The following is a 70,427-nucleotide window of genomic DNA, read 5'->3' on the forward strand; positions in this document are numbered from 1 at the left end:
TGGCATTTTATTAAGCGCTTACTATGTGCCAGGCACTGTACTAAGCCAATATAAGGTTGGACTCAGTCCCTTTCCCTCATGGGGCTCCCACTCTTAATCCCCGTTTTCTGGATGAAGTAACTGAGGCACAGAGAAGTTTAGTGACTTGCCCAAGGTCACACAGCAGACAAGTGGTGGAGCCGGGATTAGAACCTAAGTCCTTTTGACTCCCAGGCCTGTGGTCTATCGACTATGCCATTCTGCTTCTCAGTTGGCTTTAAAGAGGTGAACAAACTGCCTTTTTGGATGCTGGCTCTTCAGGAGATCCAAGCAGCTCACAGTTTGATTATTTATCAACTTGGAGACCTCTTGATGTGTGCTGTGTTGAGGTGGACTTAATACACCTGCCTGTGAACACAGGAATACTTTTTCCTTCCATTTTTAATTCTGTAGTGAATGTCACTTCACTTTATGGATGTCCTAATCTCATCCCTCCTGGACATGATTTCTTCTCTGTTACCACTGAAGTCAGGCAAAAAAAATTTGTAATCTGTAATTTGTTTATCCTTTGTTACAATTTTATTGCTTAAGGTGAAAACCAAAAAAAACCCAGTACATTTGTGCCTTTGTAAAAAGCGTCCTCCATTTGCTCCAGACTGTGCTACGGCCCCATTTAGTGTGATAAAACGAAGCATTAGAATCCATGACCTTGTCAGAATCCCCAGATAGACTGTTAGCTCCTTGAGGTCAGGGATTGTATATTCTATCCCTCTGAGACTCTCCTAGGTGCTTAGTTCAGTGCTCTGCACCCAGCAGGCACTCTATAAATGCTACTGATTGGGCAAGAGATCAAGTGTTTGTCTAAAGTCAAACATGCTAGCAGTGTTCCAAGCTAAATCAAATTCGAAGTGAAATCATTTTAAACCCGATGTGTCAAGCTACCACTGGGAAGCACTTAATGGACTTTCTGTGAATGCTCCAGAATGTTGCTTACAGTCTTTTGAGAGGTAGGGGAAAGACACACTTAAATTACAAATAGGACTTGAGGAACAGTATCACTAGGGAGTGGGGAGGGTGAAACTGGCAAAGGTGGGTGGGTGAGGTGTAAGGTGACAGCCTGCAATTTGAGGTGTCTGCTCAGTTGTCCAGAGAGACCACCTCAGGATTCAGATGAAACAAACACAAATTTTGCAGGCTGCCAATCAATTCTGGACAGTTTTTCTTATATCTAACGCTGCACCCAATAAGTATTCAATAAATTGATCCCTTCTGTTGCAATTTAAGACTATTTCAGTGTTCTACCATCAGTAGAAATGGAGCACGTATTTTTGCATATATTTTGAGCAAAGCTACACTAGTAGGGAGAGTTTTTGTGTTTTGAATTATGCTTCACTGACCTGCTGGAAAAGTACTGCATTAAAGCACTGACTACATGAGTTTGTTTCAATCCTTTGGCCTGATGCACGTGACTTCAGCCCCATCAGACATTCCAATGATTTGGCCAAGACAAACTGTTTCCACTGATCCTTTGTTTCTTGTCTCTCGTCCTCTCTCCTGGAGGCCCCTGAACATAATTGATTGATATTACTACTACTGTTAATGATAATAATGGGGATTTTTAAGTGCTTACTATATGCCAAGTACTGTACTAGACACTAAGGTAGAATTGGGTTGGATGATAATCGGGTTGGACCCAGTCCCTCTCCCACACAGGGCTCACAGTTTGAAAGAGGGAAAACAGGTATTGACTTTCCGTGAGACAGATGAAGAAATTGAGGCCCAGAGAAGTTCAGTGACTTACCCGAGGTCACACAGGTCCTCTGATTCCCAGGCCCGGGCTCTTTCCGTTAGTCCATGTTACTACCCCCACCCTCACTTATTAAAGTCTCCAAACTCAAACCCCCAAATTATGCTAATAATTTTTGTGATGCAAAGCAGGGATGCCAACTTTTGATTTGATCTTGAGGGTGGGACATTGTGGGGAAGGAAAAAAAGAAGAAGGGGAGGAAGGGAAGGAAAAGTTACCTTTCCCCCCCCTCCTCCACTGCCACTTTTGTGGGCAACTCAAGAGACGGGGTGGAGGGTGGTGCTTGGAGGCTATGGCATGGGCACAGCTGGCTTTAGTGCAGCATAGTTCCCTTTGCCCCTGTCCCCAACTCAAATTGTAAAGTTGGCATCCTTACTTTGCACCACCTTCTGCACCACAGTGGGTCCAAAGTTACAGTTTGAACCCACTCTGGGTTCCCACTCCGGGCAGTGTTGGGGTGGTAGGGGCAGCCAGGTGGCCCCTCTTACTCTGACCCCGGAGTGGGAGCAAAAGGAACTGCTCATGCCCAGCCCCATCGAAAATCTGAGAACGTGTGGCAGGGCCGTCTTTCTTCCCTGCCCCTTAGCCCACCTGCTGGGCTAGGCCAGTGGCTGCTTTTGTGCCCAGATCAGTTGCCATGGCATGAGGAGAGCAAACCACCCCGTTTATTGCTTGGGGTGCCGCCCGTCGTGGGTAGCCCTAGTTCGGCTGATGTGCTCTTGGTGCTGTTGTTACTATTTATAGCAGTGGAGGGGAAGGGTTGAAGGGGAGGCAAGAGGGATTCTCACATCCATGGGCAGCAGGGAAGGAGGTGGCTCACTCGGGGTGATGGGAGGGAACAAAAGGAGCCCTGGCTCACCGTACAGCCTGGTGGAATGGCCTGGAACAATGGGCTCCCCACAGGTCCCTGGCCCAGACTGGGCCCACGTTACCCAGCAGAGGATAAGGAGTTCAGCCCCAATCTCCTTGGCCCCCATTTCTGGTCCCTCTCTGGCTCCAAGGGGCAGTATGGGCTAGCTACAACTACTCTTTCTGCCCTAAGAGCTGTAGGGAAGAAGCATGCCCACGGTGCCATGGCTGGGGGACCACCATCCCATAAAGTGGATGCCTATGGTGCAGTGGAGTCCAGAGAAAGCAGCGTGGCCTAGTGGATAGAGCACGGGCCGGGAGTCAGGACCTGGGTTCTAATCCCAACTCCACCACTTGTCTGCTGTGAGACCTTGGGCAAGTCACTTCACTTCTCTGGGCCTCAGTTCCCTCATCTGTAAAATGGGGATTAAGACTGTGAGCATGGGACATGGGCCGAGTCCAACATGATCAGCTTGTATCTACCTCAACACAGTACAGGGTCTGGCACATAGTAAGCACTTAACAAATACCATTATGAAAGAGACAGAGAAGGGAAAGAGGCTGTCTTGGAGGCACCATGGAGTTCAGCTATGTAGCCATGTGAATAAAACCCCACCTCGAGATCTGACCAGTTGAACCCAAGTTAAGCTACATCATTCTCGTGTCACTCAATCAATTGTATTTATTGAGTGCTATTCTAAGTGCTTGGGAGAGTACAGTACAACAGAATTAGCAGAAACAATCCCTGCCCATAATGAGTAAACTGCCCATACAGTTTAGAGGGGGAGATAGACATTAATGTAAGTAATTTAAAATAAATAATTTAAAGATATGTACATAAGTGCTGTGGGATTCGGGGTGGGGTGAATAGCGAATGTCCAAAGGTCACAGATCCAAGTGTATCGTGGATCCAAATACAGATCTTGTACATCTGGAAATGTGTGTGTGCGCGTGTGTGTGCACACATGTATATGTGATCATACCTGACTGCTAGATCAGTTACTTTGAAAATGAGTGTTAAATAGCTTCTTGTTTGAGCCCAACCAAATGGAGTGGGCTATTTATAAAGCAGATAAATGGCAATGTGTGGCTCTGGAGGAAATCGTTTCCTCTAAATCCTCCTAGCTGCTTTCCTTTGTTTGTTAGTAAATAGTCTTCCACTGGGAAAGGGGGTGCAATGGCACCTTTCCTCAGAATGCAATCAAGACTCAACAAATTACTGCTCCTGCCATAAACTGAGGGAATGAGAATGCCATCGACAATTTCCAAAACCAATTCACTTGGCAAAGCTCTGAATCAAGGCCTGTCGTAGGGGAATGAATGCTAGAAAGAAGGACTACCTCATGGGAATGATGAAATCTCCCTTCAAGAATAAGCTCCTCCCTCTGGACTGTAACCTTCTGATGGGCAGGGAACATGTCTACCACCTCTGGGTTTTTTTTGTTTGTTTCTAATGGTATTTGTTAAGCGTTTGCTATGTGCTCGGCACTGTGCTGTGTGCTGGGATTGATACAGCCTAATACAGCCCCTGTCTCACATGGGGCGCAGTCTTAATCCCCAATTTACAGATGAGGCAACTGAGGCACTGAAAAGTGAAGCGCCTTGCCTAAGGTCACGCAGCAAACAGGTGGCAGAGTTGGGATTAGAATCCAGATTTTTTTGACTCCCAGGCCTGGGCTCTATTCACTAAACATGCTGCTTCTCTGTTGTATTGGACTCTCCCAAGTACTCAAAAAAATACCACTGATTGATTGAGAGCAGTGGATGAGCTTTGGTCCTGAGGCTTCAGGACTAAAAACTTGCGTAAAGGAATTGCTTGGAGTGCTATTGGTTTGGGCATCGCCATTCACCCACTCTTACAAGCACCGGTCACGTTCCCATTGAGTGCGCACAAAGGCCAAAATGACTACATCGGGGTACTGTGCCGGAATGGAGGAGTATTCTAAATTATATACGATACATGTTTACATTTAAATTATATATTATAAATGATTTATATCAATGTCCATCTTGCCCCCTAGACTGGAAGCTCGTTATGGGCGGGGAATGTGTCCGCTAATTCTGTTGCATTGTACTCTCCCAAGGACTTAGTACAGTGCTCTGCACATAATAAGCACTCAATGAATACCATTGAATGAGTGACATCATGATGTAGAAGGCAGTTGCTTTGGTAGTCCCTGTGGCCTTTGCCGTCCACTGGGGCAAGCTATTATTGGGGCTTCTTGATGGGCTGGACCATCCCACGGAATGCCCTAGGATGCTTCTTTGGGCAGGAATCTAGAAGCAGCGTGGCCTAGTGGAAAGAGCACCCGCCTGGGAGTCAGAGGCCCTAGATTCTAATCCCGGCTCTCCCATTTGCTGTGTGAACTTGGGCGAGAAACTTAATTTGCCTGTGCCTCAGTTATCTAATCTGTGAAATGGGGATTAAGTCTGTGAACTGATTCTCTTGTATTTACCCCAGTGCTTAGTACAGTGCCTGGCATGCAATAAGCACTTTTAACAAGTACCATTAAAAAAACAAATCTTTACTCCCAAAGGCAAAGTCCCAGCAGGCAGAACCAGACTAGAGGCCAGGTCTCCTGATTCCCAGCGTTGTGTCTTTTCACTGAATCAGCAACAGCAGGGCTTACTACAAGGTATAATGGAAAAATTACTCGGCTGGAAGTCGGACCTGGGTTCTGTTTCAAAATCTTTTAATGACCTGGGCGTTGAGCTACCTCTGCTTTCTTATCTGTTAAATGGGAAATCCCACCTCCCATGAATATTTTTAGGACAGGTGTGGTAATAGAGAATTATGTATCATATTATAAAACAAATGTAATTGGGTAACCTTGGGCAAGTCACTTTTCTGTGCCTATTTCCTCATCTGTAAAACGGGTATTCAAAACCTGTTTTCCCTCCTACTTAGACTGAGCCCCAAGAGGCACTGTGTCTGACCTGATTATCTTATATCTGCTCCAGCGCTTAATACAGTCCTTGGCACATAGTATTTAACAAATACCACCGTTATTATTGTTTTCAACTCCTCTGCATTTATTCTGCTTAGTTTAGTGCATGGCACATAGTAAGTCCTCAACAAATGCCACAATTATTATTATTACCATTAAAATCCTCTCTTTTCCATAGGTCTGGCATCGAAGAAGATGGCCCTGACTGAGGTAAGATGTAGTCCTTGATACTTCTCACGTACACACGTAAATGTTTAACTTTGCATATTAAAATATTGTTGTCACAGATCCGTCAGCCCAAAACATTCTCTGGGAAGTGCTCTGCCCACCTAAGAACTGGACAGATACCGTTCATTGCCTCGAAATTTTGACATGGCCAATGGGCATGATTTGGGGCTGTTTGCTCTTCTTGAATGTAGAGCCCAGGGATTAGTGGAATTTTGTGTGGTGCTTTAGGGTGCTTGCTCTTAATCCCGTGACTTTGATGCCAAAGGTTTGTCACTAAAGTGGCTATGTCAGTCAGGCTTGAGGGGGGGGAAATCTGAAGTTACTTGCAGCCGAGGGGGAAAAGGATGGTGGTAGTGGTGCTGCAGATGGCAAGTAGGAAGAAATGAGAAGGTCATTTCTAGAGCCCAACTCTCTAAGCTGCTACCTATCTTTCCTCTAAAGTTCTAAGTATTTCACTATATGCCTTCTTTTCCTCTGGTACTGGAACAACATTATGAGAGAGGGATTGACTTAATCTTGTTTACCAGATGCTTAAAAAGTACTGATGTCTTACTGATCATTGGTAATCCAGATTAAAGGGGAAGACTGAGCCAAAGGATCTACTGTACTGTAAATTTCTTGTTGGTATCATTAGGAAAAAGACCAAATTTCAAGTAAAAACCAGAAGCTCTTCGGTCCCTATCTAGAAATGTGGAGATGTTGTGTAGTCATGTTACCTGCAATTTGCTACTCCATTTTCCCTCTACCCCAAATAGCGGTATTCAATAAATCAAGCTTATCCTAATGGCAACTTTTTCATTCAATCGTATTTACTGAGCGCTTACTGTGTGCAGAGCACACAGTAACTTTTATTTCCTAACCTTTACCTGGTTTAGTCTCTTTTTGCCGCACACCCCCTCCCTCCCCCCGCCCTCCAGCCTGCCGTGTTTTCTTGCCTCTTGTGTTTGTGTAGTCCTGAGAAGAGTGTATAATAGAGCAAAAATCGGAGCTAGATCAAAACCAGGAGTCCCTTAGGATAATTCCTATACTCACCCAGTAAATGTAATCCTTAGACAAAATATGGTCCTAACTGCTGTCTTTAAGAAGGTTACTTTATCCTTGCGGGGCATCTGCTGGAAGGGAAGCCTCTCTAGCCAGCGTGAACTGTGATAAATCAAAACATGAAAGAGCATGGGCTTTGGAGTCAGAGGTCATGGGTTCAAATCCTGGCTCCGCCAATTGTCAGCTGTGTGACCTTGGGCAAGTCACTTAACTTCTCTGGGCCTCAGTTACCTCATCTGTAAAATGGGGATTAAGACTGTGAGCCCCCCGTGGGACAACCTGATCACCTTGTAACCTTGCACATTGTAAGCTCTTAATAAATGCCATTATTATTACTATTGTTATTATGATCAAATAATCCCCATGGCTCTATGGATGGGGGGTAGAATATGCAGGGAAATTTATTTTTCTTCATCTGGTGAAGACCAACGTGAGCAACAATCTACTTTTAACTGCTACATCAAATAAAGAATAAGAAATTAGCCGGAAAACGTTTCCGTTCTTGTCTGTAACAAGTAAAACCCACTTATATCTGATGGAGTGCTAGTGGGATTTACATTTTGCAAATAGGCATAGGAGAATAGCTCTCAATATCTGTACTAGAGATATGCTGAAGGCAACCTTAGAAGTAGGAAAAAAAGTAGACTGACACACCTCATTCCCAGTTCCCTCACACCTCAATAGGTCCACGAATATTAGGTCAAATCTAAAAAACTCATTTTTTCCCCTTCTACTTTCCAAGCATAAAATTGGGCTCATCATGGACAAGGGCTAATTCCTAGACTGGCTTAAGGGATAGTGTCTACCTCCTTTAAATCTTTAAAAAGAGAACAGCAGTTTTCCCTGCTACTAGAGTGGAATTCTTTCTGGCTGCTTGATTGTTTACTGACATGCCAGGTATTGTTGTAGATTTGCACCTATATTGTATTAGTAGTATTTATTCAGCGCTGACTGTGTGCAAAGCACTGTACTAAGTGCTGGAAAAGAATACATGGGTGATATTGGCTGATAGTGCTTGAATAGGTTGGACCATGCCAAGGATGCTCTCTAAGGTCTTTGTGTGCTGTACTACTTCTTACAGGGGCACAGTGACAATGATCAGTTACCTCGGGGTGTTGGACCATGTGTCTGCTACATTTGTTCTGTTTCATTGGTTTCCTAGGACAGATGTTAATTTCTTCCCCATCCAAGCAATAGCCAAGGGCATTTGTGTATTACAAGTGGATCTGGCTGAATCACGGCAGTCACAGTTGAGTGGTTCCAAATGTAAAAATAGTTATGGTATTTGTTAAATGCGTACTATGTGTCAAGCACCGTGCTAAGCGCTGGGGAAGATACAAGTTAATTAATATGAAGGTTTTCTGGGTGTGGGGGTAGGTAATGGCTCAATTATAGCTAGTGATGAAAAGGATGAGTATCACATAGTGCAACTCAGAACTCTCTGTTCCTCAGTTTTCAAATCGACAAACAGGGTATAGCTTCAAATGATCTCACAGGGTCGATAGAATGATTAAATATAATATAATATGGTGGTATTTAGGTTTTAATCAGTAATAGATGTGGAGGCTTCACATTTTGGGGAAGCTGCCTTCACTAGGCACCTTTGTGATAATTGTTGAAAACCAAGGTGAAGCACAAGCACTTCTCTGTCTGCACCACCAGTTTTTGGCTGGGAGAAGTGGGTGTATGATTGAAACAGAAAAGAAGCAGCGGTAGTAACCATGCCCAGGAACATAAAGGAATGAGAAGCACTTAATGGAACACTCTTTTGAAACTCAAAATGAAAACGTTTCATTCTAAGACTAAGTTGTTTGACTCCAAGCTCTTTAAAGATCCACCCAGTGGGATTGTAATGAAAATCCACGTGGCATTTGGCGAAAGCCAGTCGACTTGGGTGAATGAAGGAGGAGTCTGTGGTGGCTCTAGTGGATATCAAACCAACACAGAAATTTAGTTTGAATACAAAGTGAGAGAATACATGGAAATCTGACCAGATCCAAATGCTGGTACTTCTTTAATTGCACAAGGTCAGTAAATATGCAAACATCTGTAAATGCACAAGCTTTCCTGGTCTTGAACCCCATTACTCACGATTTACCAGGTGGAGGAAGTAGCAGCCATCTTCAGAAAAAACTAGGAGAAGAGTGAGAGGAGAGAGACAAGTTCATCCTCTCTTGGATTAAAAGAAACTTCCCATATTCTGGCTGGATCTCATGGTCCTTCCAGAAGGTTCTAGTCTCCCAGGGGATTCTAAAAAAATGTAGTCCTTCTGAACCTTAAGACTTGTAATTCCCAGGAGGAGAGAGCTGCCAGAATAAACTTCCAACTCTTCCTTCAGTTCCTTTTTAACTATAGTTCCACCTACAATGGAAATCTGAACATTTTCTCAGAAGTAAAGAGTTCCGTTAGAAAACATCTAGTCCAGCTATAGGGGGGAAAAAGCAACATACTTTCAGTGTCCTGTTTTAATTTAGATCGTGGGTCCTCAGCGGTCCTGTTGCTCCAATGTGCCTGAACCTCTGAAATCAATCAATCAATAATATTTATTGAGCACTTACTGTGGGCAGAGCACTGTACTAAGAGCTTGGGAAAGTACAGTATAATAGAGTTGGTAGACGTGATCTCACGTGCCCAAAGGAGTTTATGATCTACAGAGTGGGAAAGACAATAAAATAAACTATAGATGGGGGAAATCATAGAGTATAAGGAGATATTTACATAAATGCTGAGCGGCCGGGGGTGATCATCAAAGTGTTTAAGGAATTAACATCTAAGTTCATAATTGACACAGAGAGGAAGGTGGGTAGGGGAAATGAGGGCCTAGTCTGGGAAGACCTCTTGAAGGAGATGTGATTTTTAGGAGGGTTTTGAAGGTGAGGACATGGTGGTCTGTCTGATATGAAGGGGGAGGGAGTTTCAGGATAGAGGGAGGATGTGGGCAAGGGGCAGGTGATGAGCTAGATGAGATCGAGGTAAACCTGTCAGAGGGTGGCTTTTGACCTGTCATGTTTTTTGCTTTTTCTTCTTTGCCAGATCCCATCACTCCCAGGACAGCCTGGTGCGGGCCATGGAAAGAAATTAGGCCATCGGGGAGTCGACGCTTCTGGCGAAACCACCTACAAAAAGGTTTCATGCCTAATTTATAGCCATCGGTTTGGTGGGTACAGGCCCTGAGATTAGATAAGGTAGGAGGATGTGAAAGGAGTCTTTAGCACAGAGAATGGTTTGCAATTGGTAGAGTTATCTTGGCTGCTATGGCCATCACTAACCCATCTGCCTCTGGAGCACCGGTTCCTAAATAATAATAATAATAAAAATAATAATGATGGCATTTGTTAAGCCATGGTTAAGCTTAACCATGGTTAAGCATGGTTGTTAAGCCACTGAAATGGATCCTAATAATCAACACCAGAGATAGTTGTTAACTAATTAATAATTAAAATAGACTAGAGGTGGGTGTTTACTTTTTAGAGTAGCTGGATGACTGTCTCCCTACATTCAGAACTTGTCCAAGCTTCTGAGATTCTTGCTTCTATCTAGTACATCTGTGTACTGGTCTTTGGCCAGTTGATGACATTGGTTAAAAACCCCCTTCGGCTGAAATGGCAACTGGAAAAAGGGAAATACAACAGGACAGAAGAAATGTGAGCGCCTTTGGCTAAAAGAAGTCTGTCAATTAAATCCGTGTGTAAGCCAAATAAATAAAATTCAGAACAGTTTTCATTTTCACAGTTTGATATTTGTGATTTTTAAATTTCGATGATTCTTCACTTCAGAATTTTATTTTGGAAATACTGGGCAGCAATTAAACTTGCAGCCTGTTTTCATGCATAATTGTAATATTTATTATTATCATTATTATTATAGCATTTGTTAAGTGCTTACTACACGTCCAGCACTGTTCTATATTTATATTTATTTTAAATGTCAAACTGAAAAAAATTGATTGAATAGAATTGTTATTCTGCAGGAGGAGGGAAAGCTGCTAATGAATTTAGATCCCTCTCTTCAAAAAGGTGTGCTAGAAATCTATCACTTCTTAGTTTTGGTCTATAAAAAAAGAAGCAAGCCTGTTGTAGAACCCAGATAATGATTAAGTTATTTGTGGAGGGGGAAAAAAAGACAGTTGAAAGTACCTTTTCCTTTTTCTTTTGGCAAAAAATCCCTAACTAAAATTAGTTTATATAAGCAACCCAAGTCAACACTTTTAATCTCTAAGCTTCTGTCGAGCCCAGAGTAAGAAGAAGAATGAGTGTTTGGATTTGAAATAGCTCATAGTGTGACTTGCAGTTTGTCATGGCCAAAGGCAGTCAGAAACTCATGAAATTTCTGTCTTAGGCTAACCTGTGTTAGCCTAAAAATATTTTTAAATTTTAAGCCTTTTGTATTCTCAGTCTTCCACCTGGCATTTTACTAAGCATCACGGGATTTATTTAGTATTGGTAGAACATAATCCTTGCCCTTTCTAATGGAACAAAGAAATTGATAAACCCAAATATGAAATGAATAGCAACAGTAGATTGATGTCAATAGCATGAAAGCGTGGGAAGCGGCATGGCCTATTGAAAAAGAACACAGCCCTGGGAGTCAGGGGACCTGGGGAATCAATCAATCAATCAATCGTATTTATTGAGTGCTTACTATGTGCAGAGCACTGTACTAAGCGCTTGGGAAGTACAAATTGGCAACACATAGAGACAGTCCCTACCCAACAGTGGGCTCACAGTCTAAAAGGGGAACTGTCTCAGTTCCCTCATCTGCACAATGGGAATTCAATACTTGTGCTCCCTTCTGCTTAGGCTGTGAGCCCCACGTGGGACCTGATTACCTTGTATCTACTCCAGCACTTAGTAGAGTGCATGGCATATAGAAAGTACTTAACAAATGCCATTATTATTATTGTTATTATTATTATTATCCTCTAACTTAAATATGTTACCCTTTAAGGGTAGCAGCAAGATGAGGGAAGACCACCTTTAAAAAAAATGGTATTTAAGTGCTTACTATGTGCCAGGCACTGTACTAAGCACTGGGGTAGATACAAGCTAATAATAATAATTTTAGTATTTGTTAAGCGCTTACTATGTGCCAAGCACCTTTCGAAGCGCTGGACAAGATACAAGGTAATCAGGTTGTCCCACATGGGGCTCACAGTCTTAATCCCCATTTTCCAGATGAGGTAACTGAGACACAGAGAAGTTAAGTGACTTGCCCAAAGTCACACAGCTGATAAGTGGTAGAGCTGGGATTAGAACCCATGGCCTCTGACTCCCAAGCCCGCGCTCTTCCACTGAGCCATGCTGCTTCTCTAATCAGGTTGGACATAGTCCCCCTCCCACATAGGGGTCACAGTCTTAATTCCCATTTTACAGATGAGGTAATTGAGGCACAGAGAAGTTAAGTGACTTGCCCAAGGTCATACATTATATCAATTCTAGATCTTTTTTTTTCCTTACAAAAAATTATCCCACTGCTGTTATCTTTGGGGCCCATGGCCTGTGAGTCTGAAGAGAGGGTGAGGTAATGGGGACATTCATTCATTCATTCAATCATATTTATTGAGCGCTTACTGTATGCAGAGCACTGTACTAAGCACTTGGGTAGTACAAGGCGGCAACAAGGCGGCAACATAATGAAGGTGAGGGGAGAGAAAGGGTGTTTAGTTACCCCTTAGTTCCGGTTTCATTCATTCAATCGTATTTATTGAGCACTTACTGTGTGCAGAGCACTGTACTAAGCGCTTGGGAAGTACAAGTCGGCAACATATAGAGATGGTCCCTACCCAACAATGGGCTCACAGTTTCTGGGCACATTAGTATTGTTGGTTTCGAGTCTGAAAGGAAAACAAGAACAAAAATGAAAAACAAAGCCCTCTTCCCACTACTCATCTTTGGAATATAGGTTTTTCCAATTTAAAAAAAGAATAATAATAATTCAGTGGTAAATAGGATGTGCTTTTTATTTTAAGTAAAGACTGAGGTTTTTAAAAATCTAAAACAGTTGGAGTTTTAACTTTTAAGCTTCAAATAGAATGACACCTGCAAGGCAAGTGTTTCTTGAAAATGAGGTTTCTAAATAATTGCAAAGGCTAAATGAACACCCAAAATCACAGCAACCTGTTGATGCTCATCATAATGTTAAGGAAACCATTCTCAATTTTGGGAATCGGATGCCACCATAGAGCAAAAACAATAATATTCAGGTCTTGGTTTTAAGGTTGAGCCTTTATAAGGGAACGAGAAGAATGATCACATTCAAAGAAGACTGACCATAAGTGCCAAGTTGTCTCTAGATTCCTTACAGAAAATCACCAAGAGAGTTGGGTAGGTGAGGGGCATTTAGAACACATATAAAACTGACCAAATCCTTCAGAGTTCCCAATCCAAAACACATGTCGATTCTACTGCTGATGGAGGAGATAAGGACATTGCATCTCACAACTGTTCTAAATCGTCTTAAGTTGGCTTAACCCTAGCAGAATTAGCATGGGTTCATAAATCGACGTAAGTTTTTTGTTTTATTTTCTTAACATTTTCACGGCTGAAATGGGATTTTGCCCTAACTTTTAAGAATAGAATCGGATAGAAATTGGGTTAAATGGGGGCAAAACCCCTAAAAATCCATACCCACTTATCTTTCCTTAGTCTAGGTGTTGCCCTCTGTTGACTGGTGACATTTATGGCCCTCACTCCTTCTCAACTTTTACACCTCCCCCTTTACCGGGAGTGGCAAACTTAGAGAATACCGGGGCCTCTGGATCCTCTTCAGTCATCCAGCCGAGCTATGTCAGGGGGTTCACCCTGCTGAGTTGACTGAGCATCAAAAATACAAGATGTATTGACTGCATTGTGCTTCTCCATAGACCACCTCATCCACCCTGAAGGGAGCCATCCAGTTAGGAATTGGCTACACAGTGGGGAATCTGAGCTCCAAGCCAGAGCGAGATGTCCTTATGCAGGATTTTTACGTGGTGGAAAGCATCTTCTTCCCCAGGTATGATTCTAGGAGTATGTGGGAGACTAAATCTGAGGGAGGAGGTTTGAGGCCTTCTGGCTCATCTTCTCAGACTGGACCTATTCTGGGACAGTCATTCACATCCAGAACCTTCAAGGCATTTGTTTTAATCTGCTGTCTGTTCAGGCCAAGAGAGTTGATCAAGAGCAAATGTGAATAATGAAACATCAGAACCCAAGCACTGCCATTTCCCTGCCAGCCAACCGCTTGGTTAGGGTTGGACTTTTTAACTTCCCTGACTTTCCCTCCGATCACGGATTATGGGCTTCTTGTCCATGAATTTATCCAACTCCTTCCTACACCTGTTAATATTTTCAGGCTGCACAACTTCCATGGTAATGAATTCCATTTGCTTACCATCCTCTTTTGTGTGGGGAAAAAAAAATTCCTCTGGTTTGTTTGAACGTACCTCCTTCTAGCTCCAGTGGGTGACCACTAGACTTGGTGGTGTGGGATGTGGTGAATGACAATTCCATAATCACCATGTCCCCATCTTTCTTGATTTGGTAAACCTCAATCAGGTCCCCTCTTAACTTGAATCTTCTCAGATTGAAAAGTCCTAATCTTTTTTCAGTTGATTTTCATATGGGAATTGTTCCATCCCCTTGCTCATCTTGGCTGCCCTTCCTGCCTAAGGTGCGGCCAGCAAAACTACATGTGGTATTCTAAATGAACCAAGGTTTCATACAGTGACCGGATTTGTGCTTGTTGTTTCGTTTTCTCCCCACCTGGGCAAGACTCGGCCTTTAATTGGCTTTTTGGCTGCCAAATAACATCTCTGGACAGTGTTCACTGAATTGACTGGATTCTTTAGTATTTGGTAGAAACACATAAGTAACCCCATCCTGGCTGTTAAACCAGTCCGGAACGTGGGGTTGTTTTAACATGATTTTTAAAATGACTTAAATAAACTCAGCTCTCCCTCCCTTTATAAATCAGGTTCTTTCTGCATGAATTCAGACATATACCCCCAAATTGGGGATTTGCACTGGAGTAGTTTTTGGAGGTGCATGCATGGCTTCAACCGGGACTCGGGGGATGAGTGAATCTGACTCTGCTTTGCTTAGGTTTTGGATGGCTCAGAGCCATACTCCCATGGGAGGGAGGCTTAAGAGGGCTTGACTCGGGTTTCAGGAAGGTTGGCAGAACCTTTGACGCTATCCGAGAAGGACAAAGGACTCCTGAGTCCCTCAGAGTGTTGGCTGAACAAAGTGCACCTGTGAGACTCTGCCAAGCCACCCGAACCAACCACTCCAGAGGAGGCTTTTCTCTACTTCCTTTCCACCTCCCACCCCCAGCACAAGTGCAGCTGAATAGAGCATGCACCTAAGCACGGCTGTTTAGCTTCTTGATGCCCTCCTCGGACTGCCGAAAGCTTCGTGTGTAATGTGACCTATTCAGCTGTAGCTCCGAGTTGACCTGAGCCGGCTCCATCCCAGTTAAGCCAAACTGTGGCCAGACATGCCAACTCTTTTTGAGCCTCCTGAAGCTTGAGGCAGGTTCTGATTGGCTCAATAGAGCCATATGAAACACACACTCTGTTCAGCAATGCCTCAGAAATACTCGGTGGGACTTGGCTGAACCTGAAGAAGTCTGAAGCCTAACATTCCTTTCAAAATGTTAAACTGGTTTTGATTTACACTGATTCACTTTGCACTGCCTTTTACTGGAACACCAGCTCAGAGTAAAGGGAGGGAGGGGCCTTTCCTTTGAAGGATGGTTCACTTTAAGTCCCACGTGCCACCTTCGTGAAAGGAAGAATCTGAGAATCCTAGGGTCCAAAAGAACTTTGAGAAGTCACTTAGTTCACCCCCCTGACTGCACATAAACTGTTTCCAGCTAGCCTTGGGCCTGTTGTCATTGTAAGGATCACCGATCCCTCCTTTGGAACCAATTCTCGGGTTCTTTGATGCTGGAAGCTTTTCCCGATATCCAGCTTGAATCCCTCTTGCTGCAGTTGCTCATGGGAATTGGTGCAAAGTATGCCAGTTCTGTGGCCACATTAAATGGCTTTTGGTTTCTCATCATGCCTGGAAATTTAGCCTTCCTATTGTGAGTCTGAACTTACAGTCTTAGAACACTGGCATTTCAAGACCCAGGCTGACCTGCTGTGGATCCCTCAGAGCTCTTCTGGGCCCGGAGGCTCTGGAGCCAGGTTGGGCCAGATCTGGGGGTCACACACCCCCAGGGTGAAAAGTAGCCAAGGAAAGAGGCTGGGCTGGGTTTGCAAGCCCCTCAGGCCCAGTATGACATCCCTTCCTCCATGCCATTTTGAGCTATGATGAGTGAGGAAATCTTTACCGCTAGGTCAAGGTGGGGTCCTGAGCCTATTTCGAGCTCTTGCATCTTTGGATGGGCTGGGGCTGGCACATCAAGGAGTGGGGGAGATCTGTAGAACCACTGTCCCAGGCCCAGCCTGCGCCTTGTTTCCTGGTCTCTTGAGCTCATATTTGCCTCGGGTCCGTGACCAGGGGACAGGGATGGAGACAACAGCTCGGAGCGGTGCAGAGACCCCTCAGCCTCTTCATTTGCATGGTCCTGGATGATTGACAGATCGAGCCTAAAACAACATGAATTATTCACATATTCAGAGGGAATTTTGGCTTCATTGTGATTCCAGGCTGGAAGATAACATTGGATGATTCTTTTCCTCTCCCTTCTAAATGCCAAAGTCTAAATGTAATTCTCATCCCTCCATCATCAGTGACAGGAATTTACAGGCCCTCTAGCACGGTCTTGTAGTCCGGTCCTAGTCACTTAGGGATTGTCCAGAAGAAGTGTGAGCCATGATCCCTGTCCTCCAGGAGCTCCAGCCCTCTGGGGGGGAAGACAAGCACAGATGAGAGTTAAGACTACATAAGCAGAAATAAAAGTAACCAGCACATGCAGATAAACACACCAAATAAACCTACAAGGTGAATCACAAATCCAGATAAGGCTGACGGGATGGCAAGGCTGGAATGCTGGATAGATATAAATGAAGAGATGCCTTTTTGAAAGATCTCTGAAGGTGGGGAGTGGTATGGTTTGGCAAAACTGAAGGGGACATGAACAACTGGTCTGAGTTGGCGGTGTCGTGTGCAAGAGACAATGAAGAGGTTGTTGGGAACTGCGGGGAGGGCAAACCTGAATGTAGGAAGAGAAGAGGGGAGTCTTCAAGCTAATGATCAGGAGCTTTTGTTTAGACAAGAGGTAAAAGGGGAGCTTCTGAGCATTGCATGTCTTTTCATAGTCTCCTGCCTTTGTCTCATAATTCCCCAGTTGCCTCAGGGTTGAGCTGCATAAGAACCCCTATCCTTGTATTTGAAAATGTGATCCCAGAATTTGACTAGCAGGTTAAAGGAGGGAGGAGATTTAATGACTATTCACACCCATTTCTGCCTTGTGTCCTTTCCATGCAGTGAAGGAAGTAACCTCACCCCAGCTCATCACTACCCCGACTTCAGATTCAAAACCTATGCGCCAGTGGCTTTTAGGTATTTCCGAGAACTCTTCGGCATCCGTCCAGATGACTATTTGGTATGTGGTGCTGGCGGGGAGGGTGGGGGAAGGGATGTGTGTATGTGTGTGTGTATAATGGTCCTCCCTAATGGATTAGCAGAATATTCCCCAAGGTAGGATTAATCTTCCGCCCTGGCCTTGATATTCAACCGAAGATGGCAGTGCTTTAGAAAAAATAGAAGGAAGGGGCGTGGCACGGTGTACTCATCCTACCTTCTGGGTTTGGTGGGTTTCCGCAAATCCATGATGCTCAATTAAGAAGAATTGTAGTATCAGTGCAAAGGGAATCCTTCAGGGCTCAGCTGGTGGGCTCATCCGTACAAACTTCACCTCCTCCCTAGCCTGCAACAGAATTCATTTGTAAGCAGTTTGATTCTCGAGGTTTCAGCCCGGAACAGCTCTAGAAAATCAGGCTTTTGGAGTTGGACCCCCTGTGTATGTATTCTGGGGAGGGGCTACTGAATGCAGCCCTTCCCACGGTTACTGCCAGTTTGATTAGAAGAACAAGAGGCTGCCAGAAACCGCCCCAGTGAACATGCTTCTCCTGGAACAGATGTAGGCCCAGAAAAAAAAAAAGGAACAATTTGAATGGAAAATGATACTCTACAATAGCTCCATTACTCCTGAAAGGGTCCCCATCTGTGTAATTTGGAAGAATATGTGTCAGTTTGATAATAAGGGAGAGAAAATCTAGTGCTGGGGGTGGGGGAGGGAAAGGTACTACATGGTGAGGGGGAAGGTCACTGCTGTGATTTGTAGCCACTTCTCATGTTGGCTGTTGCCCACTCCAACAGTCCATCTCCTTAATTTTGCATGAGATAATTAAGTTGATAGTCTTAGATCATTAATCCAGTCCGGGCTGAAAGCTGCTTTCCGTATCTATTGACGAGTATTTAATTTATTGCTTGGCTTTGTGATTCCCAGTTGGTTCTCTTTTTGTTCTCTCCTAATGTAATTCCCTATCCAGTCTCCCCCCTCCCATGGCCTCTTGGTCTATTAATGGTTTGACATGGGGGATGTAGTATTAATGACCAAGGAAATCTTCTCCTTTGCTCCTTGTTTTTCTGCATGCTTTTCTGTGTCTCTCCCAGTTTGGGAATGCAGTAGCCATTTATTTCTCAGGTTGTCTCTGTGGGGAATTGTCTGGGTAGGATCCAGGTGTCATGAGAAAAGTTCTACAGCTGCTTCTTCTTCAGTGGCAAAAAGATGCCCATCCCCTCTACTCCCTCCTACTTGCTAGAGACTGTCACTGGGACACTGGATATTCTAAAACTGGGCCTTGCCACAACCATTGCCCAGTAGCTTGTAGAAAATTTCCAGGAGAAAAACATCTTGAATTTACTCAGTCTGAGGGCTACGCTAAATAATAATAACAATAATAATAATTAAGGGATTTAAGTACTTCCTTTGTGCCAGGCACTGTACGCAAGCTAATTATTCCCTGTCTCGTGTGGGGCTCACAGTCTCAAATCCCATTATACAGATGAAGACGAGGTAACTGAGTCACAGAGAAATGAGGTGATTTGCCCAAAGTCACACAGCAAAGTCACAGTGGCAGAACCCATGACCTTCGGACTTCCAGGCCTGTACTCTATTTGCTAGGCCATGCTGCTTCTCATGTGTTTTGGTGTTTTTTATTAATTAATTAATAATTAATTAATTCTAATGAATTAATTCTAATTAATAATAAATAATTAATACAATTATTTATTTTATTTTTCCCCCAACCATGGGTCTGAGGGAAGATATTTAGATCCATCAGTGATATTTATTGAATGCTTACTGTGTGCAGAGCCCTGTACTGAGTGCCTGGGAGAGTATTCATTCATTCATTCATTCATTCAATTGTGTTTATTGAGCCCTTACTGTATGCAAAGCACTGTACTAAGTGCTCGGGAGAGTACAATATAACAAAAAATGACACATTCCCTGCCCACAACGAGCTTATGGTCTAGAGGGGGAGACAGTCATTAATATAAATAAATAAATAAATAAATTACAGTTTTGTGCATAAGTGCTGTGGGGCTGAGTGGGGGATGAATAAAGAGAACAAGTCAGGGTGCTGCAGAAGGGATTGGGAGAAAAAGAAAGAGGGCAGGGAAGGCCTCTTGGAGGAGATGTGCCGTCAATAAGGCTTTGAAGGTGGGGAGAGTAATTGTCTAAGTACCATACAAGAGTTTCTAGATATGCTTGTGCTGCTTCAAAGGCCAGAGAGGAGGTTAGGGAGTAAGCGGTCCAGAAATTGCCCTGCCTCTTCCTTCCCCTATCAAAGGATGCTCCAGAAAGGATTTAGGACCAGAAGGTTAAGGAGGACTTTAGGATGTAGCACACATTGAGGGTGGTGTCCCGATCATATTTGTTGACAACAATTGGGAACGATGTGGAATTCTAACATGTCTCTATAAATCAATCAATGGTAGTTATTGAGCACTTACTAAGTGCTTGGGAGAGTACAAAAGAATTAGCAGATACCTTCCCTGCCCATAATGAGCTTACAGTCTATATTCTGTGTCGAACAGAACCATCTCTCTCTGAAGAGTTTTAATGGCAGTGTAGTGGTGGAAAGAGCCCTTGGCCAGAAATCAGGTTCTATGACTACATAGCTCTATCCCTAAGTCACAAGTCAATAATAATAATAATAATGATGGCATTTATTAAGTGCTTACTATGTGCAAAGCACTGTTCTAAGCGCTGGGGAGGTTACAAGGTGATAAGGTTGTCCCACGGGGACTCACAGTCTTAATCCCCATTTTACAGATGAGGTAACTGAGGCACAGAGAAGTTAAATGACTTGCCCAAAGTCACACAGCTGACAATTGCTGGAGCTGGGATTTGAACCCATGACCTCTGACTCCAAAGCCCGTGCTCTTAACACCGAGCCACGCTGCTTCTTAATGTACCTGTAACTTAATGTACCTGGGCCTCAGTATCTCCAACTGTATAGTGAGCTAACATTTTTTTAGGCTATTTGTTAGGTTCCAGGCACTGTACTAACCGCTGGGGTAGATACAAGCTAGTCAGGTTGGACATAGTTCATATCCCACGTGGGGCTCACAGTTTTAATCCCCATTTGACAGATGAGGTAACAGGCTCAGAGAAGTTAAGTGACTTCCCCAAGGTCACACAGCAGACAAGTGGTGGAGCCAGAATTAGAACCCAGATCCTTCTGACTATCCGCTAGGCCATGCTGCTTCTCTGACATCTGCCCCTATCTTCCTCACAGATGTCTACGTTGCACAGAATAATTCATTCATTCATTCAGTCGTATTTATTCATCATCATCATCAATCGTATTTATGGAGCGCTTACTGTGTGCAGAGCACTGTACTAAGCGCTCGGGAAGTACAAGTCGGCAACATAATGTACTGAGCACTCACGGGATGTACTGAGGAAAAATGAAATAGTCCCCTCCCTAAAGGAGCTCACATTTAGGGGGAGACAAACCCAGCAACAAAGGCATAAATTCAAATTTCAACCATTCAGCAAATATAAGAAACAAGCGCAGTATGGCAAGCCATCTCCTGATCCAGTAAATGAAAGGTTTACCCCAACATTTTATAGTTCATGAAGATGCGCTTCACCCCCACCCCTCCCCGCCCCCACAGTACATGGCAGATTTACCCCAACATCTTAAAGTTCATAAAGATGTACCTCCTGCCGGGAGGCAGGACTCGGAAGCTGTGATGGGTGAGTTACGCTCATGCTGTAAGATTCGGGTGGGAGACAAGATCAAGTACGTGAGAAAGGAAGTATCTGGTTAGTGGGGGGGGGTTCTATTAATTTTACCTGGGTTTAGGTTGGGTTTCAATGTCAGTTAGAGGCCTTATTTAGCTATCCAACTGCCCCAATATTGTACATTCCTATGACCAGGGTTTGTGGTTGTATTCTATAGCAGTTCCCTGACCACAATTCTCCCAGCTTCTTGAAAACCTCAAATGGCTGTAGTGCTTTTGGTCCCAGAAGGACCAAGCTGTTGGGAATTAGTGAAGACAAGTTTTTTTCATAATGTCTTATAATCAATAGTATTTTATTCAGCATGTACTGTACTAAGCATTTAGCTTATACATTTCAATTTGGACATTTGATATTCGCTCCAACCCCACAACACTTATGTACTATCTTTAAATCATATGTTATGAAGTACTTATTTATTCCTATTAATGTCTGTCTCCCCCCTCTGGACCTTGAGCTCATTATGGGCAGGGAATGTGTTTGCTAATTCTGTTGTATTCTCCCAAATGCTTAGTACAGTGCTCCACACACAGTAAGCACTCAACGAATACAATTGATTGATTGATTTAGCACTGTACTCATTTTTAAATTGAGATTGGGAGAAATAAAGAAATCTCCGTGGTGAAGAGCCCTGTGTCTGAAGCTTCTCCACCTTTCCTCTTTGCTTCTTAGTATTCCTTGTGTAATGAGCCTTTGATCGAGCTTTCTAACCCAGGGGCCAGTGGTTCAGTCTTCTACGTTACCAGCGATGACGAGTTTATCATCAAAACTGTAATGCATAAGGAAGCAGAATTCTTGCAGAAGTTACTTCCTGGTTACTACATGGTACGTATTGCTTTTCTCATGTTTGAAGTATATGGCCCTTAGTTCAGCCTGTTGAGTTAAACAAACCTAGGTAATGGTTCTAGATTAGAGACCGCGAGCCTGTTCAGTCAGTTCCTTCAGTTCAGACTTGCTGAACCCCAGTCACCGTTTGAAATTCTTTGCTGAGGGAAAAATGACCCAACAAATCCCAGAATCCCTAGGCTGAAAATTCCTGAAAACAGACCATGCTTTTCAGAGGGTTTTTCTGGGCTTGATTCCGGGGGGATCAAAGGATACGTTTATAAAGAAAACTCAATCATGTGGTAAAACGAGACACAGAGCATTCAACTTTCATCGAGCCCCAACTCCCTGCTTTCCCTCTCTGTCTTTGGACAGTCACATGCCCTTCCACTCCCCTATCAGATGTGTACATCCTCTCGTTTTCCTCCTTTAATTAGTGGTGGCTATCCCTGAGTCTGTAACCCAGTGGGAGAGTGTCATATGAGTCTCTCTTTGAAAATGTTAGGTTTATGAATTGCCACAGGAGGTGAAGCTAAGTTCCTGGCCTTACTTCTGGCTGGAGAGAGATTGTAGTGGGAAGAGAAAAACCACCCGCCGTGATAAGAACAAAAGTACCTTTCCATTTTCCACAGTCCCCTGTTTGGCTAGAAGCTTAATCAAAGTGCTTCTCCATCCCTCTTAGAATCATAGGGCTGGAAGAGGCCCTAAATAGGTCCCACTTTGTTTTCCTCACAGGTTTCTGTTGCTTTTACTTCTTCCTCTCTCTTTCTTTTCCTATAGAACCTAAACCAAAACCCTCGGACCCTACTTCCAAAGTTTTATGGGCTGTACTGTGTTCAATCAGGGGGAAAGAACATCCGGGTGGTGGTAATGAACAACATTCTTCCCAGAGTCGTGAAAATGCACCTGAAGTTTGACCTCAAGGGCTCGACTTACAAACGGCGGGCAAGCAAGAAGGAGAAGGAGAAATCTATCCCCACGTACAAGGACCTGGATTTCATGCAGGACATGCCCGAAGGCCTGATGCTGGATGCTGACACCTTTAGCGCACTAGTGAAAACCTTACAGAGAGACTGTTTGGTAAGGAGGCAGTTCATGGGCATGATAATATAATCCCAGAGCCAAGAACTGTTAAAACATTGGTCTTTTGGGCTTTGATCTACAAAGCAGGAGAGAGAGCAAGAATAATGTGATTGGTTTTGGTTTTTTTTTTTAAGTTTGAGGTTCTTTTTTAGAGTTGGAACTGAACCTCTGAACACCAGTTGGTTTTATTTTTGATCTCGTGACAGAAGATCATTCAGTCAATCAGTGTTAGTGAGTGCTTACTTTCTGCAGAGCACTGTACTAAGTGCTTGGGGGAGTACAATACAAAGAATTGGTAGACATGTTCCCTGCCCACAAGGAGTTTACAGTATAGAGATTACTTAGACTGTGAGCCCCATATGGGATAGAGACTTCGTCTGGGCTGATTAACTTGTCTCTACCCCAGAGCTTAGAACAGTGATTGACATATAATAAGCACTTAACAAATATAATAATAATAATAATAAGGTTTAAATCTGAGGCTCCAACGTAGGTTTGACCTTCTGGACCCTAAGATGGTCCAGAAAGCAAAGGCCTTGCACTGACTGTGGGTCAGTGAAAAATGTCAAGTGTATAAACTGACAGGGGATACAGGAGAGATCAAAAATGCTTTCTGGAGAATTGGGTCTGCATAAGTACTGAATTAATTGTGGTATTGTGTGTGTGGTTTGTTTCGTTTTTTGAACCCCATGGTGACTTGTAGGTGTTGGAAAGTTTTAAAATCATGGACTACAGCTTGCTGCTTGGGTTACACAACATAGACCAGCAGGAGCGGGAGCGGCAGACCGAGGGAGCCCAGAGCACATCGGACGAGAAACGCCCAGTTGGACAGAAGGCGCTCTACTCCACGGCCATGGAATCCATCCAGGGTGGGGCTGCCCGGGGGGAATCGATAGACACAGATGACACGTAAGTGGCGAATGTGATCTGTGGGTCACTGAGTGAAACGAAGCAGTCTGGACAGATGCTCTCTCCCAAGAGTCAGTGTTAGTTGCTGTAGCCAACTTTTGATTGTCCAAACTAATGGGTTCTGAGAATAGAACAAATAACCTAAAGCCATAGATGAGCAAAATATCTTTTTCAACCAATTATTTCAATCTCTCCCTCTACTTACTAAGAAACAGCAAAGCTGAGGGGTTTCACCGCCGCCCCCTCACCTCCCGGTCCTTTGTCAACCCTTGGTAGAAGGATTGCCAGCAGTGAAATGGCCAAAAGTTAGGCAGCATAAAATAAGCAGAAATAATGGAGCCTGAATGATCTATAAACTGGGTAATTCACCCCCTGAATTCTTCTATGTCCTTAGGTTTTTTTGTGAAATGGATCTTCTTCCTCTTTAGTAATTGAGAAACAGACACATAGCCAATAGAGATGTTATTCCACAGCATTTGACCAAAGACCCAGAAAGGGTCAGTGATATCAGAAAGGATGCAAGGCATGAGCCAGCTGAGCCAAGAGCTGTGACCGGAAGCCATACCCTCCAAAGCTTCCCCTCCTAGAGAGCAATCAACAGTATTTATTGAGCACTTACTGCATGTGGGGTGCTGTACTAAGCTCAGCGCTTGGAAGAGAACAATACATCAGAGTTGGTAGACATTTTCCCTGTCCATAAGAAGTTTAACCTGGGTTCAGCTCTTGCTGAGGGCCATAAATGGTGGCAGGCCCGTTCTTGGTTTGTTGGAGACAGGAGGTGGAAAGAGTTGGCGGGAGAGAGAGCATCTCTACACATCTTCAAACCATTTTGGCCTTTATAGGGATTGGCCTGAGTGAAGAGGTCAAGAAGGAGACTAGAAAGGTTTAGCAGGTGAGAGGAGAGAGAGAGGAGACGTGCATTGTCTGAGATGTGTGTGTAGGGGAAGCTTGCTAGCCCTAATAGTAATCCCAAGCTGCAGTTGTTCTGTGAACCCCCTATTCAGAGCCTGCATAAAAGATCATGGTATGTCATATTTCCATCTGGGTCAGAGGCAGTCAGCTGCCAGGGTCGAGCTATTTGGGGAGCCTGGTTCTTCTTGTGGAAGACAGATCCCTGGCACTCCGATGCATATCGATGATTTGAAACGTGCTTATTAATCTTACTGGAATTCTAATAGTAGCATAGGCTATCTGGAGGGCCCTTGGGCTTTCAGAATAAGTTGATTTTTTCTTGCTTAGCCAACGCTGTCATTGACTCCCCATGGTGAATTTCCTGCCTGACGCTAGGGCCTTGAACGCTTGGCTTCAGAATCAATCGTATTTATTGAGCACTTACTGTGTGCAGAGCACTGTACTAAGTGTTTGGGAAGCGCTGTTACTAGAGAGTGCGGGGAGCTGGTGAGAAAGCCTTTTAGGGAAAGTCACCTTCCCTCCCTTGGTGTTCACAGTTTTTGAACATGTGGGTCCAAAATGGGGTTGCGCTAGCAGTGACTTGCTCCCAAGAGCCAGAATCCAGCCAAGAGCCATGGGAGCCCTCCACTGTTTTGCAGCTTAAAGGGCAGAAAGTACGTTTATTAAACTTAAGCCTTTATCAGCTCCCTTCCCCACTTTCCAGTGTCCATATTCCAGTTTTGGGTCTCAGCAAGTGGGATTTTCCTATCGGACCCTGGGGTGACAGGTGGGCCAGTCTGTGCTCTGGATTTCGCAGTTATTTTTCCACTGCCTTCTTTCTGCCAAGGAGCCAGGCTTGGCGGCGGATGCTCCCTGAGAGATTACCCGCTCTCAAAGTCGTCAGGTCCCTCTAGTACGTCTAGCAGGATGGCTGCTGTAACATAACCCACTCTCCCTTTACCCGCTCCCCTATTCATGCGGCTCTTCTTTGGACCAGATATGACAGCCACTGCACATTCCTCTTTCCTGCAGGATGGGTGGGATCCCCGCGGTGAATGGCAAAGGGGAGCGTCTTCTGCTACATATAGGAATCATCGATATCCTACAGTCCTACAGGTAGGTGACCCGGTTAGCTGCTGGGGCCACATGCGCTCCAAATTCCCCTCTAATCCTTTCAACTGGGGAGAGATTAGGCCTGGCCACCTGGGACTGAGTCTTCCAAAAAGAATTTAAAGCCTACCCTGGTTACTTCAGTAGCCAGTGTAAAAAAATGTGGGGTGAAGGGGACCATCTTCCTAATTCAAAGAGCTTTCTATTGCATAAGCTCCCTGCCTGACCTTAATCAGAATTTAGAAACCAGAATGCTCTAGTCACTTGGGTAATACCTCAGGAAGAATTTGAATATCCTTCGTTCTTCCTTCCTGAGAAAGTTTAACCTTCTCAGTAGAGCCGGGAGCAAAGGACATTGGAAGTGAGTGCATTGGTTAACTAGGGTGGCTGTTTTTTTCTTTCTAGATTCATCAAAAAGCTGGAACATACTTGGAAGGCTCTTGTCCATGATGGGGTGAGTTTGAAGTGCACGTTTCAGCGGCCTTTCCTCTGGGTTATGATGTAACCATTGTGATGCACTCCTGGTTGGGATTTCTCACCCTCAATTGGGCTTTTGAAAGCCTGCCCCCAGCATCCCCTTCCATCAGGACTCCTGCCCGGCAGGAACGAACAGACTGAGGGGGTCCACGGTGCCAGAAGCCCCAGCCCCTTTCTCAGGCTCCATGCCGACCTTGGCTGTGGCAGGGATGATCTCTGGTCTTACTGGTGTTTGTGAATATCCTCAGGTCCCCACTGGAAGAACAGGATTGTGGGGCTCCAGTTCTCCGAGAAAAGCGACCAGGCCCCCAACTGAAGTGTGATTCAGGTCTCCCAGCCACCAGTTCCCATCAAGGCTGGGCCCAACAATTTCTTTTTGATCCTGTTCCTCACCCCACCCCCCAAATCCTGAATCCATCAGGAGGTGAATGTGGCTCAGGCCTAGCTGGGGTCCTTTGGGATCCAAAGCTGGGGGAGGAGTCCTAAGTTTAGCCCATACCTCAAAGTCCTACTGACTTTTCATTATTGTTTCCTCCTCCCTGTAATATGTTTTAGTACCCATCTCCATTGCTAAACTGTAAGCTCCTCAGGGGCAGGGATCAAGTCTTCCAACTCTATTGTATTATCCTCTCCCAAGATGGTCTGTGCTCTGCACAAGGTAAGTGCTCAACATATCTGCTGTGTGACCTTGGGCAAGCCATTTAACTTCTCTGTGCCTCAGTTACTTCATCTGTAAAATGGGGATTGAGACTGAGCGCCCCACCTGGGACCACCTGATTACCTTATATCTACCCCAGCACTTAGAACAGTGCTTGGCACATAGAGCGTAACAAATAGCATTATTATTATTATATACCATTAATTGTAATTTAAGAATGACATGTCTTGTGTCAGTCTACTGCCTCACTTTGCTCCTGACTTTAAGGCAGGCAGGCATACAAAAGTTTCCTATCTATCCCTCTGTGGACTTGCTCACCTAGCCCTCTCTTGAATGGAGGCTGGGGGGAAGTTGGGAAGCAGTATGGCCTAGTAGAAAGAGCGGAAGTCTGGGAGTAAGGGGACCTGGGTTTTAATCCTGGCTTTGCCACTTTCCTGCTGTGTGACCTTGGGTAAGTCTCTGTGCCTCAGTTCCCTCGTCTGTAAAATGGGGATTCAGTACCTGTTCTCCCTCCTTCGTAGACTGTGAGCCCCATGTGGAACAGGGACTGTGTCCCACCTAAAAAACTTGAATCTATCCCAGCGCTTAGAACAGTGCTTGACACATAGTAAGTGCTTAACAAATACCATAATTATCATTAAGTTATAGGGGGTAGGGAGAGGAGTCACTTTCCATTAGGGGTGAATGAGGTGGGTTGGAACAAGAGAAGGAAGCTACCCTCTTACCCGTATCTAGAAAATAAACACCTTATTCACATAACTGTCTTTGGGATTCAGGACTATAAAAGGCAAGGTTCCCCCCTGCCAATTGAAATATTTAAAATAATATCAGCGAAAGGGAAATGAGATGCGATCACTATGTACACATTGGTGCCTTCTTTTCTTCCAAATTTGAGTGAACTTCAAATGTATTCATTTTTCTTGGTGCTGTGGGAATGTTATGTTTATTTACATAACAAGCACCATTATCAGCCCTGCAAAATATAGGTACCCTCTTCTCTGCCCATATCCTAAATCCATTCCAAATTGTAATGAAAACCTAATCAAAATGCAGGCAATGCTCCCGGTTTATCTGTAGTATCAAAGTGGATTGGGTACAGGGAAAATGAGCTAATTAAAGCAGCATTCAAAAGGAGGATGAATTTCCGCAAGATTTCATTTTTATTTTTGGAATAAATAAAAGGGTGTAACACTCCTTACCGCTCCTGTTTCAGGACACGGTTTCGGTTCACCGACCCAGCTTCTATGCTGAGAGATTTTTCAAATTCATGACTAACACTGTTTTTCGGAAGAACTCGTGTAAGTACGCTCAATTTCTCAAGACTAGTCGGGTCACAGGAGTGGGTGAGAATGTTTGTTCATCATTTCCATGAGAAGATAAGTGTCCAGGGAGCCCATTTCTGTTGCTTCCCCTCACACCGTGGGGTGAAAATATCCCCCCTTTCTTCTGAAAATATAACCATGTGGTTAGCAGAAATGAGTTTGGGGTCTCAAACTCACTGGGCTCAGGTCAGATTGCAAACCAGGAGGGGAAGGGGGGTATTGGTGCTGTGAAATTCAGGCTCCAGTGATCTGTCAGGCCTGCTAGACAGTATATCCACCATGCTGCTAACCAGGGCCTGCCTCCGATTGCTTTGGACTCGACAGCTCCTGGCCACAGAGACACCTCGGCTTGTGTGGCCGAGCGTACTTTGGAAGTTGAATCTTACTCGGGTTTGTGTCGGGAGTCGGACTTTATCAAGGATCGCATGTCTCCTCTTGATTGCCGAGAAGAATTGAACTATTGAATATAGAGAAGCAGTGTGGTCAGTGGCTAGAGCAACGGCCTGGGAGTCGGTAGGACCTGGATTCTAATCCCAGTTCTGCCACTTGTCTGCTGTGTGACCTTGGGCAAGTCACTTAGCTTCTCTGTGCCTCAGTTCCCTCATCTGTAAAATGGGGATCAGTACTGTGAGGCCCATGTGGAACGTGGACTGTGTCCAACCTGATTAGCTTGTATCTACCCCAGCGCATAGTGCAGTGCCTGGCACATAGTAAGCACTTAACAAAAGCCATAAAAAAAAAAACTCTTAAGGGGGGCTGCCTCCCTCAGTGACTGACCTGGGGTTTCATCCCTCTAAAGGTTTTCCCTTGGGAAGTATTTTATACCCTTCATTCCATTGATCACTTCTCTGGACTTGCAAACAGCTCCCCCTAAAATGCCTCCGTAGACTCCGATGCCATAATGGGAGGGGACGTCTGGGATAAGATGAGACTATAAATCTCTGTGCTACTGGCGGCTTTTTCTTTGGCTGGTCGTATGAGTGGGAGATCTTTGAACATCCTGACCCTTTCTCTTCTGCTTACCTCCATTTTCCTCTCTAGCTCTGAAATCCTCACCATCTAAGAGAGGTCGCAGTGCCTTATTAGCTGTCAAGCCTAGCGGGCCCACAGCAGCATTTTCTGCCAGCCAGATCCCCACGGAACGGGAGGAAGCTCAGTATGACCTGCGGGCTGCTAGGAGCTACCCCACTCTAGAGGATGAAGGTAATAGTGTTCCCACCCATCCCGGTCTGTCACCCAAGTGCTTTTCTGCTCCATCCTCCTCTGGCCTGGTTCAAGTTCGACCAATATCAGAGGAAACCTCAGCAGCTGGCACAGAATTCCCCAAGGCTGCCTGTTTTCTCTGTGCGTCTACACTGATTTAACTGCTGCTAGACTTAAACAAGAGGAATGGGGAATTGGGATGAACCCTCCACCTCGGGCAGTTTACCAGGAAAGGGGAAAGCCAAATGATGGTGCCAAGAAGAGAGAAGGGAGTACCACATTGTGTAATCTTCTGTTCCATGATCGTCTCAAAGAAAGAATATCCTATCAGAATCACTACTGCAGGGTGGTTGCTGCCAACAGGCAGGTGTGATCACATCTCTGGGATATGTAGACGTGATCACCAGAAGGAATTAGTCTCCCACTGGAATTAAGGAGGAAGCGAAGGGGGAAAATGGTAGGCATTGTTGGACTGCACATACTGTGGTGGCTTTGGAAATTCTTTTCAGCCCTGATGCGATAGACCTTTCCTCTCTCCCTTCGTTGGACAAGTGTGAATTGATTTTAATCCAGGGAGAGGGAGCAAGGTTGCTAACAACCCCTCAGCTCACCAGTTTCCTCTCTGGTCCTGAGGGTCTGGTGTGAAACTGTCTGAAATTCCTGGAACAAGACTGGCCCAGGAATCTGTTCTGGACCATCAGTTCCAAGCCGTCTCTTGTAATTTTTTTTTTTTGGTTCGGGGGGCAGGAGGGGCGGTCTAGTTGGGAGCAGAACTCTTTGATTCCACTTAACACTGGCTGGGTCATCCTGAATTTGTGGGAAGGCCGTATCAAATCCAGGGTGGGGTGGGGGGAAGGCCTAGTTGGCTTTTCCCCAGGAAATCCGACTCCCTTCTCCATCCCCCTCAACAGTATACATGATGTGACTCCCAGTCTGGCCTCTAGTGCTTCCCCTAGGCTGTAAACAGGTATTATTTCAGTTGTTCCTAAAGCCAGTTGGATCCCATCCAGTTTCTGGTCGAAGTATCTGACATTGGCATGCCAATCTTATCATAGGGGTGGGGGCGTGGGGGAGACCTTAACCCTCCGGCAGCTGTCTGGCATGGCCCGAAGCCACTCGATAGTTTAGCATAATAAAATGTCGGGTCGCGCGTAATTGGGTCCCGCCAGCCCTATCGGAAGAGGCGGTGGTTCCTAAGGCATCTATTCTTGATTCTGAATGTCCATCGTTTCCTTTTCTTGGTCCAAGAAATTCCCAGATCCCCTCCAGGGGGCTAGAAGGGACTTGGTCAGAGGATCTGTCGCAGCAGCGGTGCATTGGGGTTTCAGGAGTGAGGGCAGCAGTACTTCAAATATCACTCATGCCATGTTCCCTTTCCCTTTGACTGTTGTGGGCCCTGCAGGCAGGCCAGACCTGCTACCTTGCACTCCCCCTTCATTTGAAGAAGCAACCACAGCCTCCATAGCCACGACGCTGTCGTCAACATCTCTCTCCATCCCCGAGCGGTCTCCTTCTGAGACCTCTGAGCAACCCAGGTACAGGTGAGAAAAACTTGCTTTCCAGCAAATCGCCAACCACTTTGCTCATTCTCAGTGGTTCCCAACAAACGGTGATGCCAACAAAAGGCTGTCGGGACAAACCTAACCAGCTGTTTTCAGTTGTGGGCCTGGGATGCTGGGCCTTGGACTTTTGGGTGAGGAAATTGGCTTGAATGACTCTTAGCAGGTCAGTGAACGTTCAGTGATTGAACGTTCCACGACTATTTGATATTCAGTTGTGGGCCATTTATCATCGTACCAGAAAAAGCTGCTGACTGCACCCAAAGAGGTCCAGCTGAACCCTCTGCTGAGCCAGTGTCTCATCTGAAATAGAAGAATTATTTTTATTAATTACTGTTATTTAAATCCCTTTTGCTTGATCCTGGAATGGTGATGTATCACTTTAAATTAAAAATCTCCTGGAAAAGAGGTAGCATGCTTTGGGGAAATGAATCCATACTTTGGGATCAGCTGTTCTAGAAATCTGCCTCAAAAGAAGTTGGTGACTATATTTGATCATGTTTGTCGCTCTGTCTTTGCAGGCGTCGCACTCATTCATCTGGCCAAGATGCCCGGTAAGGAACTGAGTTCCCTTCGTGTGACTCCTTAGAAAACGGGGCTCCTCAGAGTAGGTTCTCCATAAAAGCAGGTGTGAGAATTTGAACAGGTAACAAAGTGGATGTTTCTGTGCCTTATTCATACCCTCGGGTCTAAATTTCAGTAGCTCGTTCAAGTTCTCGAGCCCATTTCAGGCTGTGAAGATATCTAGCCTCTAGTTTCCTTAGAATGTTGGTCCTCTGAATTGTACTAATCTACAAATAATATTAATAATAATTTTGGTATTTAAGTGCTTACTATGTGCCAAGCACTGTTCTAAGTGCTGGGGTAAATACAAGGTAATCAGGTTGTCTCACAAGGGACTCACATTTTTAATCCCCATTTTACAGATGAGGGAACTGAGGCACAGAGAAGTTGTGACTTGCCCAAGGTCACACAGCAGACAAGTGGCAGAGGCGGGATTAGAACCTCTGACTCCCAAGCCCGTGCTCTTTCCACTAAGCCACGATCACAATCGCTTTATAGATCTTTGGACCAGTTTACAAAGAAAATCTCGACTCATTCCGGAGACCTTCAGGCGCCCGTAGGGGAAAAAGAGTATGTGGAGGGGTTCCTGTGGTGGTGGCTTTTTTTGAGGTGGGGAGGATGTTAAACTGCCTGTCTCAATCCAAAACTACTTTTGGGAACCAACCACGGAACACTCTTTTGGCTTCTGCTTACTCTGCTACCCAGATTAGTATCTGTTCATCAGGCATGATGATGTGAGCCCGTTGTTGGGTAGGGACCGTCTCTATATGTTGCCAACTTGTACTTCCCAAGCGCTTAGTACAGTGCTCTGCACACAGTAAGCGCTCAATAAATATGGTTGAATGAATGAATGAAAGGCATCCACCTGTTCATGGTGCTGTGCTGGGCAAGGGGTACAAACTTGCCCTCTAGAATTTACAATCAAAAACAGACCAAATGAAGGCAGCAAATAACCATGTAAACAACTTTAAGAAATGTGGTATATATGAAGCGCTTACTATGTGCCAAGCACTGTACTAACCGTTAGGGTAGCTATAGTATAAACAGATCTGGACACAGTCCCTGTCCCACAGGGGGCTCACGGCCTAAGAGGGAGGGAGAACAGGTGTTTTCTCCCTGTTTTACAGCTGAGGTAACTGAGGCCTGGAGAAGCGAAGTGACTGGTCCAAGGTCACACAGCAGAAAATTGGCAGAGCCAGGGTTAGAACCCAGGTCCTCTGAATCCCAGTCCTGGGCTCTATCCACTAGGCCACCCTGCTCATCCGTGCCATAGGGAACAGACTGATAAATAATAATGATGGCATTTGTTAAGCGCTTGCAAAGCACTGTTCTAAGCACTGGAGGGATACAAGGTGATCAAGTTGTCCCACATGGGGCTCACAGTTTTGATCCCCATTTTACAGATGAGGTAACTGAGGCTCAGAGAAGTTAAGTGATTTGCCCAAGGTCACACAGCAGACATGTGGCAGAGCCAAGATTAGAACCCATGACTTCTGACTGAGCCACGCTGACTCTTTCCACTGAGCCACGCTGCTTCTCTAGCGTGGCACCTGTAGGTTGGACACACCATTCACTGAGGCGAGGACCCTTTGGGCAACAAAAGACTTGGTTCTTGTGGTTCCTTTGCCTGCATTGAGCCTCCTGATTAGCATTCGGTGCTAAAATATGAACTTCAATCTAATCGTGGGCACTCAGTCAGACTTAACCCACTGTCAGTCACAATATCAGATTGTTCACTGCAATGTCAGGTTGGCTCATGTGGAAACTGGCCCGCCTAAAATGCAAGAAACTTCTGAGAATCTGCTTATCAAAGCAGGGTGTTGGTTTGCTAGGTGTGGGGAGATGAGAGAATTAAAATAGAGGATTTGGTCTTCCTGCTGGTTTCCCAGGTCCCACGAGGAGGTGCACGTGGAAGAGGAGCTCCAGCAGATCACAGTCGAAATAGAGGCTAAATGTAACGTTGAGATTGTGGCTCCCGAAGAAGAGGAAAAAGGGTAAATGTTCGCTTGCAAGGTGGCAAGTCGTCAGGCAGCTTCTGGGGTGGAAATGTGGGGAACCGTGATGGGAAACCTTCATCCCAGGTTCGCGTGACCAGGATTTTTCAAGTTTGTGGTAACTCCCGGGGGTGTTTGCCAAACTTTAGGTATTCAGGCCCCTTGATTCCAAGATCCCCCGGGGAATGCTGCCTAAAGAACTCTGGGTTTGGAAATGGCCCAAATAATAATGATAATAATGATGGCATTTGTTAAGCTCATATTATGTTCCAGGCACTGTACTAAGCGCTGGGGAAAGCAACGCGCCCTGCACACAACTGGGAGTAATCCAACACTCAGCAACCAACTTCAGTCCCCAGGTTGTACCTGCCTCTTGCTCAGTTCCACGGGATCGGTTGTCATTCCTCCCTAAAGCTTTGGCAGAGGCAGTGAGGTAACGGGGGAAATAAATTCTTTCTGTAAGTTCTTATCTTACCAGACATGGAACTGCCCATGGCTTGGTGTAAGGAAGAACCTCCTGAGCGGATTCCTGAGGAAAGCAGAGGAATTTCTTTCATCAGAGACTCTAAGAATGTGGGAGTCTGCCAACCTAGCAAATAAGCACCCCGCAAAGTCTCCGCCCAGAGGCATGCAATTAGGCTTCTTTACCTTTCTCCTAGTATTCATTGTTCCTTTCCGTAGGCAAGGGGCTACAGAAAGGCCGGCTTCCTAGCCTGGCAGTTCTAAGTCAGCCTTGTCCTACTCCATTTCCTCTATGTTCCCAGGGAAGCAGCTTCCTCAGCCTCTGCCATCGTCACATCCACTGTTGCTGTGGAGGTAGAAACTACCAGCCAGGCCTCCGAACCAGCCAGCCAAGCATCCGATGAAGATGAGGTGCCAGCCACTGACATATACTTTGTAAGTCGCCACCTTTAGGTCCCTTCCCTTTGGCAAACTCTATTCTTTAAGGTCGCACTCTGGATTGGTCTGTCGCTCAGCCAGCATGGGTCAAGAAAGCATTCTAGCCACAGCAGCTTCAAGACACCCTGCTACCAGTCTTCTCTGGAGAATACAGTTTGAAAGAATGCTCCCACTCCATTTCTAACTGAAGGGGATGATCGGAGAGGTCCCAAAATAGCAGGTCTTCAGAGACAGTCCAAAGGCGACCTCTTCGCACACAGTTAACTGGGTAAACTGATCTGACCTGTCTATATTCATCAAACAATACTTCAAAGACCATAAAGAAGCCTTGCAGAATAGTTTCTAAAAAGACACATTCTAAAGCCTCATTCTGCTTCTTCTCACTGAGAAAATGTGAGGAGATGGGGTGACATGCAAAGAAGCGTGGCGCCCGCATTGACCATCAGCCTCGATGCCGGTAGGGAAAGCTTGGAAGGCTGAGAGGGGTGGCATATTTGGTATGAGTCTGTTGTCAGGGGAGAGAGGATGGTGAGTGAGGGGGTTGAAATTTTTGGAGGCTGGCAAAAATGTTTCGGGGCTATTGGATTTCTTTTTGGAAGCTATTTGCAAGGCTATTTGCAAGGTGGATAAGCTCTGCCTAGTCCCCTTGGGAAAGTCAGCTGCCGAAGCAGAATCGTGTGGCTTGAAAATCCCTAGGTGCCCATCGGTGCTGCAGCACCGTGCTCGTTTTCTTCAGGACCTGAAGCCCAATCTGAGGCCGGGGCGTGGTCATCTGACATTAGAGGGCTGTGACCAATTCTGCTTTCCTTTTCCTGCAGGCAGATTCCATAGCTGGTTCAGAGGAAGCTTAGTTCTGAGACCCAGGAAGTCAGTGAGGTGATGGCCGAGTTGGCAGGGGGGAACTGAGCAGCTTAGCGCTGGCTGCCCTCTTCATTCCCGCAGTGGCCAAGCACAGTGCGGAGTGTTGCGGTGTGCCTGCTCTCAGGGAACCGGTCACAGGTCGGAAAGGGAAGACAAAGCCACTTTGCCTGCTGCTGCACCCCGGCCATTTTGGATTGTACATGTTCATCTTTACGGTCTCACTAGCCCCAGCAAAGGGCCACAGCCCCTTTGGGCAACAGCAGGGGCTAGTGGAAAGAGTGTGAACTGGAATGCAGAAAACTTGGGTTCTAGTCCTGACTCTGACACCTACTGACCCGTTTTCTGACTTTGGGCAGATCACTTATTCTCAGTTTCCTCCACTGTGAAACAGGGGCACTTGTCCCACCCCTCCCTGCCGCTCCCCACCTCCCTATGACTGTTGTGAGGACAGGCGGGATAATTGGTGTGGAAATGCAAACCAACTCAAGTTGTCACCATTAGTATTGTCATCACAATGGAATTGGAGTCTCCATGTACACAGGAGAGCCCTAAGCCACTCTGGCTAGTGGACTCCTGCATCCTACTGATCTGTCTGGTGCTCCTATCCTCCTCATTGTAGCATTACTTATATGTTACTGAGTATTATAGGCTGGTGGAGAGGGAACCGGTGAGCGTGCGCATGTGCGTGTGTGCGCACGCGTGTGTGTCTGTGCTGTGGTTTTCAAGCATGGAATGATTCCAGCTGCTTTCTCCTAATACTTGCCACGATCTATATTTTTCCCATGAATGTCAGCTGAACAGAGCTCCTGATAAACACTGGCATACTTTTCTCAATGGAGAGCTTCCCTTGCCACTGCGTGGTAGAATTGCTCGGCTTCTGGTTCAAGGTTAACTACCTGGCTTTCTTGGGAAGCTGTCCTTTTGGGCTGGATCACATTGTCGTATTTATCGAGCGCTTACTGTGTGCAGAGCATTGTTCTAAGCGCTTGGAAAGTACAGTTCAGCAACAGAGACAATCCCTACCCAACAACGGGCTCACAGTCTAGGTGTCCTCTGTTTAGCTGCTCCCCAAGGAGTCAAGCGCTAACCCCTCAAAATTGTTCACTACACCCTAGTACCTCCTCATACTCCTTCACTGAGATTCTTTTCCTCTCATGTGATGGTGTGATGTTTTTGGTTGGAACATTTTTTTTGTGTCGAGGGTGGTGCATGTGTGTCTGTCCTCGGGGGTAACAGGTTGATTAGAGGGATGGGTGGCGGGGTGGGGAGAAGGCTTCCCTTGAAGGTGCTGGCTTGAAAGCCCCCTGAATGCAGAGCAGTTATCTGAGAGCCCTAGAGAGCAGGACCATGAGAAAAGGCAGCCCTGGAAACCTCCTTGGACAGAAGACCAGACCCTCTGCCCCTGGTTGCTGGGAGACCAACACAACGTGAGGGGCGTAGGCGGCTTTACCTCTCTTTCTGTGATGAGGCTGGTAAAACGGCTGAGCTTGGGGCTTCGCCATTCCCAGATCTCCAGGCCCGCAGCCCTCCAGTTGCTTTTCTTTTCATCTGTTTTTGTTTTGTTTTGTTTTGTTTTTCCCTTTCATTTCATCACTTTTCCTCTGTTTCCTTCCCCACCTCCCTTCCTGTGGCGCCATCCAGTTCACGGATGGGAGGTACTGGATTTACTCTCCCCGCCGGCACCGACTCCAAGCCGCCTCGCTTTCCTCCTCCGGTACTGTAAGTTGAACTCAGCAGTTGGCCAGGGCAGTCGAATGCTAGCTTTGAAAGGCTCGGTTCCCGGAGATTGCACCTCGGCCTCCTTTTGTTTGCGGTGCCTGTGTCCCAGGCTGCCCTTCCTCTTGTCCTACAGGTTGGTTTGGACCCAAGTAGAACGCAAACAGGTCACCCTGTCTCTCCTAGGGCAAGTCCAGAATCAGCAGGTTAGGGTGTGAGGGATCGTCGGTCTGCCTCTGCCGCGTGTTATGACGATCTGTGTCTCCAGGAAGCAGCTTGCTTCGGATCAAGGTCCCGAGGAGGTTGATTTACCCAGAGAAGTCACCCAGGGCAGGAGCAGCCTCTGAGCCACGACCACTCGCCAGAGCCTTAAGGATTCCTAATTTGCTGCTTAATTGACTGAATAAGCACCGTCTCTTGGTGATGAAACCAAGCCTCAGCTTCGGCCTTTCCTTTCCCCTCAGGCGGCTGAAGATTGCTTCCTGGGAGTCCGTAAATATTTCCGCTCGGCCTCGACCGTTAGTGCCAAGAAGTTACTAGCACTCGGGTGACTCTGAATTTCCACTTCAGCACAAGGCACCAGCTTGACTTTCCAAAGAAAGCTGGAGAGATGCCACCTTTTAATCTTTTCCACAGCGATGGTGGTGTTAGCGTGAAAGTCCCTGGATGAGCAGAGAGGAGGCCGAGCCGTAGAAACTCCGAGCCACATTCAGGGACTTAAGACAGGATGACTAGAAAAGGGGTGGTCGTAAAAGCTAGAAGCCATTTCTGTTGACCAGTGAAATCACCTGGTAGTATGTATTGAGCACCTACTGTGTGCAGAGCACTGTACTGAAGATTCGGGAGAGTCCAATAGTGTTAAGACACAGTCCCTGCCCTCAAGAAGCTTTTTGCCTTTGACGGCACTGTCAAAGGCAGTCCTAGTGCCAAGTGGTTAATATCCTCCTCTTCTCAGCAGGAAACTGATTCTTAACAGCAAATCTGTCCACAACAGCAGCAGAGCCTTTTGGTAGAGAATCTACAAGTACCTGTTTCTGATAGAGTGGTTGACGGGCTTGGGGGGGGGCCCTGGGCTGGTCTTTTTAGCACATGTTGAGAGGGTAGATCCACTGGGAGGTACCAGGGGTAAATACCATGTGTTAACTTGTTTATCCCCCAGCACTTAGGACAGTGCTTGGCACACAGTCCCCAGTGCCCCTTTTGACATCTTGCTCGACGAGACTTAGCGCATTAAGTGCTACTGGGGATCTGCCGACCTCTTCTAAGCAACAAAATTAGCAACTAGATCTCTGATCCTCATGCTGTGACTCACTTAAAGAGTGCGCCACAGAGGCTTCACTGCCACAAGTGAAAGAACTTTATGGAAGACACTTTTTTTTTTTCTTAAGGCCGCTAAGGCCACCAGACGCTGAGCTAACAACAACGAAGTTTTCGTTGCCATATGGACGGGTTTGATGCATTTGATCGAGTCCCTGGAAACAACATTTTTCTCCTGTTGATATTGAATTCTTTCAGGAGCTTACCGACTGGTTCAGTCTATGGCCTGGAACTCCTGGCAACTCTGGGCTCTCCCCTTTGCTCCTGCTGACCTCTTGAAGGGGTAGGGAAGGGTGTCCTGAGATCACAGAGAGTGCTAATAGAGGGAGAGAACAGGACAGGAATCAATCAATGGTATTTATTGAGCAAGCACCTCTCAAAGAGGCCTTCCCCGACTAAGCCCTCATTTCCTCTTCTCCCACTCCCTTCTGTGTCACCTTTGCACTTGGACTTACACCCTTTATTCACCCTTCCTCAGCCCCACAGCGCTTATGTGCATATCTGTAATTTCTTCACACTCATGACTGTCTTCTCCTGTAGACCATAAGCTTGGTGTGAGCAGGGGTTGTGTCTACCAACTCTGTCATATTGTACTCTTCCAAGCACTTAGTATAGTGCTGTGCACACAGTAAGCGCTCAATAAATAAGATGGATTACTGTGTGCAGAGCACTGTACTATGCAAGGAAGAATGAAAAAGTTTGAAATGCAGTCTATCTGCTGATATCAGAGTTTCCTGAAAAAGTTTAGAGATGGGAGGTATAGTACGGTGGATCCTTTAACATTCATTTTTTCTGTGTGGGCCAATTCTTGCTCTTGCTAGCTTGGTGCTTAATATTAGTCAATCAGTTGCCTTTAGTGAGTACCTACTGTGCAGGGCACCGTACCAAGCACTTGGGAAAGTACAATAGAAGAAGATAAGGTGCTTATGATCCAGTGGGCAAAAGGAACATAGGGGGAAGTTGTGCTCTATTTAGTATGTAAAATGTGTACAAGAATGCAATAAGAATCAATCAGGGGTATTTATTGAGCATTTACTGCACTGTAAGTGTAGAGCACGGTACTGAGTGCTCGGGAAAGTAGAGTACAACAGAGGTGGTGGACATGATCCCTGCCCACAAGGAGCTTACAGTCTAGAGGACAGACATGAAAATAGATTATGGATCAGAGAAATAGTAGATTATACAAATATTTACATAACTACTGTGGGGTTGGGGGGAGTCTCAAAGTGCTGAAGGGATCCACAGCCAAGTGCACAGTCGATGCAGAGGGGAGGGCGGATGAGATAGTGGGTGCCAAAGTGCTGAGGTGATAAGGATGACGTTACCTGAGGAAGGAGGGAAAAAAAATGAATCGGAGACTCTTCCTGGAGGAGATGGGATTTCAGAAGAGCTTTAAAGATGGGGAGAGCTGAGGTCTGGCAGATTTGAAGGGGGAGGGAGCTCCAGGCAGGAGGAAGGCCAGGGGTTGGAGGCAGGAGAGTCCCAGAGAATGAGGCACAGAGGGAAGATGAGCGAGGAAGAAGTGGATTGTATTAGGTGGAGTGTAGTACGTGGAGAGAGCTGATGCACTGCCTTATAAACTATTAGTCTGACGTGAAGAGGAATGGGTACCCATTGGGAGTATTTGAAGAGTGGTGAGATGTTTTCAGAACGACGCTTTAGAAAAATGATCTGGGCAGTGGAGTGAAGAAGGGCCCGGAGAGGAGAGAGAGTAGAGGCTGGGAGATCAGAGAGGAGACTGATGTGACATGGGCCTGGACCAGGGTGGTGGCCGTTTGGATGGAGAGGGAAGAGAAGATCTGGGAAGTGTTGGGGAAGAAAATCTGACGGGATTGAGCAACAGACAGGATGTGAGACATGAAAGCGTAAGGAGTCAAGGATGATGCCCAAGTTGAAGGCTTCAGAAACAGGGAGGATGGTGATGCGGTCAACGGTGATGGGAAAGGTAGGTGGAGGAGAGGGTTTGGGAAGGAAGATGAGTTCAGTTTTGGATACATTGAGACTGAGGGACCAGTGGCACAGCTATATGAAGATGCCTTTTAAGCAAGAGGAAATGTCATGGGAGCCGGTCCCAGAGGCCTTCCCTGACTAAACCTTCATTTCCTCTTCTCCCACTCCCTTCTGCATTGCCCTTGCACTTGGATTTGTACCCTTTAGTCACCACAGCACTTGTGTACATGTCTGTTATGTATACTAATGTCTGTCTCCCCTTCTAGAGTGTATGCTCCTTGTGGGCCGGGAATGTGGCTACTAACTCTGTTAGATTGTACTCTCCCGAGCGCTTAGTACAGTGATCTGCGCACAGTAAGCACTCGATAAGCAAATAATCTTAGTTAATTGATTGAGATTGTGGTTGGAAGGAGAGACTAGCGAGGTAGATTTGGGAGTCATCTGCCATCAAGGTGGTAGCTGAAGCCATGAAAGTGGATGAGTTGTGGTGGGGGTGGAATAGAGCTCCAGAAGAGATCCACAGGTAGGGGTGAAAATAAGGCAGAATAGTCTGGAACACCGAATCAAAGCGGGGTCTTTTTTCTGGAAGAAGGGGGCTCGGCCCTGATGAAGTACCCGTCCCTGCCAGAGTCTGCCGCACGGCCTTGGGCTATGGTGAGCCAGGCAGCCAGTCAGCCACCTGCAGAGCCATCTGCTCCCCCAGCGAGCCAGCCTGGCTCCTGGTGGAGCTTGTGGGGCAGGGGGTAGCTTGGTAGTCAGGACAGGAGATGTTCTACAACAATGGGGGGACTGGACATGGAAAGTGGGCTAGACTTTGGGGGTGAAACTTTGAGGAGCGCAAGGCAGGATTATGCTGAGTGTGCTGTATGCACACGTTCCAGAGAAACTCCTTACCATCAGCTTTAAAGCACTCGATCAGCTCACTGCCCTCCTACCTTACCTTGTTGATTTTCTTCTACAACTCCTCTAAGGCCAACCTACTCACTACCTCGGCACCTGCCCATGTCCTCCCTCCTCCTTCTCATCCACCACGCTCCACCACTCTCCTCGCCTTCAAAGACACACATCTCCTCCAAGAGGCCTTCCCCTAGTAAACCCTCATTTCCCCTACTCCTCCTCCCTTCTTCATCGCCCTTACAACTGAATCTGTACCCTTTTAGCACTTGATATTCACCCCATTCTCAGCCCCACAGATCTGTGATTTATTCTGTCTGCCTCCCCCTCTAGACTGCAAACTCCCTGTGGGCAGAGAACGTGTCTACCGACTTTGTTATATTGTCCTCTCCCAAGCGCTTAGTACAGCGCTCTGTACACAGTAAGTGCTCAATAAATACCATTGATTGATTGACCTCCTGAGGTCCCCTACTCATTCATTCATTCACTCAATCGTATTTATTGACTACTCCTCCACCGTCAGCCCAGCACAGCCTCTAGCAGTCGTCATCCACCCAGTCACTCGTATGCTGAGCCCTTTGCCTCTCCCCACCTCCTGCCCCATCTTGAGTCTGGCAGTCATGCTGGGACAGCGGTGACCTACTCATTCCCTCCTCCTCCTCCACTGCTGGGATGCTCAGAGTGGGAGGTGAGGGCCTTCCAGGATGAAGACGAATAGAGAGTTTCCCGCAGTGGGGGACAAGCAGGGGAAGAGGAGGGAGCATCCCTGAGACCTGCCATGCTGGCACTTGACAATCAATCAACCAATCGTATTGATTGAGCGCTTACTACGTGCAGAGCACTGTACTAAGTGCATGGGAGAATACAATACCGCAGAATTAGCGGACACATTCCCGGCCCACAGTGAGAGGGGTCTAGATTGACTCAGTTAATCAGTGGAATTTATTGAGCACTTACTCCATCCAAGCCCTGTATACTTAGCGCTTGGGAAAGTACAATGAAATAGACACGATCCTGCCCTCAAGGAGCTGTCATCCCCACCTTGGCACCCGGAGGTGACCCAAACTGTGATCTGGCTCCGTTGGAAGCTGAGGCAGAAGCACGTACACATGTGCCGCTCCCACTGAGCTGCGGAGGGGAAAGGCGGAGAGGGGAGGTGCCCCTTCCTGAGGCTTTCATTTTTGTCTGGGCCCCAGCGTTAATCCAGCCCTACCTATGATATCATCACTTTACACCTACATGCCGGGTGTAATGTGACATTTCATGGGCACGCTCCTCAGATTTTCTTCTTTAGTTTCAGGGGTGAATCTCACAGGGTTTCACCCCTGTGAGAGGCAGATGAGGAACCGGTGAAAGAGACTTGAGAAAGATTGGCCTGAGAGGTAGGAGGGAGACCAGGAGGGAAATGGGTGGAAGCCCAGCTTAGATCCTGCATTGCCAGGAACAGAGGGGTGGTCCACAATGTCAAAGGCATCTGAGGGGTCAAGGAAGATCAGGATGGAGTGAAGACTGAAAGATTGGGTGAGGAGGCGGTCATGATATTTGACTTTTCCCATGCAGTATCAGGGGGAGAAAAGAAAAATTCCTGCCCAAAAATACATCGGTCTCAAGCATACTTTGTGGCTAGGTATCTCCCTTTCCCCTCACCTCATTTGTTTTTAAACAAATCACCAGAATAACTCCTTTGTCAGTTTCTGACTTGGATAACTAGAGATGCTGCAGGGGGGAGGAAATGGCGTCATCACCACCATCCTGATTTAGCAGCAAGATAGAAGTGGCCAGATGGGCCCTGCCACCTCCCTGCAGGTGTAGTCATTGACTCTCAGGCATCCTGGTTCCGTTTGTCACCTCCTTGTCGTCTCCAGTCCTTTCCCGCCTTTTGGCGTGTTAACTAACTTCTTCCTTTACCTTTCCTAACATTAGCCTAACTCAGCCTGCTACCCCCTACCCCCCACCCCCCGTCCCGGACTTCCTGGGTGATTTCTAGGCCCCTGTTCTCTTGGTTTTAAGAAACTATTTTTTTGAATTGGCAATTTCATCCCTTCCATTTTGACACATAAAGAAAGGTGCTCCGTCATTAAGTAGGTGGTGACTTGCAGGGCCGTCACGTGCTGGCCTCCCCTGTCCTGCTTAGCATTCGGAGCTTTGCTCAGAACTGCCCCAGATTGAGAATTCCAGGATGAATTTGAAGGGCGTTCTCCCAGGGAGAAGGGCAGCCAATCAGTTGAAGTGGTGAGTGACATTATCCTGGCAGAAAACTCTGCAGAGATGACGATTGTTCGTACTGTTGGGGTGGCCTACTCTTTTATTTCTCCGTTTTTTCTTTTCTCCTCTTTTCTCTTCCTTGCTTGCTGCTGCTGCTGCTGCTGCTGCTGCTGCTGCTGCTGCTCCTCTTCCACCTCCCCCCACCGCCTCTGGCAGCCTACAGATGAGAGGAGTTGGGTTTACTCCCCGCTCCACTATAGCATGCAAGTCCACTCGGTCTCTGATGAGGAGAGCGATACAGTAAGTGTCTGGTAGAGGTGCCCTGGCGGATTAAACTCGACCCCGGGGCTCGGTTTCCCGTAGGCCGATGTCCGGCCTCATGGCATTACCACCAACCACTGTCCTCATGCTCTCTGTGGCTGGAGACATGCAGCAGTCCTGGGCTTCAGCGGACTCCAAGAGTCTCTTGGCTCCAGGTGGCATCTGCTGGGAGGCTAGGAGTCACTGTCAGCCCCACCCGAAACTCCCGGGCCTGGCTCGGAAGAGACTGATGGGGAGGGGGAGGCTGTGAAAAATGGAGAAACTGCCCCACCCCACCGTGCTCCCGGGGGGATCGGGGACGCTCGGGAGTAACACTTGGTGCCGCTACGGACACTTCACCCTCTCCTCCTTGCCTCTTTGCAGTAATTTCTATGCAGACACTGAAGTCTGGAGCTGATTGTTCCCTCTCCGGAAAGCGGTTCCATTTTGTTGACGTGCCGACTGGCCATGGGGGAAGCTTGCCGATGCCCACCTCGCTGCACGAGCAGGACCTCACACACCCCGCTTCCCACTGGGGGAAACACAAAATCCCCCCCCCCCCAGTGTCCCCGCCCTCCTCTCTTCCCCTCCCCACCCAACATCTTGACCATTCGCCTCATCCGTTTCAAGCCGTGGACTGCCAAGAAAATGTTGCTCCCGGGCTCAGAGCCTCCAGGGGCAAAGAAATCATTGGGGCAGAGCAAAAATCTGCCCATCTGAGCACTCCTGTAACTGCGTGTGTGCGTGTGCGAGTGTGGGGGTGTTTATGAAATAATGCAATCCTTTTTTTTAAACCTTTTTTTTAATCCTATATTTATTTGGGGTCTTTGAGCTCTGCACAGACACCGACAGCACAAATGTGCTTTTCTTTTTAAAAAAAAACATAAAACAATATGGGGTTTTACCACACCCTTGGCTCTTCTCTATATTTGTTTTGGGATCACAGGATCCCTCACTGGAGATAGGGAAAGGGCAGCATACCTGTTGCTTGGTAGGGTGAGTGTAAAGGGAAGGAAGACCGTCAGAAGAAATTCATTCCCACTATTTATTTCTAGCTTTGCCCTGGGGAGTCAATCACTGTATAGATTTCAAAGCTACCAATGACCCATGAAGTGAATCTCTGTTTGTCAGTATGAGAAAGAGGGGCAGAATACCCTCCATTTTCCTGGACTTCGCTGTGGCATAGAGAACACTCCTCTCCCCTTCTCTCTGGGCTTAACCCACATTGGTGTCCCCCACCTCTTGTCCTGGAGGATGAAAACCCTGTGCTTTTCCCGTGTTCTTTGGCTCCTTCCCAGTGTGGATTCAAATCTGGAAACTGCATCAAGCCAAAGTTGAGCCACTTAGGAACCCAGAGCTCTCTTGCTCAGAAAATATACTTATAGAACAATCAGATTTCCCCCCTCCACCGATCAGAAAACTTTAGAGGGTACCCACTCTAAGACTGCTCCTTTATCTCTTCCCTTCTCCTGCCCCCATCTTAAAAGACAGTTTTCCATACAGTCAGTATGAACCTTATCTGGCACCGCAAATCCATTTCGGCTTGAAATGGAAGAGCAGTATACCAGGAATAAGTGTGGATCTAAAGCGACCGTGTGGCTTAGTGATGCCGTGGCAGGCAGAAGGGATTTGGATTCGGATTTTTTTTTTCTTTCCTCCTTTTGTTGTTTCTTTTGGTTTTGCTTTATTGGCTAAAAGGAGTATGTTTTCAGTTGGATGCCCCAGTCAAAGATCATGATTTTCAAAATGGTTTCAGTCTTTCAGATTGAATCTTCCCTCAGGTGCTATTAAGATGACAAGTGTGATACTGCTGAGAAATGAGAGAGTGCCCCACGTTCTCCCCACCTCTTTATGGCAAAGGCAACTGCATATCTTGTGGATGAAGCCTTTTCCTCTGATGGAAACTGTGGACTTTATTTATTATCGTGCTTATGATTGAAATTCAGGTTCCAGAAAGGAGGAAGCGGGTGTTGGAAATTTTTCCACTGGAAGCCAAAACATGGAGGGTCATCACCAAATGACTTTGAAATACTCAGGAAGATTGAGACAGAAAGGGGCTCGGCCTCTCAGCTGCAGATTTGCAAAAGGAGTTCGATGTTGGGGTGTTTACCTTTGAGCAATCATGTGTGTTTGCTTGATTGGAGGAGGCAGCAGGCAGGAGACCTCCAAAATAATGTTTTGTTGTCCCATTCCCCCTCCCACCCCCACCCAACACTTTCAAGACCCTCTTTCTCTTAAACCCTGGGACTTCCATCCTATTGCATGAGCCATTTATTGAGCTAAATATGCTGATTGGACCTGCTGACCCAGAGGAAGCTGTGCTGCTTTATGTTCTCCAATTGAGTTATCTACGTGACTGTAGAGAAAACATTCAGGCTGAGAGGTTCTTTTACAGTTTTAATTAAAACTAGAGAAGGCCATTCTTTAAAGATGTTGGCCTGTTAATTTCAGACAGTGAGGAACCCAAGTCTTCCGATGGAGCAATTAAATCAATTATAACATTGTTCCGCCCTTCCTTCATTAATCAAAGCTAAACCAGAATCATAACGTTTTATGGCAGAATCTCTTTGTTCTCAGTCTGGGCTGAAAAGAAGCTGATTAAAATAGGGTAATTTTACACACTCCAATCATGGTCTCTGCCATATTTGAATGGGATTATACATATATAGGTATGTATAGCCGCTCCGTTTTTTAATCTCGTGCTGTGTGTTTCCCATCATTGGCCTGAACTACTAGAATATGCTAATTGGCTGCATCTTCTGGAAATGAAGACTACAAGGAGTTTTATTTTTTGTAGTGGCATTTTTAAAAAAAGGTAGGAATCATGCAAGCTAATGACAGTCTCTCCGATGAAAGATAAGCCTGGTTGTCAGACTATGTGGCTGACCTTGGCTGTTCTCCTTGGGCTATTTTTCTGACCCCTGCAGATGATGGTGTCAGGTTTGTAGCAGATTCGGGGCTTTTACATGAATTATGTTCTTAACACTGCAGTCTCCAAAATGTTTGGCTCCCTTTCTCAAACACAGGTTTCTGTGCACAACACCCACCTGCCATCCCCGCCTTGCCCCTTATAATAATAATAATGGTATTTGTTAAGCGCGTACTAGGTGCAAAGTACTGTTATAAGCCCTGGGGAGGTTACAAGGTGATCAGGTTGTCCCATGGGGGCTCACAATTTTAATCCCCATTTTACAGATGAGGTAACTGAGGCCCAGAGAAGTTAAGTGACTTGCCCAAAGTCACACAGCTGACAAGTGGCAGAGCCGGGATTTGAACCCCTGACCTCTGACTCCAAAGCCCATGCTCTTTCCACTGAGCCACGCTGCTTCTTATCCTTATCCTCAGGCTTCATCCAAACAGCAGCACCAGTACCCTGCTCAACTGTAGCCCTTTGCTCACAAAGTGGTTTCCACCCCAGGCTCCTGCTTCCCGCCCTCCCACATCACATCCTCACTTCAAATTGTCATGATCAAACATGCCCAAACGGTGTGAATTCTAAGGAACTCGTGCAGGGGTGAGATGTCAGAGTGGCATGGGGTGATAGTATGACATCTGCAAATAGAGTTTTCTGTGGCTTCTCATTCTTTCACGTTGCCAGTAGAACGAGAACTTAGAACTGGGAGGACGTTTGGCAAGGGCTAGAACATAACCACCATCAAATCCTCCAAATTCCTCCCAGGGATATGTGCTCAGAGAGAGGTTACTGGAGACGGGGGTGGAGTTTTCTTATAGAATTCAGTAGAGCCTTTTGGCTTTGAAGAGTTTAAAACCCCCAAGTGTGGGTGGATAGTAATAATAATAATAATGTTGGTATTTGTTAAGCGCTTACTATGTGCAAAGCATTGTTCTCAGCACTGGGGAGGATACAAGGTGATCAGGTTGTCCCACATGGGGCTCACAGTCTTAATCCCCATTTTACAGATGAGGTAACTGAGGCACAGAGAAGTCAAGTGACTTGCCCAAAGTCACACAGCTAAGTGGCGGAGCTGGGATTTGAACCCACAACCTCTGACTCCCAAGCCCGTGCTCTTTCCACTGAGCCACGCTGCTTCTCTAATGTGCACACATGAATCTTCCTTCCCCCTAAAGCAGTCCCAGGAAGTCAGATGCTGAGACTTGCACCCACTGCTAACTTAGCTGCTACTTCTCGTGTCCTCCCGGCATTTCAGCAGAAAATCCAAAGTGCAGATTAGTGTCTCCTAAAGACACCGATACCACTGGTGACATTTAGTGAACCCAAATGGAGAACACCGTGTCTTCTAGTAATGAATGGCAAGGGTTTTTTCTGGAGGTTTTCTTTATGATCCAGTGGTGCCTCGGAAGGAGCCCATAGGGGTAATCTGACAGCAGCCTGCCCAACTTCGTTACCCAAGGCATGGAGCCAGCTCTAAAATAGAGGGCTGTGGCTTGTGTGTATTATACACCATCAAGCTGCAAAGGGATTTTTTTCCAAGGGTGCAGTCCTAATATAATTCTACAACTATCTTAGGGGCTCTTTTATTCCTCCCCCAGTAGCCTCTTGGAACAAGCAGAATTGAACTATCCAGGGCTGCTTCTGGGTTTACTGGGGCTAGTCTAGTGTAGGGTGGTTGAGTTTCCCCAACCCCTCCGCCCCCTGGAAGTCCACTGAAATGATTTTCCAAAACCTTACTTCGCTGACCGAACGGATCTGCTTCTGAGAAGTAGCCCCAGTTGCCTGGCTATTGGAGCAGGGCTGTGAGCTTGGATTAAAGGGTGGTGTGCTTTGACAATGTTCCATCCACCAGATCTCATTTCTGTCCTCAGGCTTCTCCTCCCTTTCCCTCCTTTGAAACGCCAAGCACCTGAAACGGACCCTGCCTGTGTCTTTTGTGAACTGCCCCCATTGCCACCTCCCCTCTCCAGCCCCAGAAAGGCAAAAAGCAAAACTCAGGCCTATGGGATCACTTGTGCTTTGGGGAGCCTCTATTTGACCCAAGTATATGATGCTTGTTCATATTCCAATGCCGTTTTCTAGATTTCCTCTATGTAAGTGTATTGCGTAAAGAATGTTTGTAACAGTGTGGCTTTTTTTGTTGTTGGGGGGTAGAAAAAGTACAAGTTGATATTGTCATGTTTCTATTTTTGCTTTAAGACAACCCTTTTTGGAGACCATTTTTTCAGAGAATTGTAAATCAATGCTAACTGTTCTTTAGACTGTGTAGTACAGCAGAATTAATTAACTTAGTCTGGGGGCGGGGGGCAGGAAAAAGGCAAGAACTATTTATAATGTTTGGTGAACAGATTGCCTCACCTGAACCCCAATAAGAATGACTCCTAAAACTGTTTTCCTTTTGTGTAAAAATATGTAAATATTTTCCTGGCCTAAGTGCACCCCTCCTTTTTCCCCACATTTGTCTCCTCTCCGATGGCTGCTATTGCTAAGAAAGTGGATATTTGAATTATTGTACTGTATTAAACAAAGACATTTATGTGAGAGTTTAGATTGCAAGTGCTCTTCCTCTGAAAACCACCATTCCCTGAATTCTGCTGAATGCAATATTCTGTCACTAGTGGAGTTCTCTTATACTGTACTGTTGCTGCGGGGTCTTGCGGTCGGTCCCCTGTGCTTATTTCTGGTTTTTATCTTTAAAGTAGGGTTTGGTTTGGGTAGGCAAACTGCATTTCCGTCCAACTTTAATCATGTTTTACAGTGTAACCAATGAAATCTTGTGCGTCTGAACTATTGAAGAGGGTTCCATGTAGTGTTTCCCCTTTGCTCCAATATTTGATCATTTAAGCTTGAGTTCTTTGAGGGGACACTGTCTCAAGTCCAGAACTGTGTTAAAAAAAATGCAACCACTGCTGACCCAAAATAACACTTGTATACAGTGTCCTCTGCTTTTCCTGCCCGTTTTTATTTTGAAAAGGAGATCTCTCTAATAAATAGGGTCATAAAGCATTTGTTTCCTCCTTTTTTTCATTGTGTATTGGTCAGTCGTGGAATTCCTTTGCTGATTAGCCTGTGCTATGGGACCATGTTTCAAACTTCTAAATATGATGTGAACAGTGTCGAGAATGACCTTTGTCACTTCCTTCCGTAGTATAACTCCAGCTATCACCTTATGTCATGATTGTAGTCAGCCTGAAATTGCATTAAAATACAAAGCCTGATAAAAGCGGGTCTTATTTTATTTATTTATGGTATTCAGCTTTTACTGTGTGCCAAGCACTGGGGTAAATCATCAATTAAGGCCCGGTCCTTCTCCTTTGAGGGGCTCCCGATCTAAGTGGGGGCGGACAGATTCCTAGAATGAGAATAAACAGCAAGAGCAAATTAACCGCAATCCTAATTAACATCAAAATAAGTAGCTAAATGACTATTTGGAGGAGACAGTTCTCAGGTTCCTCACTGCTCCAAGCTTGGTTGGCAGAAGAGCCGAAAGCAGGGTGCGTCCTATCTCTTGGCTTTCCCTCTCAAACGCCATGTCCTTTACATTGGCTTATCCCAGAAATGGAGAGGGGGCTGGGGGAGGGAGGCATGTTCTGGAAAAGCACGGACCACCTGCTCCATATCTCCTGGCTAACCTGGAGAAGCGTGACTGCAACTGGCACCTCCATTACTGAGCTTTCTTATGATGGCCAATATCTCGTACACCAAAGTGTCTCCTCCAAGCCGTCTCCAGCAACTGCAAGGAGAGGAGGGAGTTCTGCCATGAGAAGAGGATTGGGGTGAAGGGTGGATTTGGCCAGGGGTCCGCACTATGGGATACTGGGCCCTCCCCATCCCAGGGCTCCTGGGCTTCAGCCCCTTGAGCCCCTGTATTAATCAAGTCCCGTTCTGGAGAATCATGGTTCCCTGTTAGATGGCCGGGTCAGAGTCAAGGTTTGGATTTCAAACCCTCCAGGGGACTGGTTGAAAACTGGCAAGGGAATTGCAGGGAAGGAGAAAGAAAATTATATTATTTCCCGGGAGCCAAGGGGGCTGGCTACCTACATTTCCCAGAGGCCAATGGAGTTTTCTGGGAGGAGTTTGCCTTCACTGTTAGGTGGAAAGCTACATCCAACTGAAGCACATAACCCTCTTAACTCATCTCAATGACAGAGAGCCAGAAAATGGGCACCGCTGTATTCTAATGGACAAAACGCACAGGGATGGAGTCTCAGTGACTGCACCGTCACCTTCAAACTGATGGACAACTCTACCACTACAACCTGCTGCAGCCTCCCCAACGTTTTGACAATTGGGAAAGCAAGGTTGGCTTCTGCAGTGGGAGGGAAGGTGCCTTGATAACCCCAGATCGTGACCTAGTGGAAAGGGCCTGTGGGTCAGAGGACCTGGGTTCTAATCCCAGTTCTACCACTTATTAATAACACTTATGGTATCTGTTACTATGCGTCGGGCACTGTTCTGAGCACTGGGGTCTTCTCTTATGCCGTTGAGTCATTTCCGACCCATAGCGATGCCATGGACACATAGATACAAGTTAATCAGATTGGCCACAGTCCCTGTCCCACTTGGGGCTCACAGCCTAAGTAGGAGGGAGAACAGGTGTTTCATCCCCATTTGACAGATGAGGAAACTGGGGCACAGAGAAGTGAAGTGGCTTGCCCAAGGTCACACAGCAGGGAATTGGAACAGCCAGGATTCGAAACCAGATCCTCTGACTCACAGGCCTGTGCTCTTTCCACTGGGCTATGCTGCTTCTCATGTCTGCTGTGTGACCCTGGGCAAAACACTTCTCTTCTCTGTGCCTCGGTTACCTCATCTGCAAAACGGGGATAAGAATACCTGTTTTTCCCTCCCTCAAACTCTGATCCCTTGTGGAGCAGGGATGGTGTGTAATCTACATATATTGTATCAGCCGTAGCGATTAGTGCTTGGCACTGAATCAATGCTTAAATACCATTATTATTACCATTAATAATAATTCTGACCTCGCACCTCTCCCTCAAATTATCATCACCCCATTCTGTGACTTTCAGAATCTGGACCCAATCCAGCCGTCCCAGCCTCTCACACCTCTCTTGGATTCCCAACCACCGCTCTCTCATCCACTGAGGCTAAAGTCCAGGTCCCTGCCCCCTCTGCTAAACTCAACTCTTACCCTCTGAATCCCTCTGCCATCCTCACACTTTCAAGGCCTGAATCCCCTCACCCCAACCCTTCCACAGCTTATTTTCTCCATTCCTGTACCTGTGCCGCTCAACGAAGCTGGTGGAAATCTAGGCATGGGGCCACCTTCTGCCACTTCAAATTCACTCTGACCCACTATAATTTGAGCTCGCTCTAATGCTCACCAACTCTATTCCTCACTCATCAACTCCCACACCCGCACACCTCCACCAACTATTCCAAGCCTTTCACGCCCTGTTGAAGTCCTCAGCCCCTGCATTACCACCCTCCTTAACCCCTGGCGACCACAACAGCTACATTGCTTATGAAATAAATACTTTCAGACATGAACTTCCCAAAGTTCACTGCCTCCTCACCATTCTACTTCTCTTTCCTGCTCTTTTCCTTCCGATTCTCCTTCCCAGAATTTTTTTTTCCAAGAGGCTGTTTTCTGCCTCTTCTCTAAACCTCCATTTATGCCTCTTATCCCATCCCCTCCTACTTAAAAACACTTTCTCCCACTCTCCTTTCCTCCCTTACCATTATCTTCAACTTCCCTCTTCTTGAATGGCTCTTTCCTCTCTGTCCTCAAATTATTATTAATAATTGTATTTGAGTGCTTACTGTGTGCAAAGCACTGTTCTAAGCGCTTGGGAGAGTACAATATAACATCAAACACATTCCCTGCCCACAACAAGCTCAGTCTAAAGGGGGAGACAGACATTAATATGAATAAATAAATAAATTACAAATAGATATACATATGTGCCAAGGGGAAGAGAAAGAGGATGAGTGAAGGAGCAGGTATGAGTGGCGCAGAAGGGAATGGGAGAAGAGGAGAGGAGGACTCAGTCAGGGAAGGCTTCTTGGAGGAGATGTGCCTTCAAAGTGGGGGAGAATTCATTCATTCAATCATTTGAGTGCTTACTGTGTGCAGAGCACTGTACTAAGCGCTTGGGAAGTACAAGTCATCTGTCAGATATGAGGAGGGAGGGCGTTTCCAGGTCAGAGGGAGGATGTGGGCGAGAGGTCAGCGGTGTGATAGATGAGATAAAATTACCCAAATACCCCCAAAATGCCCCAATACCCAAAAAAGTCCATTTTTGGATTCCCCAGCTCTGTCCAGACACTGCCTGATCTTCCTGTGCTTTTCTAATTAATAATTACGATATTTAAGTCCTTACTATGTGTCAGACATTGTTCTAAGCGCTGGGGTGGATACAAATTAATCAGATTGGACCTAGTCCCTGTCCCACATGAGGCTCAGTCTAAGTAGAAGGGAGAACAGGTATTTAATCCCCATTTTACATATGAGGAAAATGAAGCAACTTGCTTTAGGTCACACAGCAGATAGGTGGTAGAGCCAGAATTAGAACCTAGGTCCTTTGGCTCCCAGACACATGCTCCTTCTACTAGGCTATGCTTCTTCTCATTAGAGAAGCAGCGTGGCTCAGTGGAAAGAGCACGGGCTTTGGAGTCAGAGGTCATGGGTTCAAATCCTGGCTCTGCCAATTGTCACCTGTGTGACTTTGGGCAAGTCACTTCTCTGTGCCTCAGTTAACTCATCTGTAAAATGGGGATTAAGACTGTGAGCCCTCCATGGGACAACCTGATCTCCTTGTAACTTCCCCAGCGCTTAGAACAGTGCTTTGTACATAGTAAGCGCTTAATAAATGCCATTATTATTATTATTTCTGTCCAATCTCCTTAAATGGGATGCATACAACTCTCTTGACCCACTACAATCAGGTTTTCAGCCTCTCCACTCCATAGCATTCTCCCAGATTACCAGTGACCTCCATTCTATCCCAATCCTCCTTGACTTCTCTGCGGCTCCTGACATTCCCTCATTCCTTGAAACACTCTCAAATCAAGGTTTTGGGGTGCACTCCTGGTTCTTCTTTTACTTTGTTGACTGCACCTCCACTGGATCCCCTCCCACTTCCCCTCCCCCCTTCTTCCCACTCATAATAATAATAATAATAATAATAATAATAATAATGGCTGTGAGCCCCTTGTGGGACAACCTGATCACCTTGTAACCTCCCCAGCGCTTAGAACTGTGCTTTGCACATAGTAAGCGCTTAATAAATGCCATCATTATTATTAATAATAATATTATATAATATATATTATATATATTATATATTATATATAATATTGTATATATATGTATGTGTATTATATAATATTATATATATTAAATATAATAATATTATTATTAATAATGATGGCATTTATTAAGCGCTTACTATGTGCAAAGCACCGTTCTAAGCGCTGGGGGAGCTACAAGGTGATCAAGTTGTCCCACAGGGGGCTCACAGTCTTCATCCCCATTTTTCAGATGAGGTAACTGAGGTCCAGAGATGTGAAGTGACTTGCCCAAAGTCACCCAGCTGGCAACTGGCAGAGGCCGGATCTGAACCCACGACCTCCGCCTCCAAAGCCCGGGCTCTTTCCAATCAATCAATCAATCGTATTTATTGAGCGCTTACTGTTTGCAGAGCACCGGACTAAGCGCTTGGGAAGTCCAAGTTGGCAACATATAGAGACGGTCCCTACCCAATCAATCAATCAATCGTATTTATTGAGCGCTTACTGTGTGCAGAGCACCGTACTAAGTGCTCGGGAAGTCCAAGTTGGCAACACATAGAGACGGTCCCTACCCAATCAAGCAATCAATCCTATTTACTGAGCGCTTACTGTGTGCAGAGCACTGTACTAAGCGCTTGGGAAGTCCAAGTTGGCAACATATAGAGATGGTCCCTACCCAATCAATCAATCAATTGTATTTATAGAGCGCTTACTGTGTGCAGAGCACTGGACTAAGCGCTTGGGAAGTCCAAGTTGGCAACACATAGAGACGGTCCCTACCCAATCAATCGCATTTATTGAGCGCTTACTGTGTGCAGAGCACTGGACTAAGCGCTTGGGAAGTCCAAGTTGGCAACATCTAGAGACGGTCCCTACCCAACAGTGGGCTCACAGTCTAGAAGGGGGAGACGGAGAACAAAACCGAACATACTAACAAAATAAAAGAAATAGAATAGATAGGTACAAGTAAAATAAATAAATAAATAAATAAATAGAGTCTTCTCTCCGGCCCATTCTTCTCCCTCCCTTCCCTCCTTTCCCAGACTGAGCCCCTTCCTTCCTCTCCCCCTCGTCCCCCTCTCCACCCCCCCCCATCTTACCTCCTTCCCTTCCCCACAGCACCTGGATATATGTATATATGGTTGTACAGATTTATTACTCTACTTATTTATTTATTTATTTATCTTACTTGTACATTTCTATCCTATTTATTTTATTTTGTTGGTATGTTTGGTTCTGTTCTCTGTCTCCCCCTTTTAGACTGGGAGCCCACTGTTGGGTAGGGACTGTCTCTATGTGTTGCCAATTTGGACTTCCCAAGCGCTTAGTACAGTGCTCTGCACATAGTAAGCGCTCAATAAATACGATTGATTGATTGATTGATTGATTTCCCCCCTTCCCCCTTCCCTTCCCTCCCTTCCCCCCTCCCTTCCCTTCCCTTCCCCCCTCCCTTCCCCCTTCCCTTCCCTCCCTTCCCCCCTCCCTTCCCTTCCCCCCTCCCTTCCCCCTTCCCTTCCCTCCCTTCCCCCCTCCCTCCCCCTCCCTTCCCCCTTCCCTTCCTTCTCCCCTCCCTTCCCTTCCCCCCTCCCTTCCCCCCTTCCCTCCCTCCCCTCCCCCCTCCCCCTCCCTTCCCCCTCCCCCTTCCCTCCCTTCCCTTCCCTCCCTTCCCCCTTCCCTTCCCTCCCTTCCCCCCTCCCTCCCCTCTCCCTTCCCCCCTCCCTCCCCTCTCCCTTCCCCCTTCCCTCCCCTCTCCCTTCCCCCTTCCCTCCCCTCTCCCTTCCCCTCTCCCTCCCTTCCCCCTCCCTCCCTCCCCTCCCCTCTCCCTTCCCCTCTCCCTCCCTTCCCCCCTCCCTCCCTCCCCTCCCCCTCCCTTCCCCCCTCCCTCTCCTCCCTCTTTCCCCTCCCCCCTCCCCCCTCTCCTCCCTCTTTCCCCTCCCCCCTCCCCCCTCTCCCCCGCCTCCCCCCTTCCCTTCCCTTCCCTCCCCCCCTCCCTTCCCCCTTCCCCCTTCCCTTCCCTCCCTTCCCTTCCCTTCCCCCCTCCCTTCCCCCCTCCCTTCCCCCCTTCCCTTCCCTCCCTTCCCCCTCCCTCCCCTCCCCCCTCCCCCTCCCTTCCCCCTCCCCCCTCCCCCTTCCCTCCCTTCCCTTCCCCCCTCCCTTCCCCCCTCCCTCCCCTCTCCCTTCCCCCTCCCTCCCCTCTCCCTTCCCCCTTCCCTCCCCTCTCCCTTCCCCCCTCCCTCCCTCCCCTCCCCCTCCCTTCCCCCCTCCCTCTCCTCCCTCTTTCCCCCTCCCTCTCCTCCCTCTTTCCCCTCCCCCCTCCATCCCCCTCCCTCCCCCCCTCCCCCCTCTCCCCCGCCTCCCCCCCTTCCCTTCCCTCCCTTCCCCCCTCCCTCCCCTTCCCTCCCTTCCCCCCTCCCTCCCCTTCCCTCCCTTCCCCCCTCCCTTCCCCCTTCCCTTCCCCCCTCCTCCCCCTCCCTTCCCCCTCCTCCCTCTTCCCCCTCCCCCTCCCTCCCCCCTCCCCCCTTCTCCCTCCTCGCCGTGGCCCCGCCCCTTTCCCGGCATCCTCCGCGTCGCGCCCTCGAACGGAGCGCATGTCCAGTGCCAGGGCTGCCCGCCCAACTGCCTTGGCCACGACCCCCCCCCACCCCCGGCAGCCCCGGCGAGCAGGGGGCCGGCAGGAGGGGGCGGCCCTTCAGGAAGCCAAAATGGCCCGCCCCGCCGGCGGGGAGGCTGGGGCGCCTTCCAAAGGCGGTTGACGGGGCGAGGCGGCGCGCGGCGGCAGGCGTTCGTGCGGGCCAGACCGCAGAAGGCCCCCGCCCGCTTCCGGCGCGCGCCGGGGCGGGCCTTCCCGCGGCGCCGATGGGTCGGGGCCGCCGCTCCCTCAGCCGCTCCCGCTCGCTGGGCGACGGGGACCGGCCACCCCGGAGGAGCCGCTCGGCCCAGAGCGCCAGGAGCAGCGATGGCGGAGGACGGCGAAGGCGCGACGAGCAGCGGCGGCGGCGGCGGCGGCGGCGGCGGGAGGAGGAGGAGGAAGAAGAGAGGCGACGCAGAAGGTCGCGGAGAGAGCGGCGGGACAGGTCAGAAGTTAGTCTGGGAGGAATTATTCACAATAACAATATTAACGAGGGCGGAATTAAGCCCTTTCGATGGGCCAGGCACCGTCCCAACCGCAGGAAGACGTGGGCCTCACGGTCTTCATCCCCATTTGACAGATGAGGAAACTGAGGGAAATTTTAGACCGTGAGCCCGCTGTTGCCTCTGTATGTTGCCAACTTGGACTTCCCAAGCGCTTAGTGCAGTGCTCTGCACACGGTAAGCGCTCAATCAATACGATTGATTGATTGAGGCACAGTGAAGTGAATGGCCCAGAGTCGCGGGCCTGGAATGCCCTCCCTCTGCCCATCCGCCAAGCTAGCTCTCTTCCTCCCTTCAAGGCCCTGCTGAGAGCTCACCTCCTCCAGGAGGCCTTCCCACACTGAGCCCCTTCCTTCCTCTCCCCCTCGTCCCCATCCCCCCATCTTACCTCCCTCCCTTCCCCACAGCACCTATATATATGTATATATGTTTGTACATATTTTTTACTCTGATTTATTTGTACATATCTATTCTATTTATTTTATTTTGTTGGTATGTTTGGTTTTGTTCTCTGCCTCCCCCTTTTAGACTGTGAGCCCACTGTTGGGTAGGGACTGTCTCTATATGTTGCCAATTTGGACTTCCCAAGCGCTTAGTACAGTGCTCTGCACATAGTAAGCGCTCAATAAATACGATTGATGATGATGATGATGATGAGAACTCACGCCCTCTGACTCCCAAGCCCGTTAAAGGCTGCTTCATTGGCGTCGCTAACCGATCTCGGAGGTTCCTGCTGCTCGAGCGCCGTCCTCGGAGGTATTTACTGAGCGCTTAACCTGTGCTAAACGCCTGGGAGAGTGCAGTAAACAGAGTTGGTGGGCGCGCTCCCTGCCCACAAGGAGCTTACGATCGTAGGGCCCTCAGGGGTAATGATGATGATGGTATTTGTTAAACACCCACTCTGTGCCTAGCACTGCTCTAAGCACTTACTGTGTTCCAAGATCTGGAGTCGATGCAAGATAATCCGATCAAACACGATCCCTGTGCCTTGAAACGCTCTCAAACCAGTGTTTCACGGCACACTCTTGGTTCTCCTTTCCGACTACCCTTTAGCTTCCACCTCCCCTCCCTGGACCACAGTCTACCCTGTAACAGTGCTTTTTCTCATCAAGGCTCTGTTCTCCATCCCTCTGCTCTTCTCACTCTGCAGTCACTGTTTTGGGGAGCTCATCTGTTTCCTTACCATCAGCTACCTCTTCTCTGCTACATAAATCAACTCCAATCCCTCACCTGCTTTTCAATCTTGTCTCCTGCCTTTAGGATATTCCCCTCTTGGTTGTTCCAGTAGCGCCTTTAACTCAGTATGTCGAAACCGAGCCGGAGTAAGTGGCGGGTAATGTCGCGAAGTATATAGGTTGTCCTCTGATGTTTGTAAAGGTGCTCACTCTCCAACAGGTGAGAAGCAGTGTAGCCTAGTGGAAAGAGGCCTGGCATTGGAGTCAGAGGACCTGGTTCTAATCCCAGCTCCGCCGCTCGCCTGCTGTGTGACGTAGGGGCAACTCGCGACTTCTCTGTGCCACCTCAGCCTCTTCGTCTGTAAAATGGGATTCCCCACCCCAATTTTCCTAAACATATTAGTGGAACAGTCAGGTTTTGGAAATGTGCAGGAACGGCCTGGGCGAGCTTGCTAATTCAAGCATGACAGAGCATGTGTTTCAGAGAGAGCTTTACTAAAGGGGTAGTAACATCTCTGCTGAAATTTTTACTGCTAGGTGCAGGGATATTTTCCCAAATATTCTGCCACTGCCACTCCTCCTTAGGTTGTGAACACCATGTGGGACAGAGAGTGTGCCTGACTCGATTACTATCTTACCACAGTGCTTAGTATATAGTGTGTGCTTTAACAAATACCACAATTATATTACTAGATCTGAAGCTGGGTCTGCTCGATTCTTGATTGTCCCAATCTCCCTATCCCCAAGGCTAACCTTCCCTTTTCACCTCAAGCTGCTTTTGTAAACTGTGTTGCAAAAGATGTCCAAAGTGGTTGAATTTCAGGCGTTTAACTGGACTTGTGAAGTTGATGAAGCACCTCAGGCTCGGTCATGGTAAAATATTTTTCATTCATCTTGCAGCTCAGATTCTGGGGAAGAGAGGCAAAGATGGAGGAAGCAGAGGAGAAGTAGAAGTTCAGAGAGGCACTATAAAAGCCAGAGGAGGCCTCGTTCCCAATCACGGGATCCTCCTTCTGCCTCCGACCCGGAAAATGAGAAGAAGAAAAACCGAGGAGGTGGGAGGAGCAGAAAACGATCCAACTCCAGGTCTTCAGTCTCATCCGTCTCCTCGCCATCTCCTTCCCCCTCTCGCTCCCATAGCCCCCAGGAGGATCTGGGCAAGCAGTTGAGCCTCCAGGAACGCTTGAGGCTGAAGGAGGAGAAGAAGCAGCAGGAGGAGATGATGAAGGCCTTTGAAACCCCCGAAGAAAAACGAGCCAGGAGGCTGGCAAAGAAGGAAGCTAAAGAAAGGAAGAAACGGGAGAAGATGGGTTGGGGGGAAGAGTACATGGGCTATACAAATACTGACAACCCATTTGGAGACAACAACCTACTGGGAACCTTCATATGGAACAAGGTAGGGGTTTGCTCTAAAGATTTTTTTCTTTGTGTGTGTGGTATCTGTAAAGTGCTCACTATATGCCAGGCACTGTACTAAGCGCTGGCATACATTCATGATTATCAGGTTGGACACGGTCCCTGCCTCACATTCAGTGCTTAGAGCAGTGCTTTGTACATAGTAAGTGCTTAATAAATGCCATCATTATTATTATTGGACTCACAGTCTTAATCCCCATTTTAGTCAGTCAGTGGTTTTTGCAGAGCACTGTACTACTAAATGCTTGGGAGAGTAAAATATAATAATAAGCCGACATTCCTGGCCCACAGTGAGCATACAGTCTAGAGGGGGAGACAGACCTTAATGTAAATAAATAAATTACAGATATGTACATAAATGCTGTGGGGCTGAGAGGGGGGATGAATAAAAGGAATAGGTAAGTAAGGGCATTGCAGAAGGGAGTGGGAGAAGAGGAAAGGAGGGTTTAGTCAGGGAAGGCCTCTTGGAGGAGATGTACCTTCAATAAGGCTTTAAAGCAGGGCGAGAGTAATTGTCAGATTTGAGGAGGGAGGGCATTCCAGGTCAGACGTGGGTGAGAGGTCAGTGGCGAGATAGACAAAATAGAGGTATAGTGAGAGGTTAGCATTAGAGGAGCAAAGTATATGGGCTGGATTGTAGTAGGAGAGTAGTGAGGAACAGATCCTTTGACCTGATAGAGACTCCTCCCTCCCTTGCCGTTTCAATAAACTTCAATAAACTGACAATTCGAAGCCACTAGTGAGAGGAATGTTCCATTTCATCTTAGTCTAGTTTTACTCCTTGTTTCTGTCTCCAGGACTGGATTGTACCTTTTGCTTTCTCTCTCTTTTCCTTTTGTATTGCCTGCCTCCCTCCATCCATCCCTCTTTTCTCTTCCACTTCTTCCTTCTCTGTGTCAATCAATGGTATTTTTTGAATGCTTACTGTCTGCATAGCATTCTGCTAAGCGCCTGGGAGAGTACAACACAAGAGAGTTGGTAGGTGTGGCCCTCACCCATCAGGAGCTGACAGTCTGCACGGGGAAGCAGACAGATGAGGTTGAGGTACAATGAGTTTGTTGGTGGAGAAGTGAAGTGTGCAGGCTGGGTTTTAGTAGATAATCAGCAAGAAAAGATAGGAAGGGACGGGCCGATTGAGGGCTTTGAAGCCAACGGTAAGGAGTTACTGTTTGATGCAAAGGTGGATGGGCAGCCACTGGAAGTTCTTGAGGAGTGGGGAGATGTGAACTTAACATGTTTTTTGTTTTTTTTTTAAGAAAAATGACCTGGGCAGCAGAGTAAAGTAAGAACTGGAGTGGGTAAAAATAGGAGATGAGGAGGCTGATGCAGTAGTCAAGGCAGAATAAGTCAAGGCCCTCAACCTTGGTGTTATCCTCGACTCCGCTCTCTCATTCACCCCTCACATCCAAGCTGTCACCAAAACCTGCCGGTCTCAGCTCCGCAACATTGCCAAGGACCACCCTTTCCTCTCCATCCAAACCGCTACCGTGCTCGTTCAAGCTCTCATCCTATCTCGTCTGGACTACTGCATCAGCCTTCTCTCTGATCTCCCATCCTCGTGTCTCTCCCCACTTCAATCCATACTTCACGCTGCTGCCCGGATTGTCTTTGTCCAGAAACGCTCTGGGCATGTTACTCCCCTCCTCAAAAATCTCCAGTGGCTACCAATCAATCTGCGCATCAGGCAGAAACTCCTCACCCTCAGCTTCAAGGCTGTCCATCACCTCGCCCCCTCCTACCTCACCTCCCTTCTCTCCTTCTACTGCCCAGCCCGCACCCCCCGCTCCTCTGCCGCTAATCTCCTCACCGAGCCTCATTCTCGCCTGTCCCGCCATCGACCCCCGGCCCACGTCATCCCCCTGGCCTGGAATGCCCTCCCTCCCCACATCCGCCAAGCTAGCTCTCTTCCTCCCTTCAAGGCCCTACTGAGGGCTCACCTCCTCCAGGAGGCCTTCCCAGACTGAGCCCCTTCCTTCCTCTCCCCCTCGTCCCCCTCTCCATTCCCCCCGTCTTACCTCCTTTCCTTCCCCACAGCACCTGTGTATATGTATATATGTTTGTACATATTTATTACTCTATTTATTTATTTATTTATTTTGTACATATCTATTTATTTTATTTTGTTAATATGTTTGGTTTTGTTCTCTGTCTCCCTCTTCTAGACTGTGAGCCCACTGTTGGGTAGGGACTGCCTCTATATGTTGCCATTTTGTACTTCCCAAGCGCTTAGTACAGTGCTCTGCACACAGTAAGCGCTCAATAAATAGGATTGATTGATTGATAAGTGCCTAGATCAGCATAGTCTCTGGATGGAAAGGAAAGGGCGAATTTTAGTGATATTGTGAAGGTAGAACCAACAGGACTTGGTGACAGATTGCAAAGTTGTGTGGGTTGAATGAGAGAGATGAGTCAAGGATAATACCAGTATTATGGGCTTGTGAGACAAAGAGGATAATGGTGTTGTGGATGGTGATTTTTCAGGTGGAGGACAGGGTTTGGGTGAGAAGATGAGGAGTTCTGTTTTGAACATGTTAAGTTTGAGGTGTTTGTGGGACACCCAAGTAGAGACATCCTGAAGGCAGGGGGAAATGCAAGACTAATGAGAAGGAGGATAGTCAGGGCTGGAGCGGTAGATTTGGTAGTTGGTACCTGAAGCCATGGGAGCAAATGACTGTAAACTCGTTGTGGGCAGGGAATGTGTCTGTTTATTGTTGTATTGTACTCTCCCGAGTGCTTGGTACAGTGCTCTGCACCCGATAAGCACAAATACGGAGCTGGTGTAGATGGAGAATAGAAGGGGATCCAGAACTGAGCCTTGAGGGACTCCCACAGTTGCAGGGGGAAGCAGAGGAGGAGCTGGTGAACATCCTGGGTAATAGGAGATCAGGAAAGGACAGTGTCAGTGAAGCCAAGGTTGGATAATGTTTCCAGGATACTGGGGTAGTCTGCAATATTGAAGGAGACTGAGAATCCTACCCCTGATGGCTCACCCCCAAGTGTGCCCCTCCACTCCACTCCCCCTTCCTCATCTTTCTTTTGCTTTCCAGCTGTTTCTCGAGAGGTCCCCCACCTAGTCTCCTCTTCAACCTGTGGTTTTGACCCTATTCCCTACCCTGTCCCCTAAAAAAATGATTGCTTCCTCTCTTCCTCTCCTCCCACACTCCTGTCTTCAAACACTCACTCTCTAATGGCTTCACTTACCTTCAGATATGCTCAACTCTCCCCCATTCTAAACTCTCCCTCAACCCCACAGTTCCCTCCAGCAGTGGCCCCACCTCCCAGCTCCCATTCCTATCCACACTCTTAGAATGAGCCGCATACCCCTTCTGCCTTCATTTCCAAGCCACTGACTCTCTTCTCCACCCACTGCAGTCTGGCTCTTCACCCCTTCTCTCCACCAAGTCTGCTCTCTCCAACATCGTCAGCAACCTCCTTTAGCCATGTCCAGAGGGCTCTACTCCATCCTGATCCTCCTTGATCTCTTCGCTGTCTTTGATACAGTGGGTACTTCCCTCCATGAAAAAGCGCTTAAGATGACATGGTACTACTAACTTGATTCTTATACTTCTCTGACTGCTCTTCTTTTCCATCCTCTGGCCCTAAGGCTCTCTTCTGAGTCCCCTTCTTTTCTCTCTCCTACACTCACTTCCTCAGAGAGCTCATTCAGTCACGTGGCTTTAGCTACTATCTTTATATAAAAGATTCCAAATTTCAATCTCTCTCCCTCCATCTCCCCCCACCCCCAGCCTGTCATCTTTTTTTGTCTCTAGAATATCTCCACTTGGGGATCTTGCTGGCATCTCAAGCTCAACATTTCTAAAGTGGCAATACTCATCTTCCCTCCTAAACCCACTCCTAACATTCCCATCTTCCCCTTTACTGATCCTCACTCCTCTCCCACTACAACCCAACTTGCACATTTCCCTTCTCCAATGCAGCTTACTCACTGTGCCTCATTCTTGTTTCTCTCACCATTGATCTCTTGCTAACGCCTTCTTTCACATCCAACAGAGCACTATTCTTCATCTTCAAAGCCCTACTAAAATTGCATATCCTGGGAGCCTTCCCTGATTAATCAGTTGGTGGTATTTATTGAGCACATACTGTGTGCAGAGCATTTGGGAGAGTACAGTACAACAGAGTTGGTAGACGCGATATTTGCCTACAAGGGGAGACAGACATTAAAACAGATTACGGATAGGGGAAGTAATAGCTACAGGATCCAAATTCAGCCTTTTCTGTGTTTGACTTTGTCAGGCCTTGGAGAAGAAGGGCATTGGCCACCTAGAAGAGAAGGAACTGAAGGAGAGAAACAAGCGAATCCAAGAAGACAACCGCCTTGAACTGCAAAAGGTAAGACTGTGCCCCAAAGCTTCCCACTTCTAAGTGTCTCCTCAGTGAGACTGGTTTGCCTGTTTACATGTTTTGATGTCTGTCTCCCCCCTTCTAGACTGTAAGCCTGGTGTGGGTGTGTACTTTCCAAACGCTTAGTACGGTGCTCTGCACACAGTAAACGCGTGAAAAATTCGATTGAGTGAATGAATGGTCTGGTCTCCTTGGGCCTTCTGCTTCTCTCTGAGAAGAAGGATTTCTCCCTTAAGTTTCTTCCTTCTCTCCTCAGGTGAAGCAGCTGCGATTGGAGCGTGAGAGGGAAAAGGCCATGCGAGAGCAGGAGCTGGAAATGCTGCAACGGGAGAAGGAGGCAGAGCACTTCAAAACCTGGGAGGAGCAAGAGGACAACTTTCACCTTCAACAAGCCAAGCTGCGGTGAGTGGTTGGGTGAGGTGGGAAGGGAGAACTGCAGGAGAGCGGCAAAAAGTGCCAATCTCCAAGGTGCTTGGTCCGGCCCCTATCCCTTTCCCCGTTTCCTCCTATTCCCTTGCCCTTCCATGTCTGTGTTGCAGTGAAGGCTGCACGGTTGTCCCCCGTTCCCTAGTCCCTCACTTTTTATCTCTTTCCGATAGCTCAAAAATCCGCATCAGGGATGGCCGAGCCAAGCCCATTGACCTGCTGGCCAAGTACATCAGCGCGGAGGATGACGATTTGGCGGTAGAGATGCATGAGCCTTACACTTTCCTCAATGGCCTCACCGTGTCTGACATGGAGGACCTGCTAGAGGATATACAGGTAGCTACTCCTTTGGGTCTCTCAACACGGCTTTACTGAAAGAGCCCAGGCTTGGGAGTCGAAGTTTGTGGGACCTCATCTCAGCTCTGTCACTTGCCTGCCGTGTAACCTTGGGCAAGTTGGTTAACATTTCTGTGCCTCTTCCTTTTCCTCGTTTGCAAAATGAGGATTCAGTACCTGTTGTCCCTCCTGCTTAGGCTATGAGCCCCATCTGGGATGAGGACTGTGTCCAACTGGATTATCTTGTATCTTCCCCAGCGCTTAGTATAGTGCTTGGCATAGAATTAGCACTTGACAAATATCACCATTATCCAATATGATTATTTTTCCTTCACCGAACTTTCCCATCAGTTTTGGCAACACCACCTGCCCGTTTCTCAAGCCCACAGCCATGGCATTAATCTGGACTCCCCTCTCTGATTCACCCCTCATATTCAGTCAGTCACCAAATCCTGTCAGTACTGTCTTCACAGCATCTCCAGAATCCTCCTCTTCCTCTCCATCTAAACTGCCATCACGCTGGTCCAAACCCTTGTCATAACCCACATCCTTGCAGACCTCCCTGCTTCCAGTCTCTTCCTTTCTCTCTACTGCCTGGATCATTTTTCCAAAGCATTGTTTATTGCCCATTTCTCCATGCCTCAAAAGCTTTCAATGGTTACCCATTCCTCAGTGCATCAAGCAGAAACTTCTGGCCATCTGCTCTGAGGGACTCAATCAGCTCTCTCCCTGCTGCTTTTTCTCACTCTTTTCCCATTATAACCCAGCCCGCACACTTCGCTTCTCTAATGCCAGCCTATTCACTGCCTCGCTGTCATCTCTCGCCATTGACCCTCTGTTCCCATCCACACTGTGGCCTAGAAGCCCTTCATATCTGACTGATCACAACTCTCCCCATCCTCAGAACCATCCTAAAATCACATCTCCAGGAGGTCTTCTTTGATCTAGACTGTAAATTCCTGGTGGACAGGGAACATGTCTACCAACTCTGTTGTATTGTACTCTCCCAAGTGCGTAGTAAAGTGCTCTGCACCCCATCAGCATTCAATGAATACCATTTATTGATTGATTCATTAATTCATCTTATCTCTCCACCTTATTTCTCTACCCCCCACCTCCCCCCCACGCCCGACCACTTTAGCACTTTTTTTTCCCAAATGGTATTTAAGTGCTTACTGTGTGCCCGGCACTGTACTAAGTGCTGAGGTAAATACAGGCTAATCAGGTTGAACACAGTCCATGGTCCACATGGGGCTCACGGTCGTAATCCTCATTTTACAGATGAGGTAACTGAGGCCCAGAGAAGTGAAGTGACTTGCCCAAGGTCACACAGCAGACAAGCGGCAGAGCCGGGATGAGAATCCAGGGCCTCCTGACTTCCAGGCTTGTGCTGCATCCACTAGGCCATGCTGTTTCTCCATCACCTAAGAACTTGGCTCCTCACAATCTCCCCCCTCCCCCCCCGCACTTATTTACATTTATTTAGACTGTTGCTTTTGCAAGTGTCTTCTTGCCAAAAGCTGCTTTGTGCTGATGGAGTAGTAGTGGTGGTGGTGATAGTATTTATTGAATGCCCCCTGGGAGCTGGACTAAGTACATCAGAAGTAAAAATCTGACAAATGCCGCAATCCCCGATCACAAGGAATTTATACTATAACTGAAGAGGCAGATATAAAAATATTTACAACTAGAGTTATCAAGGTAAATAGTTGAATGTATATTTGAATAAACATAGATACCAATCATTCAATAATATCAATCAATAAATAATGAAATTCTAGTTGCAGTATTGTTGAGCACTGTACTAAACACTGGGGTAGGTACAGTACAATCAGGTTAGACATAGTCCGTGGCCCCCGTGGGGCTCCCAGTCCCGAAGAGGGGGAGAATGGGTATTTAATTCCCATTTTAAAGATGAGGAGGTTGAGGCACAGAAAAGTGAAGTGCTTTGCCCAAGGTCAAACCATAGGTAAGTGGCAGAGCTGGGCTAAGAACCCAGGTCCCCTGACCTGGTTCTGATATACAGAAGTGCTGGAGGTGGCTGATATGACTTGGACTGCTGGACAGGCTGGTTGAAGGAGATGGGATTTTAGGAGGGTTTTGAATGTGAGGGGCACTGCAGTCTTCCAGATTTGGGGAGGAGGTATTTCTGGGCCAGGGGAACAGCGTGGGCAAGAAGATAGAGGAGGGGGAGTTGAGAGTGAGATTCTTCAACTAGATGCTTAGAGCAGGCTGGGAGTAACAGGTAAAGAGAACAGATCTCTAAGATGGGGCAAGTTGGTGGAGAGCCTTGAAGCTGCTTGTGAGGTGTTTTGGTTTGATGTAGAAGGACACTGGGAGCCAGAGGAGGGTTATGAGGTTTGTTGAGGGATGCTTCAGAAAGATGGTCCATGCAGCAGTGGGTAGCGTAGATTAGAGAGGGGAGAGACTGGAGGCAGGGAGAACGACAAGGACGCTAGAGCAGAGCCGTTACTACCAGAGTGGTAACTGTTTGGATGGAGAGGAAGGGTGGATCCACCAGATGTGGTAAATTGCAAGTATTTGGCAAGTAAATTGAATGTGAGAAATGAAAGTCTAGAATGACACTGAGGATGCAAACTTGCAGGCCTTTCAGTGGCTAGGTCCCTGAGTCTTTCACTCCTGCTCCTGACTTCAGGTTTACATGGAACTGGAGCAGGGCAAGAACGTGGATTTCTGGCGGGACATGACCATCATTACAGAAGACGAGATCTCCAAACTCCGCAAGCTGGAGGCATCTGGGAAAGGGCCAGGTAAAACCGAAAGACTCCTGCATCTTCTTGGTCATTCACCAGAATTATTTTTTTTTTAGGTCAGAAAACAGAACAAAACGTTTTGCTAGTGTCAAACTGAGCAATTGTTTAGCTTCTGGATTGGCCCAGCTGCTGCTGGTAGCACCAGGGGCCCTTTGGGGTAAGGACCAAATCACCAGCTAGGCCTGGAGGCAAAGCTTGATGATCAATAACCTGATTGCTTAATCAGGCCAGTTCAAGAACTCCCCTGCTGTTACTTTTCGTGTGTAAGCCAAGGTTTTACCTGTGTGGCAACCTCTCTTGAGCAGGAGACGGTAATGGTATCTGTTAAACACTTACTGTGTCGAGCGTTGTTCTGAGCGCTGGTGCTGATGCAAGTTAATCAGGCTGGACACAGTCCCTGTCCCGCATGAGGATCAGGGTCTAAGTAGGAGGGAAGCCAGGTGTTGAATCCCCATTTTACAGTTGAGGAAACAGGCCCAGAGAAGTGAAGCGATTTGCCTAAGGCCACACCGCAGACAAGTTGGGGAGCTGGGATTAGAACCCAGGTCCTCTGGGTCCTGGACCTGGGCTCTTTCCACTAGGCAATGCTGCTTCATGAGGGTGAAAAAGGACTGGGAAAACAGCTCAAAGGAGCCCGTGTCCCTGAGGAGTGGGCCATTCCAGCTATGGCATTCCGGGCAGGGAAGTTGCCAGAAGGAAAGCAATCCGTAGGTTTCACTCCAAGAGCATTGCTAACTGGCTCTCCAAACCTTTTCCCCACAGGAGAGCGCCGAGAAGGTGTTAATGCTTCCGTTAGCTCAGATGTCCAGTCGGTATTCAAAGGGAAGACCTACAATCAGCTGCAGGTCATCTTCCAAGGCATTGAGGGCAAGATCCGAGCCGGCGGACCCAACTTGGACATTGGCTACTGGGAGAGCCTGCTGCAGCAGCTCAAAGCCTATATGGCCCGGGCAAGGTGAGGCCGTAGGGTGGCATGGCAGGGTGGGGGTGGCGCCAAGGGAATGAGTACCGGGGTAGGGCTGTATTAGGGAGAAGGCAGAGTTTACCAACTGGGGGAGATGGGGCACAGATAGTGGGGGATGTGCTTTGAGCTCTCCAGAAGAAAATGCAAAGTAGGCTTAACTTCCAGCCAGGAACTAGGTCTCTGTGCCAGAAGAATAATGAACCTTCCACCCCTGCCGTAGGCTACGGGAACGGCACCAAGATGTCCTCCGCCAGAAGTTGTACAAGCTGAAGCAGGAGCAAGGAGTGGAGAGCGAGCCCCTGTTTCCCATCCTCAGGAGGGAGCCATCTTCCCCCAGTGACAGGTATGGATTTCTATGGTCCTGTACGCTCTCTTCCTTCGGGTGGTGGTGAAGGGACCACACCTGTTCTCATTTTATAGGGGACAGGGCACCTCTCGTCTTCCCCACGCATACTCCCGGGACCCAGACCTCAGCAGCTGGATTGGGGCTGGTCTTCACTGAGTTATTTTCACATTCCTGTGTTTGTTTCTCCTACTTATTTCCCCGGAATCTACTGCCCAAACCTTCTAAGAGTGAGGATCAGCCTGGGTCCATGTAGCAGGAGCAACAGTAGTAGTGGGAGTAGCACTAGGAATAACATGTATGAGCACCATGCAGAAGTGTATAGTATAGATTTAGAGTGGGGAGAGCAGGAGGCAGGGAGATGCAGGTGTCTAGCCGAGATGACTGTGGATCATCCAAGGGGAAAGGTCCCGGAGGGAAGAGGAGATGTGAGATGGTGAATTTTCTGAGAGGCTGGGACTGGAGGAGGCTGGAGAGAGACAATGAGAGGGAAATATTTAGGAGTCATCCGCATCAAGTTGGCAGCTGAAGCTGGAGACGCGGATGAGCTCCCTGCGAGTGGGCGTGGAGTGAGGAGAGCAGGGAACCCAGAGTGGAGTCCTTTGGGATGTCCAGAGTTAAGGGGTGGGAGGCAGAAGAGGAGCTGATGAATGAGACAGACAAGGAGCAGTCAGAGTGGTAGGAGGAGAGCCAGGGTAGTGCCTTGTCTGCAAGACCGAGGCCTGACAGCGTTTCAGGGAGGAGGGAGACCTTCCTTGGCAAAGGCTAACCTCACCTCCCACTTCTAGGTCTGAAACGGAGGACAGAGGCCCAGCACAACCTGGACCTTCCACGAGTGGCTCAGAAGAGGCTGAGGCAGAGGGAGAGGCCAAAGGGGAGGGCGAGGGAGAGGCCGTGCTCATGGAGGAGGACTTAATCCAACAAAGTCTGGATGACTACGACGCCGGCAAGTACAGTCCCCGGCTGCTCACCTCCCACGAGTTGCCCTTTGACGCCCATGTGGTGGAATCAGATGAAGACTTTCAGCGCCTACTGCTGTCACGGCAGCAGCTCCAGGTCACAGGTAGGCAAGGTGGGGGGAGTTAGATGGACTTTGAGGAGTGAGTCTGGCCGGAGTACGTCCTGAGCACCCTTGACCTCAGTTAGCCCCATCCCAAATTTCTGCCCTTGGGCCACTGGAACGTTTGTTAAAGTCTTTAGGCTTGCCCAGTTGCTTGGTCGGGAAGCATTCCCAAGCATCGAGGGGGCATCCAAGGGGAAGTTTGGAACTCTCCTGAAGTGTTTTACACTGGTGGCTCGGAGGAGGCAGCTCCCTAACGGGAAACACTGGGACAACCAGCCCGATCGGGTCATTTCCTTTGCTCTTTGGGTGGTTTCTGTCAGAGCTGTTTTCAAAGCCTGATCCAGCCCTACCTGGGCCTCTATCTCTTACCTTAGTTGGGATGCATGGGAGAAGTGGCTCTTTGCACTGTGGGGTCTTGGTTTCCGGGG

At 47.4% G+C, this 70,427-nt stretch overlaps 2 protein-coding genes across 3 annotated transcripts in view; both read left to right on the plus strand.

The window, feature by feature from the left end:
* Nucleotides 1–5,764: 5,764 nt before the first annotated feature.
* On the plus strand, nt 5,765–46,954 carry PIP5K1C (phosphatidylinositol-4-phosphate 5-kinase type 1 gamma). Of its 2 annotated transcripts, XM_038770665.1 has the most exons (17): nt 5,765–5,793; nt 9,886–9,978; nt 13,715–13,845; nt 17,268–17,385; nt 21,772–21,924; nt 22,705–23,004; nt 23,711–23,916; nt 25,840–25,923; nt 26,323–26,371; nt 28,266–28,350; nt 29,416–29,577; nt 30,980–31,118; nt 31,658–31,690; nt 33,590–33,694; nt 34,459–34,591; nt 43,754–43,837; nt 44,222–46,954. In XM_038770665.1, the coding sequence occupies exons 1-17, from the start codon at nt 5,779–5,781 to the stop codon at nt 44,222–44,224; spliced, it is 1,893 nt and encodes a 630-aa protein (XP_038626593.1). In that variant the 5' UTR covers nt 5,765–5,778; the 3' UTR covers nt 44,225–46,954. The 2 variants fall into 2 exon arrangements, with proteins under 2 accessions (XP_038626593.1, XP_038626594.1); XM_038770666.1 differs by lacking the exon at nt 43,754–43,837.
* A 9,907-nt stretch (nt 46,955–56,861) lies between these two features.
* Nucleotides 56,862–70,427, plus strand: part of CACTIN (cactin, spliceosome C complex subunit) — a 14,427-nt gene continuing 861 nt past the window's right edge. The window contains exons 1-9 of the mRNA XM_038770713.1: nt 56,862–57,079; nt 59,213–59,708; nt 63,986–64,081; nt 64,350–64,495; nt 64,693–64,855; nt 67,512–67,626; nt 68,392–68,584; nt 68,814–68,936; nt 69,725–69,999. Coding sequence (XP_038626641.1) covers nt 56,862–57,079; nt 59,213–59,708; nt 63,986–64,081; nt 64,350–64,495; nt 64,693–64,855; nt 67,512–67,626; nt 68,392–68,584; nt 68,814–68,936; nt 69,725–69,999 — 1,825 coding nt within the window. The remainder of the gene's footprint in view (nt 57,080–59,212; nt 59,709–63,985; nt 64,082–64,349; nt 64,496–64,692; nt 64,856–67,511; nt 67,627–68,391; nt 68,585–68,813; nt 68,937–69,724; nt 70,000–70,427) is intronic.

This window comes from Tachyglossus aculeatus, chromosome X2, assembly GCF_015852505.1.
Source record: "Tachyglossus aculeatus isolate mTacAcu1 chromosome X2, mTacAcu1.pri, whole genome shotgun sequence".
Lineage (NCBI taxonomy): Eukaryota > Metazoa > Chordata > Mammalia > Monotremata > Tachyglossidae > Tachyglossus > Tachyglossus aculeatus.

What these genes read in the sequence shown, in the direction of transcription:
- PIP5K1C (XM_038770665.1), top strand. An exon ending in TCGATAGACACAGATGACAC is followed by an intron (nt 23,917 to 25,839) that starts GTAAGTGGCGAA and finishes TCTTTCCTGCAG; the next exon opens with GATGGGTGGGATCCCCGCGG. An exon ending in TGTTTTTCGGAAGAACTCGT is followed by an intron (nt 28,351 to 29,415) that starts GTAAGTACGCTC and finishes TTTCCTCTCTAG; the next exon opens with CTCTGAAATCCTCACCATCT.